The sequence below is a fragment of the Vicia villosa genome, unplaced genomic scaffold (genome assembly GCF_029867415.1).
Source record: "Vicia villosa cultivar HV-30 ecotype Madison, WI unplaced genomic scaffold, Vvil1.0 ctg.000034F_1_1_3, whole genome shotgun sequence".
NCBI lineage: Eukaryota > Viridiplantae > Streptophyta > Magnoliopsida > Fabales > Fabaceae > Vicia > Vicia villosa.
This window is the reverse complement of record NW_026704969.1, coordinates 770,422-842,510: the sequence shown is the minus strand read 5'-3', so window position 1 is coordinate 842,510 and position 72,089 is coordinate 770,422. Positions and strand designations below refer to the sequence as shown.

The window sequence follows — 72,089 nt, the reverse complement described above, 5'->3', positions numbered from 1 at the left end:
TGCAGACTGTCAATTAGGTCTTGTATCTTTGATCGAGCCAACTTCTGTTGATCATGCTCTAGAAGATCCAGACTGGATAATTGCTATGCAAGAAGAACTGAATCAGTTTACAAGGAATGATGTTTGGGATCTTGTTCCTAGACCAGATGGATTCAATATAATCGGTACAAAATGGGTCTTCAGAAACAAGCTCAGTGAGAAAGGTGAAGTGGTAAGAAACAAAGCCAGACTGGTGGCTCAGGGTTACAGTCAGCAAGAAGGGATTGACTATACAGAAACCTTTGCACCAGTGGCCAGGTTAGAATCTATTCGTTTATTAATTTCATTTTCCACTCAACATAACATCACTCTCTATCAGATGGATGTTAAGAGTGCCTTCTTAAATGGTTATATAGATGAAGAAGTTTATGTCCATCAACCTCCTGGTTTTGAAGACTCTATGTCTCCTAATCATGTTTTTAAACTAAAGAAATCATTGTATGGATTGAAACAAGCTCCCAGAGCTTGGTATGAACGCTTAAGTTCTTTCCTTCTGGATAATGGTTTCACTAGAGGAAAAGTGGACACTACTCTCTTTTGTAAAACCTTTAAAAGGGATATTTTAATTTGTCAAATATATGTAGATGATATTATTTTTGGAACATCTAATGCTACACTTGGAAAGGAGTTTGCTGAGTCTATGCAGGCTGAGTTTGAAATGAGCATGATGGGAGAACTCAAGTACTTCCTTGGAATACAAATAAATCAAACATCAGAAGGAACGTATGTTCACCAAACCAAGTATGTGAAGGAACTTCTGAAGAAGTTTAATCTTCTAGACTGCAAAGAAGCCAAAACTCCTATGCATCCAACAGGCATCCTAGGTAAGGATGAGGTAAGTAAGAAGGTAGATCAGAAGTTATACAGAGGTATGATTGGATCTCTTTTATATTTGACTGCTTCTAGACCTGACATTCTTTTCAGTGTTTGTTTGTGTGCTAGATTCCAATCAGACCCTAGAGAATCTCATTTAACTGCTGTTAAGAGAATTCTAAGGTATCTGAAAGGTACTACTAATGTTGGCTTAGTTTACAGAAAATCTAAAGAATACAACTTAGTAGGATTTTGCGATGCTGACTATGCTGGAGACAGAATCGAAAGAAAGAGTACTTCAGGAAGTTGCCAATTTCTTGGAAGTCATTTGATCTCCTGGTATAGCAAGAAACAAGCAACTATTGCTCTATTAACAACAGAAGCAGAATATGTCGCTGCTGCTGGTTGTAGTACACAGATGCTCTGGATGAAGAGTCAGCTAGAAGATTATCAGATATATGAGAGTAACATTCCTATATTCTGTGATAATACTTCTGCTATATGTTTATCTAAGAATCCTATTCTTCATTCAAAAGCTAAACATATTGAGATTAAACATCATTTCATAAGGGACTATGTTCAGAAGGGTGTTCTATCTTTAAACTTTGTGGATACAGACCATCAATGGGCTGATATCTTTACAAAACCCCTGGCTGAAGATATGTTTAAGTTCATTCTGAAGAACATCAGTATGGATTTATGCCCAGAATGAGAAGATGAGAAGTTCTTATGTATGAGTATCTTCTGAAATGAAAGTGGATTATTTGTTAATCAGAAGTTCTGATTGAAATCAATTAGAAATTATGATTCAGTTATTACTAACGTTTCATTGTCTAAGTTGATTCAGAACCTCTTTAAAAGCAAAACAGCTGTAACGTTTTATCTCGGGATGGTAAACCTGTCTTTACTGTTCATGGATAAGCGCGCGTGCAGTTGAAGGGACGCCGACCATAGGTAACTGTGCAAGTCACCTCATTTGTCTTTATTATCTCTCCTCATGTCACGTAACATTAAATGCTATTCATCATTTGTTTCATTTTTTTTACTCTTCAAACGTTTCTCCTTCCCTCTTATATTTTCTCTATTTCACTCTGTCTTTGCTCTTCTTCTCTATCTCTCTGCATTCATATCAAACCCTAGCTGTTCATTATCTGCAAATCCATCATGAACTCTTCATCAAGTCCAGGAAACCATAAAAATGATGAAAACAAAAAGAGAAAAGCTGATGAAACTTCTTCTTCCAAACCCAAAAGGATAAAGATCACCTATGACCCTCTCAAGGTGAATTCATTCGAAGCTCAGTTGTCTGGAAACTATTCTAGACGTGTGTTTCAACCTCCTGGTGAAAGCCCTCCATCATCTCCATCTTCCTCCTCATCTTTTTACCTTCAAGACTTAACTTCCTCTTCATCTAATCTTTCCTCTCCCTCAACCCATTCCAAAGAAATCTCTTCATCTTCACCTGCTGAGAATGTTGTTTCTGATAGAGATTGTGGAAAATCTGCATCAGAATCATGTCTCCCTAACCCCTCGCCTGGAAGCCCAAGAAGCAGTCAATGATGCGTTTTCACGCCTTCATGGCAAGAAAAACTGCAAATTATGACAGGGTTCAAGACATGCTGGCGCAGATTTTGTCTTAGCTAGGGTCTTAGTCTTTGGTCTTAGTAGTTTTCTTTCCTTGTTGCATCTGCTTGTTAAACATAAGAACTTTTGTAATATCTTTTGATTATCAATGAAAAGTTTATTTGTTTTTTACATTCCAGTGATTTTATTTGTCGTTTTATACATCTGAATCTTTTGAATATTCTTTTTGATGTTATGACAAAAAGGGGGAGAAGATAAATGATAAATGATTTGATTAATCTATCAGTTGCTGGGTAAAGCTCCCACACATTCACTAACAAGAACTGCAAGTTCTATTTGGTTTAAGTGTTTTGCAGGTATAAAGAACTGAAGAAAATCTTCAAAGCAAACACAAGAAGCAAAACCATAAGAAGCGTTATTCTGTAAAAAGAATAAGCTTATGGAAACTGAAGCAAGCTGAGTGCTGTCAAGCTTCAGAATCAGAAGCACTGATAATAGAATTTGATCCAAAATTTGTCTATTTACTTTGACAAAATTCTATTTGCTCTGATACATTATTTTAGCCTATATGGCTCTGATACATATCATGTGTTCTAATATACATTTTATGTTCTGACTCGTTCATGCTGACTTTTGTCGTTTAGTTTTTGTTCTGTAACATTTCAGGATGTAGAGATGCTCTGATGATGCTCTGGTACATTCAACAATGTTCTGATACAAATCTAGCATGAAGTGATGTTAGTAGAAATTCAAAGCTCTGAAGCTATCCGAGGGAAGCAGAAATCAGAAGCTGTGAATGTTCTAAAGATCCAGAAAACTCAAGTTCTGAAGCTGTCCTAAATGGAAGCAGAAATCAGAAGCTGTGAATGTTCTGAAGATCAAAGAAATTCAAGTTCTGAAGCTGTCCTAGATGGAAGCAGGAATCAGAAGTTGTGAATGTTCTGAAGATCAAAGAAATTCAAGTTCTGAAGCTGTCCTAAATGGAAGCAGGAATCAGAAGCTGTGAGTGGTCTAAGGATCTAAAGAAATTCAAGTTCTGAAGCTGTCCAATGGAAGCAGAAGTCAGAAGCTATGAATTCTCTGAAGACAGAAGCTTATGTGATCGTCTCTACCGAAATAATCAGGGAAGTCTTTTATTAAAGTTCTTCGAGTATTTATTTCAGGGGGAGATTATTTATCTCAGGGGGAGATTGTTAATCTCAGGGGGAGACATATTCACATGCTTATGCTATAGCTGTGTAATTTGTCTTTTGCCGTCTGCTCTTTCTGATCGCAAATTCATATCATTTATATATGTTTTTGTCATCATCAAAAAGGGGGAGATTGTTAGAACAAGATTTGTTCTGATCAATTATCTTAGTTTTGATGATAACAATAATATGAATTTTGCTTAAGATAATATGGTACTCTAATCCAATGCAATTTCCTTTTCAGGAAATATATAAAGAGTATGCATAAATCAGCGCTCAGAAGCTTTGACTCAGAAGGTTCAGCATGCAACATCAGAACATGGTCTGGCAAGACATCAGAAGATGGTCGAAGCAGAATCAGAACATGGGTCTATGGAAGCATCAGAAGAACATGAGATCAGAAGCACTGAAGTTCTAATGGTATCACGCTCAGAAGCACTTCAAGGTCAGAAGATCAGAAGATGCTTTGCACCAAGCTGTTTGACTCTGATGATAATCAAACGTTGTATTTACAAACATCAGATCAGAAGAAAGTACAAGTGGCAGGCTACGCTGACTGACAAAAGGAACGTTAGAAGCTATTAAAGGCAACGTCAGTAGACACAGCGTGAACAAGGCTCGAGGTAGTTGACAAAAGCGTATAACATTAAATGCGATGCTGTACGGAACACGCAAAGCATTAAATGCATTCAACGGTCATCTTCTCAAGCGCCTATAAATATGAAGTTCTGATGAGAAGCAAGGTTAACAATTCTGAATAACTACTCTGAACAACTCTGAATCAAATTCTGTGAATATTAACTTGCTGAAACGCTGTTCAAATCAAAGCTCAGAATCTTCATCTTCATCAAGCTCACTACATTGCTTTTGTAATATCTTAGTGAGATTAAGCTTAAACGTTAAGAGAAACATCACAGTTTGTGATTATAGCTTTTAAGAAGCATTGTAATACTCTTAGAAAGATTACATTAAGTTGTAAGTAACTAGAGTGATCGTGTTGATTAGAATACTCTAGGAAGTCTTAGCTTGTGTCTAAGCAGTTGTAATTAGAGTGATCACGTGGTGGTCAGGATACTCTAAGAAAGTCTTAGCTTGTGTCTAAGCAGTTGTTCCTAGAGTGATCAGGTTGTGATCAGGATACTCTAGAAGACTTAGTTGCGGACTAAGTGGAAAACCATTGTAATCCGTGGGATTAGTGGATTAAATCCTCAGTTGAGGTAAATCATCTCTGCGGGGGTGGACTGGAGTAGTTTAGTTAACAACGAACCAGGATAAAAATAACTGTGCAATTTATTTTTATCTGTCAAGTTTTTAAAGCTACACTTATTCAAACCCCCCCTTTCTAAGTGTTTTTCTATCCTTCATATGGAAGCATCAGAAGAACTTGAGAACAGAAGCAGAAGCACTGAAGTTCTCATGGTATCACGCTCAGAAGCACTTCAAGGTCAGAAGACAAGAAGATGCTCTGCATCAAGCTGGTTGACTCTGATGATATTCAAACGTTGTTTACACAAACATCAGATCAAAAGCAAGTACTAGACTGGCAGGCTACGCTGACTGACAAAAGGAACGTTAGAAGCTATTAAAGGCAACGTCAGTAGACACAGCGAAAACAAGGCTCGAGGTAGTTGACAAAAGAGTGAAACATTAAATGCAATGCTGTACGGAATACGCAAAGCATTAAATGCTCCTAACGGTCATCTTCTCAAGTGCCTATAAATATGAAGTTCTGATGAGAAGCAAAGGTTAACGAATTACAAGCTCTGAACCAACTTGCAGAAACGCTGTTCAAATCAAAAGCTCTCAAACTTCATCATCAAGCTCACTACATTGCTGTTGTAATATCTTAGTGAGATTTTAAGCTTAAATTTAAGAGAAAATCACAGTTGTGATAATAGCTTTATGAGAAGCATTGTAACTCTTAAAAGAATTTGTTTACATTAAGTTGTAAGTTCTAGAGTGATCAGGTTGTTGATCAGTATACTCTAGCAAGTCTTAGAAGTTGTCTAAGCAGTTTGTTCCTAGAGTGATCAGGTTGTGATCAGGATACTCTAGAAGACTTAGAGTGTTTCTAAGTGGAAAACCATTGTAATCAAGTGTGATTAGTGGATTAAATCCTCAGGTGAGGTAAATCACTCCAAGGAGGTGGACTGGAGTAGTTTAGTTAACAACGAACCAGGATAAAAATCTTTGTGCAAATAGTTTTTATCCTACAAGTTTTTAAAGCTACACTTATTCAAACCCCCCTTTCTAAGTGTTTTTCTATCCTTCAATTTCTTCAATATAAGTCGATGTAAAATTTTGTATGTGTCGACACATTGGAATAGAAGCTACATGCTTTAATGTTGCAGTACATGGGTCGACCTATACCCTGTATGTGTTGACACATACACTTGTGTTTTGAACAAAAACTAGATTTTAACTCTTGCAACTGATTTTTAATGCTATGTATTTGTTAAAAGGGTAAGTATTTCCTTTATCGTTTCCACAGGGATTAGTGCGATATTATCGCCATTATACAGTTAAATGTGATTTGAGTTAAAGTTTTGAAAGGGTTTGATAGCATGAATTTTTACTTGCATGAAAAGTAAGCAAAAGTAGTAAAATAGAGTTGAAAAACGATTTGGTAAAACTGTGTCAAGATTAGTTTTTGTTAACTTGCTTTGTATATATTTAGCTAATCACGCATATGAACATGTTAATGATTAATATAACTACGTATCCTCTCGATATCGTTTATCTCTAAAGCAATAACGTGAATGCTTTCATATCGACCGTTAGATGATCTCTCATGCCATCAATCAACATGATAATCTTTAAAAGTTCAATACAAGTTATTATCAACTCACCAATCTATCTCTAGAGTTTGATTATTGATAGATGAATATCTTTTGATCAAGATTTGAAATATATCTCTCAATAGTGCATCAAAACAACATATAAACATGAATAACAAAGATATTCACCATATATTAATCATCAACAAGGTTCATACACAAAATACTAAGCAAAATACATACTTTACAAGCTAACTACCTCTAATTTTGACACATGAGAAGTTTAGCTCTCCATGGCTTCAACAACAAACATCAAAACAAGATTTTCTAGCATAAGAATCCAAAGATGATGAAGAAATATGATTGATAAATCTTAAATAACTATGAGTTTTCTTCTTCTTCTCTTGCCCTAGAATGTGGTTGGTTGGTAAGATATGAAAAGGATAAGGATAAAACATAAAAATATCTCCAAGCTCCTAAAAGTAGTATCTCTCAAAAAGTAGTCCCTCTTAGCGCACAAAGGGCCGCTAAGCGGACTAGAGGAAATATCTGAAGTCACGAAGGATCCGCTAAGCGGGATAAGGCCGCTAAGAAGAACTGAAAAACTTGGTTCGCCACTGGAAAGCACGCTGGACGGTCGCTTAGCGGAAATTGCTGAATAAAACTTCTCCAAAATGGCTCCAAACTTGCTCCAAAGTGATATCTTTCATTACTTTCATCCCAAGCTTTCCAATATGCAAAATAACCTTCAAAACATGAAGAAAAACTAGTAAATTACATATTTACAATCAAAACTTGATTTTATTTATTTACACGATCATAAACCTAATTGAATCAAAAGTAAGGAAAAGAGTTATCAAAATACCACAAAAGTTATTACCAAACTACCCACATTTTCGATTCTAACAGTATTCCAATTTTGATGCATGATACCTTTTCCAAACATTTTCTAGGTGAATTATAAGATCCCTAATGCAGAGGCACACGTAATGTCTCGGAGATACCGTTCAATATATCGAAATGCTAAGGGTTTTTCTAAGTTTTGACATTATGTAAAATATCTTATGGGAAAGTGCACACACACACTTGTCATCTAAGTTATTTCTAAGATAATCTTGAACATGTCTATATGTAACCGAACCAAACATGTTCTAGTGACTCATATTTGGTTTGAATTCGGACCATGTTTCCTTGGGTGTAATATTTTTTAGCTTCTCCAATGGACACCTATTCAACAAATATGCAGCTGCAGACACTACTTCTCCATATAATTATTCACGAAAATGTTTCCTTTCAACATGCTTCTTATGTTCATTATTAATCAGTTCTGCCTCTCAATGACTCCATTCTTTTAGGCATAAGTGATGGAACTACCTCAAGTAAAATTCCCTCTTGATCACAAAATTTTCCAAAACCATTTAAGACATATTTACCACCACCATATGTTTTTAGAGTTTGGATTTTGTGATGACGTTATCTTTCTACCATGGATATGAACTTCTTGAACACTTCAAGTACCGCATATTTTTATTTTGATAAATTAAGTCCATCACTTTCTACCATAGCTTTCAACACTTTATTTTCCATGTGAATCTTGTAATTCCTTTCAAAAAATTGATAAATGTTCACAAGATTATACTTGATTCAAGGAATATAAACAACACATTTAATGAAAGAATTCACCATTATTTAACTTGATTGATACATCCCAAATCCGCTCTGCTGCGAGTCTGTTGTCATCCACAAATTTCATCTTGTTTTTCATCACTGGATTTATTTTTATAAACCAATCCTTCTTTCCTATCATGTGATCTGAGCACTCAGAGTGAAGGTACCATTGATCGTTGCATTTTGCATCTTCTCGCGTAGTCACCATCATATTTTGAAATGACGGTTAGTAACTACGCTCTATTGTAACCAATTACAACTTCCTTTTCCTATGTTGTTTTCAAGTACAGTAATCACCATCAACATTGTTCTCTCATTACTTAAGCCTTGCAAAATTTGCTTTAGATTCTTGTGAATAATTTTGGTTGTATTTCCTTCTTGCAAGCTTTTGGAAAGTTTAGCATTGGACATTGCTCTTGTCATCTTTCCTTCTTCCTATTCTTCCTTTATTATTGATTGCTTCCTTTATAATTTCTCCATCCATCACCTCTGTTACGACTAATTTCATCCATTTGAAAGGTTGAATTGTTGGAATTTATAGACTCTCTTCCAAAATTGTTGTAATAGTTTTCTCTACCTATATTCATAGTGTCGTCCTCGGTTTTTTCTCGTGAGATACGAACTGACTCTTCTTTTATTTTTGAGTTTTGAAAATCAGAGAGTCGCCACCGACTTTTATTTTCTCCAATCAAGGAAAGGTTTATAAAAGAAACAGAAAAAGACCTTTAAGAGATTTTGGGTTCGGGGGTAGGTTATACAAAGGGAAGGTATTAGCACCCCTTTGTATCCATGGTTATCCATGGGCTCTTAATTACTTAGCTCACTTGTTTGAATCATTTGTCTTGCTTTGAAATGCTTGTATGTGGTTTTAAAATACCTTTGTAAATTAACTTTGTAATGATCCTTGTGCGGATGTATACAAAGTGTTTTATCTTTCGAAAGATGTTTTGAAAAAAAAAGATCTTTAACTTCGTAATGATCCTTGTTTGGATATATACCAAGTATTGTCTTTTTTGAAAGTTTTATTTTGAAAAACAATGAATATGTGAAACATTTGTTGTTTTGATTTGATTTGAGCAAGCAATTAGGAGATCTACCCTAAATTTATAAGGTCCTTTCCTATTTTCCTTGACTGGATACAGAAAGAAGTTATTTGAATTGTATTTGAAACAGTTGAATTGATTTTGAAAAGAGTAACAGAGGGATTACCCTAAGAGGTGCAAGTGTGATCGTGTTCTAATTCATATATTTTTGTCTTTGAAATTAGTGACCTAACGCTTCAGTTTTTTATCTTTTGACATACACGCAGTTTTATATGTACAAAAATTAAAGTGCGAGAATGTAAAATGCGGAAAGTAAATCTACGCTATTACATCGATTGTGCGAGAAATGTAAACTACGCTATTTACATGATTTTGACAACCTATACACTTATCTATGAATTTAAATTGCAATAAGATAAAGGGAAGTATTTTTGGATTTTTAGATGATTGATTTTAATTAGAATTAATGCATAATTAATTTAATTAAATGAGAAAAAGGCAGAAATAAAATTTAAACCTAAAAAATTAAGTCTAAAATATGTTCAAGTTGCTTGTTAATTAATTTTAAAACTAAAACTAAATTTTTTGTGATTTTTTGAAATTGTTTTGGAATTATTAAGTTAATTAACATATAATTACACAAACAATTATACACATAAATAAACTCAAAAGAAAAAAAATACTCTAAATATGTACAAAATTAGTTTATAATATATAAACTTAATTTAAATAAAAAAGAAAATATTATTTTTATTTTTTTGATAGTTTAGAAATATTTAAAATGAAATATATGAATATATATTGATTAATTAAACAAAATATTTTTATTATTAAGAAAAATAAAATATTTTTGTGTCAAAAATTAAAACAATATTTTATCAACCTAAAAATATCTTTTGTGTATTTTTCTGATTTTTTGAAACTATTTTTAAATAATTTTACAAAGAAAATTAAATAAAATAGAAAATATATTAAATTGTGATCCTGTGTGGTTGATGAGAGAGTCTATGGTATGTGCGCGTGTTTTGGTGCGTTGGATGAGTGGATGGAATGATCTGATGGACACAGATGCATGGTACATGGCATGTTGATGGAGCGCGTAGCACAAGATCCTAGAATTAAAAAAAATTCGCGCGCGTGTTCTGGCCAATCAGATGGCGCCACACCTTCATCTTCTACCTTCAGACTCTACTTTTAACTGCGTTTTCTTCCAAAAGGCGCTGTAATAAGTGAGCTTCATCCCTGCAAAATTGCGAATAGGGGTAAACCTATACAAAAATGTTTCGCGACATGTTCATTCTACTAGCCCTGATTCACTGAGTTCAAATATGCATCTTGTTTCTTCTAATTTTGCCTAAATTGAAGAATCCCATTTCGAGCTCCAAGAACCCTAAAATGGTATATGCTTCAAACCTTCATAGAAATTGAATTAAAGCTCTAGAAATGATCAGAGCATCAAACTAAACACAAATATAGGATTACATCTTATTAAATATGCATGAATATTCGTATTTTTGTAAATTTCAGTTTGAACAAACCGTGGGTTATAGAGCTCGATTTAGTGAGTTTCAAAGCTTGAAATTGATCTGGACAGATTCAATGATGTTTAGGGATTGTGTTTGAGTGTTTAGTTTGGATTGAATTGAATTGAACTGAAACTTAAAATTCGAATTTCAAATTTCTTACAATATTTCAAGCATGATACAAGTGTGTTACAAGCAAGGATTTGGTTCTAAAATCGTGTGTCCTTGTTACTGAAGTGTCCTAGTTCATTTATAAGCAATGAATGTGCTGCAAAACTAAGCTACCAAGCATTGATGATTTTTGAATCTTTGAATTTTTTAATATATAAAACTTTGAATTCTTTGGCCATGTCTTGAATTTTCTTCCCACCTCTTGCCATAGGTCCTCTATGCCATCTATGTTGCAGAAATTAAGCTACCTTGGTGACTCAAGCAAGAGACAAAAACTTTGGATAATTGTCTTGCACCATTTCTTTTTTAATTTAATTTTAAATGTAATAAAATTAAACTAAAAAAGAAATAAAAATGTTATAGGCCTTAGGTTGGTCGTGGGAGCCCTTCAACATTATTGGGAACATGTTTGGATCATGAAAACTTGGCCTCTTTTGGAAAAAAACATTTTTGATCAATGTTGGTTTCATGCATTTTCCCAAAAAATAGCCAACTTCAACAAGGCATAAATCCCTCAATTTTGATCATATGAAGGAGTTCTTGTACTTTTTAGAAACCTCAAGATGTCCTCTACAAGCTACTTTGGAAATTTTTTTTCATTTGGAGAAGTTATCTTGATGTTATGGCCTTTGACAAAAAACCACTTTTTGTTGACTTTGAAAATGACCTGTAATGTCTGAGCTCATATTTTTCAAATGGTGAATCCAATGACCATGGGATCAATTTCATTGGAAATATAATTGAATTTCCTTCAAAAAAAGCTTTGGTTGGAATTTTTTCTATGAACGAGGAGAGAGTTATGGCCGGTCAAAGTTCAGTTGACTTTTTAGGAGAAAACCCTAATTTTGAAACTTAGGGTTTTGTTGATTTTTGATCTTTTCTTGATGAATTATGATCAACCATTGATCAAATGATGAATCTTTTGACGGAATATGGATGTTGCCAAAAAAATTCATTTTTGACTGTCTGTTGACTTTTCGGTCAAACTGGTCGTCTGTTGACTGTTTGAGCTGCTGAATGTGCGTCTGAGCGAAATGAAGTTTGAAAATTTGTCTGGTGGTACTTTGAGACATATGGAGGTCCATGAAATCCATTTGAGGTCTCAAAAAACTCGTTCTCCTGAAAAAAAAACAAAAAACCCCAGTTAGGGACTGTTCGTGTAGGAGACAGTTAAGCGTACCTGATTTTTGTGTAGTGCCGAGTCTCTGCTGATCATGTGATTATCAGAAGACTTCTAGAACAAAAATCTTGGAATTTAGAAATGCAAAAGATTGATTTGATTGATGGTACAAAACACGGAGAATCGTGTTGTCAACGAGTTTGACTGTCAACTGGCTGTCCGGGCATTAACGTAACAGTTAAAGTGAAAATTCAACAGTTAAAGTTAATTTTTTCTTTTTGTTTGTTGTGTTAATGGTGAAAATTTATTTACATGAGTTGTTAGAAAAACACAAAACAAAATAAATAAATAAAATATACTGTACGTGAACGAAATTACCGATAATAACCTTGAAAAATATTTAATGCACGGAAAAATAAATATTTAACTAGCAATAAACACACACAATATTATCTTGATAACTAAACGATAGTACGACATATAGTACGATTTTTAATACTGACAGTACAAATATTACATAATATAATGAACAGTACGACAAATAAAATAAACAGTACATTATTTGAAAGCGAAAGATACGACAAACTTTAAAAATGACGATTAAAAACCCATGCTATAAATAACAACATATAAATGAACAGAAATGTAAGCAACCCAGGTCCGCATTTTTCAGGACTATGCAGACAGAAAAAGGACATGATCACCACCAAAATAGTGATGACCATAAGAAAACACGTATCCATCCATTTTGCCATTTTTGCCTGGGAAGAAGAGAAAATAATTATGAGATAGAAATTTGAGAAATGAGTTGAAATTTGATGTGAGAATTTATGGAAAAAATGAGAGGTATTTATAAAGTGAAAAGAATGATAGAGACGTTGGGGAATGAAGTGATTTCGTACAAAAAAGGAAAATTTGAGTGGTAGCAGGATTTGAAAGAAAGTGTATGGAATAAAGTAAGGATTTGATTTGAAAGAAAGAGATTTGAAAAGAAAGGAAAATATTTTGAAAATAATAGAAGAGATTTTGAAAATAATAATATAGTACAAAAATTAGTGGGAAGCAAAAACTGATAATAATTTACTTGTTACCAGTACCGTCTGAATCCCTGGACTTTGCGCCTGCAAAATTTAATTCTGTACCAATTGCGCCAGTACTATTTATCTGCAAATAAATCTCAAATAAACAGCGTGTGTGAAGTAATAAACAGTACTTGGCGTTTGTGTAAGAATAAATTCAACAGCGAATCAAAATACCGTATAAGAAAAATTCTAAAAACCGAGTATTCATAAAATCAGGATATTTATGAAATAAAATCCAAGATTATATGAAACTCCCAATTTTTAGACAGAAATCTGTTGCCTTCTTTCTGAAAAAGATGCGGGCAAATTTTGGGGTATAACAGTTGCCCCTATTCAATCTTCTCAAACCTGAAGAGACTGATTGGAATCTGAAGGTAGAAGATGATTGAATATTTTAGATGCCCTAAAAATTTGCACTTACCTCCTCCAGAAGTGATGTTGGAGATTGCATTTGAATGTTGTCTGAGAAATGTTGTTGGCAGATCGAAACATTACCTGAGATGGGCTTTCAGATGCCATCTGGCAAATGTGTTGATGGTTTGTTCATCAGAATGAATCCATTGATTATATCTTGATGAAGGATTTGAAAACCTCTGCGTTGACCGTTACGGAACCGTTCGAGGTTACCGCTTTAAATGTTGGAGGCTGATCATTACGGAACTGTCCAAAGTTTTTCCGCTTTAGATTTTGAAAGTTGATCTATGTGGAACCGTCTGAGGTATCCGCTTTAGATCTTGAAGATTGACTGTTGTGGAACCGTCTGAGGTATCCTCTTTGGATCTTTGAAGGTTGATCTTTGGATCTTGAAGATTGACTGCTTTAAGGAACCGTCTAAGGTATCGACTTAGATCTGAAGGTAGATCATTAAGGAACCGTCCAAGGTATCGACTTAGATCTGAAGGTAGATCATTAAGGAATCGTCCAAGGTATCGACTTAGATCTGAAGGTAGATCATTAAGGAACCGTCCAAGGTATCGACTTAGATCTGTGTTGCTTGTTTTGAGTTGATAGGTGGTTCGAAAAGAGAGATCTCTTCAGAATGAATCTTTGGCTTGATTATATCTGAGAGGAATGTTCGTCTGAATAGAATCCAGGGGAACACTGTATGTGATTCAGAATAACTTTGCTGTGAATATTCGTCTACCTGAAAAATCAAGTTAGCGACATGCCATGTCATGATGCATGTAATGCATATGTTGAAATTCTCAAACTAAATGAGAAACGTGCATGTTATGTATGCGTTTTTCATGAAACATTATATGCTATGTATGAATATGTGTATGATGTATGACTTATGCAGTTTAGAGCGTATCAAACTTCTGGTTGGGAAAATAAATCCCTGCTTGCTATTTTGGAAACGAAGGCATTGTGATTGTTGATGATCTTTGCTATCTTGTTCGAGTACACTCAAATGGGGAACTTCCTTACGGACCAGGGTGTTCTATTGAGGGATATTTGACTACCGTTTTTGAGGATGAAGGATAATTTGAAAGTTCTGATTTTGATGCACCTCGAGTGAGAATAAGAAAGATGCGGAATCCTCCGATGCATTATTTGACCAAGCCTCGGTGTGGAGGATCACACCTTTTGGGGATAGCAACCTTGAACAGCCCTGCTGGGGAATAAGGTTTCTCGAATCACTTTGTTAGAGAGAAAAATCTCATTGATGATTTTGCCGAGAAACGTATCTCTGTTGGGGAACTTTTCTCCCGATGCTGGTTTCAGGATGATGTCCAGATAATTGGGACATTACCTAAATGCTATTCCTATTTTTCTTATAAACATCAGTCATATTCAAATGCATATGTTCATTCAAAAATTATCATTGGGACGTTTACCTATTCAAAACAGAAAAAGTGAAAACATTGATTTTGAGCATGAGCTGTATTGATTTTGAAAAAGAGCCATAATAGGCGGATTAGTACAAGGAGACAAAAATCCTAGTAGTAGGAAATTGTCATAAAACTTTGAAAAGTACTTATAAAGAGAAATAGCTATGTGAAAACAATCCAGTCAAGTTTCAACTCTGCTATTGCCAATCTGTCTTCGAGCATCTCATCCCTTACTTGTTGGAAGAAAGTGATTGGAATGATTGGTGCCTTTGATGTGTTGAACCTTGAAGGTGAGTAGGTAGCCAAACGGGACATAGTCGTACGCTTTATTCCCTAACTTTTGCCTAGGCTGCCTTTTCAGGTTTTCAGCCTACCGGGATAATTATTATTTTTTTAGTCTCTAAATTTTTCCTAGATCGCCCTTTCAGGTTTTTAATCCACTGAGACGCTCATTTTTGCCTAAGTCGCCCTTTCAGGTTTTCAACTTAGCGAGCTTTTCTTTAAGCGAAGTACTTTTGACTATGTCCGCGTTTACAGGGTGTGGGAAATCCTCGCCGTCCATAGTGGTAAGCAACATGGCTCCGCCGGAGAATACCTTCTTGATTACAAATGGTCCCTCATAAGTGGGAGTCCACTTGCCTCTGGGGTCGCCTTGTGGTAAGATGATTCGTTTGACAACCAAATCATCGGTTCGATATGCCTGACTTTTGACTTTCTTGTTGAAGGCTCTGATCATATGCTTCTGGTACAACTGACCATGACAAATGGCTGCGAGCCTCTTCTCATCAATCAAGTTTATCTGGTCCAACCGAGTCTGAATCCAATCGTCTTCGTCTAGATCAGCTTCTTTCATAATCCTTAGGGAAGGAATCTGAATTTCAATTGGAAGAACTGCCTCCATACCATAGACTAAGGAAAATGGAGTTGCCCCTGTTGAAGTACGCACTGATGTGCGATAACCATGAAGAGCAAAAGGTAACATCTCATGCCAGTCTTTGTAGGTTACTGTCATTTTTTGTATGATCTTTTTGATGTTCTTGTTGGCAGCTTCTACCGCGCCATTCATCTTTGGTTGATATGGGGATGAATTATGATGTTTGATCTTGAACTGCGTGCAGAGTTCGGTAATCATCCTGTTGTTTAAATTTGTGCCATTGTCTGTGATGATCCTTTCAGGGATGCCATACCGACAAATGAGATTGTGCTTGATAAACCAGGCCACAACATTCTTGGTGACTGAAGCAAACGAGGCTGCTTCTACCCACTTTGTGAAGTAGTCAATAGCGACCAGGATAAAGCTATGTCCGTTGGAGGCAGTAGGCTTGATCTCTCCAATTATATCAATACCCCACATTGCAAAAGGCCAAGGAGCCGTCAGAACGTTTAATGGGACTAGAGGTACATGTACTTTGTCAGCATATATCTGGCATTTGTGACAAGTTCTGGAGTGACGATGGCAGTCTGTCTCCATGGTAGACCAGTAATAACCTGCTCTTAAGATCTTTTTAGCCATTGTATGTCCATTTGAATGAGTACCAAAAGCACCATCGTGTGTGTCTTCCATAATCTGTTCTGCTTCCTTCTTGTTCACACAACGAAGCAAAGTCGAGTCATGGTTTCATTTGTACAGGATTCCATTACTTAGAAAGAATTTGGTAGCAAATCTCCTTAGAAACTTTCTATCGTTAATGGATGCCCCTTCAGGGTATTCTTGGACTTCGAGATATCTTTTTACTTCATGGAACCATGGTTTTTCTTCCGTTCCTTCGGTATCAATCTCATTGCAATAGGCTAGTTCATCCTGTCTGTAAATGGTGATCATTGGCGCCTCATTGTCCCACCTGACTTTGAACATAGATGACATGGTAGCTAAAGCATCAGCTAGTTGATTTTCTTCGCGCGGGATATGTTCAAAAGTGATTTTTTCAAAATAAGGAATCAAACTCAACACATATTCTTTGTATGGAATTAGATTCGGGTGCTTCGTGTCCCATTCCTCTTTGACTTGATAAATTACAAGGGTCGAGTCTCCGTAGACCTCCAGGAACTTGATTCTCATATCGATTGCAGCTTTGAGACCCAGAATACATGCTTCATACTCGGCTATATTGTTAGTGCAGTTGAAACATAATCTGGCAGTGAATGGTGTATGTCCTCCTGTAGGAGAAATGATCACAGCTCCGATGCCATTGCCAAGCGCATTAGAGGCTCCATAAAAAACCATAGTCCATCGGGATCCTGGCTCGGGTCCTTCCTCTGGTCCTGGTTGTTTGTAGTTAGTAACTAGCATAATATCTTCATCTAGGAAGTCAAAGTTCAACGCTTGATAATCATCCACTGCTTGATGAGCCAGATGATTAGCTACCACACTTCCTTTGATTGCTTTTTGTGAAGTATACTGGATGTCATACTCTGTTAAGATCATTTGCCATCTTGCTATTCTTCCAGAGAGAGCAGGTTTTTCGAACACATATTTGATAGGATCCATTTTGGAGATCAGGAAAGTGGTATGGTTTAGCATATACTGTCTTAGTCGGCGAGCCGCCCATGCTAAGGCACAACAAGTTTTCTCGAGCAGTGAGTATCTCATTTCACAATCGGTAAAAATTTTGCTAAGATAGTAGATCGCATGCTCTTCTCGGCCAGACTCATCATGTTGCCCCAGTACACACCCTATTGAATCTTCTAACACTGTTAGGAACATTATCAGAGGTCTTCCTTCCACTGGTGGTAACAAGATTGGTGGTTTTTGAAGATATTCTTTGATTTTATCAAAGGCTAATTGGCATTTGTCGTTCCATCTTTCCACTTGATCTTTCTTCAACAATTTGAAGATCAACACACAAGTAGTAGTCATATGGGCAATAAATCTGGCTTTGTAGTTCAGACGTCCCAAGAATCCTCTGACTTATTTCTCGGTACGGGGTATGGGCATTTCTTGAATGGCTTTGACCTTGGCAGGATCAACTTCAATACCTTTGCTGCTGACGATAAAACCTAAGAGTTTACCGGATCTTACTCCAAAGGTACATTTGTTTGGATTCAGTCGCAACCTGTACTTCTTGAGTCTGTCAAACAGCTTGTGCAGATGACCCAGATGTTCTTCTTCGGTGTTGGACTTTGCAATCATATCATCGACATAAACCTCTATTTCTTGATGAATCATATCATGGAACAGAGCTACCATTGCATGCTGATATGTTGCTCCTGCGTTCTTTAAACCAAAGGGCATTACTTTGTAACAAAAGGTTCCCCAGGGTGTTGTAAAGGTTGTTTTTTCCATGTCTTCGGGCGCCATCTTGATTTGATTGTATCCTGAGAATCTATCCATAAAGGAGAATACCTTGCATTGTGCAGTATTGTCAACCAGTAAATCGATGCGAGGTAAAGGGAAATCATCTTTGGGGCTTGCCCGATTCAGATCTCTGTAGTCTACACACATTCTGACTTTCCCGTCTTTTTTAGGCACAGGCACTATGTTAGCTATCCATGGAGGATAACTTACAACTTTCAGAAAGCCAGCATTGAATTGCTTCTCAACCTCGTCTTTAATCTTCTTGGACATATCGGGCCTACTCCTCTGCAGTTTCTGCTTAACTGGAGTGCTACCTTCTTTGATCGGCAGGCGATGAACTGCAATATCAGTGCCAAGGCCAGGCATATCTTCATAGGACCAAGCGAATATCTCAATGTAGTCTTGTAACATTTGAATCAGTCTTTACTTGACAATGTCTTCTAGATCAGCCCCTATCTTGACTTATTTCTTTTCTTCGTCACTGCCCAGGTTGATAACTTCAATTGGCTCTTCATGTGGCTGTATAGTCTTTTCTTCTTGTTCTAATAACCTTGCAAGTTCCCTTGGTACTTCACAATCTTCCTCACTTTCATCCTCAGTTTGGTAGATCGGATTTTCAAATTCATGATTGGCAATAGCAGAATCGTTATCAACAGGATCCAGAGTGAATGTGAATCTGCATTTATTATGTGGGTGTATGTAAGAACACATAGCTATTTGAAAATGCATAAAGCAAAGAAAGAAACAAAAAGGATCACCAAATTTGAATATGCAAACGTCCCATGATTTTATTGAATGAACATATGATCATGATATGACAAACCCTTATAAAAAGGACCAGTGTGCTTCGGGCAAGGCACCTGGCTTTTAAGTTCATGGTTCGATAGTACAAGAACCATTTTTATCTTTGAACATGAAAACAGGAAATTGCATTTACTCCTAATCAAAGGAGATAACATCTTCGGCTTCCTAGTTGTTCAATCCATTGTTGTGAGTAGGGAATATCCAGCTGCTCCAGTTGCAGCTGTCTTCTTCATCTTCCACAACATTGACTTCTTTGGTGGTGAAATGAGTTGTTGATCCTTCAGGATGAGCAAGATACTCTGCTGGATACGAGAGCCCAAGCTGAGATACCTCTGTTGGCTGAGAGAGATATCCGATAAGATCGTCCCATCCAGTTGGGATGATGTCTTTGAGGGAGACTTGTGCATTCTGGGGAGCGGAATACTTCACCATAAAGTCATATTTACCACTTGGTTCTCCCAGCGTATCCCAGACTTCTTTTGGACTAGGTGGACTTTGGTATTGCTCAGTAATGGAACTTGTGAAACTTTTGCAATCTTCAAACTGATCATCCCATCCAGTTGGGACAAAGTCTTCAATGACAATAAAAGAACTCTGAGGAGCAGTGTACTTTACTAGAAAATCGTACCTGCAGCTTGGTTCTCCCAAAGTATCCCAGACTTCCCCTGAAACAGGTGGAACTTCATTTGGATATTGTTGAATAATATGGTTCAAGATCATTCCATCGTCTTCAATAGCATTCACTCCTTGGCTGGTGAAATGTGACATTAATCCTCCAGAATGAGGACTTTGATCGTTCTTCTGAATTCCATTAGCATAGCCCAGACCTAGCTTATCGAACTTGTAAGGCACATCAAGGAGTTGTCCCCATACTGTGCAACCACCCTCTTCGATCACAGCTTTAGCATCTTTGAGAGAAGCCATTTTCGGAGTTATTTTTGTAGCAGGAGTAGCAGAAATATGTTTGGCAGTAGAGACATCTAGAGGGACCACCTCAAAAGATTGGCAGGGGGATTCGATGAATTCGCCATCCATCTCAACATACTTGGAGTTACTCAGGTGGCTAACCACATATTCTTCTTCGCCATAAACTGTGACGACCTTGCCTTTTACCGGATACTTTAACTTCTGATGCAGGGTAGAAGTTACAGCGCTTGCCCCATGTATCCAAGGGCGTCCTAGTAAACAGGAGTATGCTGGATGAATTTCCATCACGTAAAAGGTTGAATCAAAGATCTGAGAGCCCACTCTGATTGGGAGCTTAACTTCTCCGTACACTGTTCTTGTTGACCCGTCGAAGGCTCTCACCACAACATTGCTTGGTTGTAACACAACTCCTTCGAAGTCAAGTTTTTCCAGTACTGCTTTTGGTAACACGTTCAAAGAGGAACCGTTGTCTACCAGCACATGAGACAGAGTGGTGCCGTTACATTCAATAGAGATGTGCAGGGCTTTATTGTGATTTTTCCCAGCAGGGGTTAAATCAGCATCAGAGAAACCGAGACCGTTATTCACTGTTAAACTGGCAACACAATTTTCAAATTGATCGACTGAAATCTCCTGTGGTACATGTTCAGCTTTCATAAACTTCATCAGGGCTTTGGCATGAGCTTCTGAATACTTTAGCAGAGACAGCATTGAAATCTTTGAAGCACTGTGCCCCAGTTGTTCGACAATATTGTAATCACTTTTGCAGATGATTTTCAATATTTCCTCCATTTCTTGGCTCGATGGATCTTCAACAGTGACTTCCACCGGTATTTGAACTGGTTCAACTAGTGGCTCTTTGCCTCGAGCGTTGATATCTTGATTAGGAACTGGGACTTGGACTGGATTAATAGCAACATTTGAAGAAATTTCTGGTGAAAAGATCCTTCCACTACTCGTAATCTTACTAGTACCCACATTATTATCAACACCTGGAGTAGTAAAATTCATGGTCTCTTCAGTCAAGGTGTCTTGCTTAACTCCATGGACATAAACATTAGTATCATAACTCCACGGGGCAGCTTTATCTGAGGAGTATGGAAATGGAGTCGGACTGGTGATGATTACCGATGCCACTCTGGGTGCAACAGAAATTTTGAAAGGAGCTTTGGTAGGGATTTTCAATGGTATGTTAGAAACCACTGAGACGTCCTCTATCCTCATCCCATTTGAAAAAACTTCGCATAAATCGTCCATAGAAGAGAGCCTCTCAAACATAATGATACGACGATCCATCCACTTTTGAATTCCTATTTTCAAATTCTCACAACCATTGGGTAGGTGTGCACAATAAAAGCAATCAGGGTCACAACCTGGAAAGAAACCAGCTTGTATTAGCTTTCTTTTGACTTCAAGGAGCGGAGTTGACAATTCTCTCACATCATAGATATAGACAGTGTCTATGATAGCATTAACGGTCTTGTCGTGTTTCGGCATAGGTGCGGTGATGACATTTGGAGTCTCTGGAGGATCGAATTCAATTTCCCCAGCATCTATCATGTCTTGTATTTTATTTTTCAGGGCCAAACAGTGATCTGTGTCATGTACTGGACAGTTAGAATGGTATGCACATGTTGCATCGGGGCGATAACTCGGAGAGGAAGTGTTGACATTCTTTGGAGGGTCTTTCAATGTGATCAGATTTGCTTTTAACAAGTGCTGCAATGCTTGAGAGATTGGCATGTTGATTCTGGTGAAGTTTCTTCTTGGTGCATCTGGTCGACGCGTATACTTTGGCGGTTGATATTTTTGAGGTGCAGAGATCAGAACAGCCCCTACAGATTGGTGATGCTCACTTTTGGGACTTTTCTGACTGTGCATTGTATTGACTTCATTTCTCTCACTGATGGGTCTCTTTGTAGTACCAGAGGAGGAGCCTATTTGAATTTTTCCACTTTGAATACCGCTTTCAACACGCTCTCCAGTTAATATCAGGTCAGTGAAACCTGACGACGAGCTTCCCAACAAATGACTGTAGAAAGGTCCAGTTAAAGTACCCATGAAAATGTCGACCAGCTCGCGATCAGATAAGGGTGGTTGAACCCTTCCAGCTAGATCTCTCCACTTTTGTGCATACTCTTTGAAACTTTCTTTTGGTGCCATAGTCATGCCTCGTAGTTGAGTACGAGTTGGGGCAAGGTCAGCGTTGTATTGATATTGTTTGTAGAAAGCAGCAGCCAGATCTTCCTAGGTGTGAACTTTTGCACTTTCCAGTTGGTAGTACCACTCGAGTTGTGTACCCGACAGACTTTCCTGGAAGAAATGAATCCACAATTTGTTATCTGCCGTATGAGGTAGTATCTTCCTCACATAGGACCTTAGATGCAGCTTTGGGCAAGAGACTCCGTCATACTTTGCAAAGACAGGAACTTTGAACTTTGGAGGGATGACAATATTTGAGACTAGTCCAAGATCATTGAAGTCTAAACCAGGTATTTTTTGTATCTCCATAGCTTTCATGCGTTCTTCCAACAGCTGGTATTTGTTATCACCCTGTTCGTCTTCGGAATGATAGTCTTCTTCATCAGGAGAGAGAGAGTGTTTGGCAGAACCCTGGTTGCTGTGGTTGTCTTCTCGATCACCTTCACCGACTATTTCAGGGATCGGCGCCTTTTTGGACCTCTTGACTGGGATTTTGACCTTCCTTGCCAGGTGACTTAAGCCTACAGATCCTTTGGGCTTCTTTTTCTTCTTGATCATCAGGGCTTTCAGTTCTTGTTGCCCCTTTGCTAGCTCCAGAATTGCTATCTGAACTTGGGCGTTTTGTGCTTCGAGATTCTTGATGCTTGTTTCGGAATCCATCCCTTCTGACTGAAATAAACAGCGAGGAGATGAGAAACCTGTCATGTGAACCTGTTATGCAATGTTTATGAATGAAATGTATATGCAATGTTTTCAAGGATCTTAGAATTTAGATTTGTTTAAAAAAGAGAAACAAACATTTATTAGTCAAACAATTTATTTCTTTTTTTCTTTTCTTTTGTCTCTTTTCTCTTTTTCTTTTCTTTGCCTCTTTCGGGCTTACAAGATAAAATAAAGACAATAAAGGATTTCTCAAGCCTCCCATGGACGCTTTCTCTTTGCACCCAGGAACGTGTTGATCTGTTGTTCTTCCTGGAGTTGTCTGGTGAGCTCCAATACTTTCCTCTCATAGTCTTGACAGTGTGCTTTGAAGGTGTCTCTTTCTTCCCTTAGTTGAACCCAAGATTTCTGTAGCTCTTCCAGGTTAGTTGGCATGTCCGGATGTAGAACAACTCGAGGTTCGTCCCGTTCGACTTCGGATCAATAGTCACAGATAGGATAGCGGGATATGGCATGATGAACTTCTGAGCACGAGCACGCACCCATTTGAGGTAAGGCTCCATGGGAATAGAGTTCCATTGTCCTAAAGTCTTGCTTTCTACTTTGTAGACACTGCCCCACGCATGTATAAACCTTCATCGATATCTTTGGGAATCGTCTTCGTAGTCGAACACAATGCCACGGATAATCATGTCATGAGGACCGTTTCTTCGTGCATATCCGAATTGGCGCAAAACTAAAGAGGGGTTATAAGTGATGCCTCCCCTGATGCCAAGGAGTGGCACATTAGGGTACTCCCCACAATGGTCAACGAGAGTGACGTCTCTTTGAAAGAAGTTGTTCCACCGGATATCTGAATGAGACAAAGACATAATCCTGCGAGACCATTGCATCCTTTGTTCGTTTCTCAACACTGATCGGAGAAGGTGTAATGTAAACCATCTAGCCAGCAGTGGTACACAACACATAAGAGTTCCTTGTTTCTTCATAGTACGAGTGTGTAATGAATGTAGTATGTCTCCCAGCAAGGTAGGTACCGGATTGCGGGTTAAGAAAATGTTGATGACGTGCACACTTATGAACTGGTCGGGATTAGGGAATAAAACCAACCCATAAATCAAAAGAGCCACAACTTCTTCAAAAGCTTGGTAACTTCTATTTTTTAATAGTGTTCGAGCCTTTTCCATTAAGAACTTAGCAAGCAAACCCTTGACTCCACTCTTTGTTTCCCAATTGGACTTGATTTCTGACTTTCGTAAATGTAAGGCAGCAACAATGATTTCAGGTTTTGGAATCTTTTCTAAACCAGTGAAAGGTAATTGATCTCGAACAGGTATCCCAATTAGTTCAGAGAACTCTTCCAAGGTGGGTACTAGCTGATAATCAGGGAATGTAAAACAATGATGTTCGGGATCAAAGAACTGGAACAGGACCCGTATCATGTCTTCTTCAAATTTTGAGGTAACCAAATGGAGTAGGTGACCGTGCTTTTCAGTGAATTGAGCATTTCTGGGAAATTCTGATATTAAGTCCTTAAGTTCAGATGGTATCGTTGAGATGTTGATCCGGATATAATCTCTGGCAGCGGGAGCCATTACCTGTAACAACAGAACAAAGGTAAACCCTTCAATCCTTGAAATGATTAGTGAGAAAATGGTATGTTTATGATGCTTATGATGTCATGATGTCAAACATGTGGCACACACAAACAAATCAAACAATAGCCTTAGGTTTAAAGGCTTGCATGAGGTTGATAGGTGATACCCTCCCCACTGAGGTTGAGTTGGTTTAAACCTGTCTTAAAATAGTATTCGGGTTCTATGATCCTTGGAGACAACATCTCAATACGGCGCTCGGACGGCCGATCAAAACATTCCTCGAGGATAACTAACTTCGATCAATTTCAAAGCTAGTCACTTAATAGGCCACAAGTCAAGTTCAACTTAAGGTTCTAAGACAAATTAGTGTTTAATGACATTTCGGAAGCCTAACATACTCCTTGATCGTTTTCAAGGGATATCAGTACAGACCAAAGTGCCGCACTAACAGTGACTACCAGATCAACCATATCGGTACATGCCGTACATTTTCCTTGGTCTATTGTCACATACTTAAGGTATCTCGAGATTCGGGTTAGAATCTTTCACACAAGTAAATTCAATACCCAAACAAACCTTTTGAAAAATAGAACAATCAAGACAAGCAATTGAAAACATCGAAGTGATCTAAACTCTAAGGTAACCCCTTTTGAAAACATTTTGTTTTTGAAATCCCCAGCAGAGTCACCAGTTCTGTCGTCCTCGGTTTTTTATCGTGAGATACGAACTGACTCTTCTTTTATTTTTGAGTTTTGAAAATCAGAGAGTCGCCACCGACTTTTATTTTATCCAATTAAGGAAAGGTTTATAAAAGAAACAGAAAAAGACCTTTAAGAGATTTTGGGTTCGGGGGTAGGTTATACAAAGGGAAGGTATTAGCACCCCTTTGTATCCATGGTTATCCATGGGCTCTTAATTGCTTAGCTCACTTGTTTGAATCATTTGTCTTGCTTTGAAATGCTTGTATGTGGTTTTAAAATACCTTTGTAAATTAACTTTGTAATGATCCTTGTGTGGATGTATACAAAGTGTTTTATCTTTCGAAAGATGTTTTGAAAAAAAAAGATCTTTAACTTCGTAATGATCCTTGTTTGGATATATACCAAGTATTGTCTTTTTTGAAAGTTTTATTTTGAAAAACAAAGAATATGTGAAACATTTGTTGTTTTGATTTGATTTGAGCAAGCAATTAGGAGATCTACCCTAAATTTATAAGGTCCTTTCCTATTTTCTTTTAGAAAATTTTCTTTGACTGGATACAGAAAGAAGTTATTTGAATTGTATTTGAAACAGTAGAATTGATTTTGAAAAGAGTAACAGAGGGATTACCCTAAGAGGTGCAAGTGTGATCGTGTTCTGATTTAGATATTTTTGTCTTTGAAATTAGTGACCTAACGCTTCAGTTTTTTATCTTTTGACATACACGCAGTTTTATATGTACAGAAATTAAAGTGCGGGAATGTAAAATGCGGAAAGTAAATCTACGCTATTACATCGATTGTGCGGGAAATGTAAACTACGCTATTTACATGATTTTGACAACCTATACACTTATCTATGAATTTAAATTGCAATAAGATAAAGGGAAGTATTTTTGGATTTTTAGATGATTGATTTTAATTAGAATCAATGCATAATTAATTTAATTAAATGAGAAAAAGGTAGAAATAAAATTTAAACCTAAAAAATTAAGTCTAAAATATGTTCAAGTTGCTTGTTAATTAATTTTAAAACTAAAACTAAATTTTTTGTGATTTTTTGAAATTGTTTTGGAATTATTAAGTTAATTAACATATAATTACACAAACAATTATACACATAATTAAACTTAAAAGAAAAAAAATACTCTAAATATGTACAAAATTAGTTTATAATATATAAACTTAATTTAAATAAAAAAGAAAATATTATTTTGATTTTTTTGATAGTTTAGAAATATTTAAAATGAAATATATGAATATATATTGATTAATTAAACAAAATATTTTTATTATTAAGAAAAATAAAATATTTTCGTGTCAAAAATTAAAACAATATTTTATCAACCTAAAAATATTTTTTGCGTATTTTTCTGAAAACTATTTTTAAATAATTTTACAAAGAAAATTAAATAAAATAGAAAATATATTAAATTGTGATCCTGTGTGGTTGATGAGAGAGTATATGGTATGTGCGCGTGTTTTGATGCGTTGGATGAGTGGATGGAATGATCTGATGGACATAAACATTAGTATCATAACTCCACGGGGCAGCTTTATCTGAGGAGTATGGAAATGGAGTCGGACTGGTGATGATTACCGATGCCACTCTGGGTGCAACAGAAATTTTGAAAGGAGCTTTGGTAGGGATTTTCAATGGTATGTTAGAAACCACTGAGACGTCCTCTATCCTCATCCCATTTGAAAAAACTTCGCATAAATCGTCCATAGAAGAGAGCCTCTCAAACATAATGATACGACGATCCATCCACTTTTGAATTCCTATTTTCAAATTCTCACAACCATTGGGTAGGTGTGCACAATAAAAGCAATCAGGGTCACAACCTGGAAAGAAACCAGCTTGTATTAGCTTTCTTTTGACTTCAAGGAGCGGAGTTGACAATTCTCTCACATCATAGATATAGACAGTGTCTATGATAGCATTAACGGTCTTGTCGTGTTTCGGCATAGGTGCGGTGATGACATTTGGAGTCTCTGGAGGATCGAATTCAATTTCCCCAGCATCTATCATGTCTTGTATTTTATTTTTCAGGGCCAAACAGTGATCTGTGTCATGTACTGGACAGTTAGAATGGTATGCACATGTTGCATCGGGGCGATAACTCGGAGAGGAAGTGTTGACATTCTTTGGAGGGTCTTTCAATGTGATCATATTTGCTTTTAACAAGTGCTGCAATGCTTGAGAGATTGGCATGTTGATTCTGGTGAAGTTTCTTCTTGGTGCATCTGGTCGACGCGTATACTTTGGCGGTTGATATTTTTGAGGTGCAGAGATCAGAACAGCCCCTACAGATTGGTGATGCTCACTTTTGGGACTTTTCTGACTGTGCATTGTATTGACTTCATTTCTCTCACTGATGGGTCTCTTTGTAGTACCAGAGGAGGAGCCTATTTGAATTTTTCCACTTTGAATACCGCTTTCAACACGCTCTCCAGTTAATATCAGGTCAGTGAAACCTGACGACGAGCTTCCCAACAAATGACTGTAGAAAGGTCCAGTTAAAGTACCCATGAAAATGTCGACCAGCTCGCGATCAGATAAGGGTGGTTGAACCCTTCCAGCTAGATCTCTCCACTTTTGTGCATACTCTTTGAAACTTTCTTTTGGTGCCATAGTCATGCCTCGTAGTTGAGTACGAGTTGGGGCAAGGTCAGTGTTGTATTGATATTGTTTGTAGAAAGCAGCAGCCAGATCTTCCTAGGTGTGAACTTTTGCACTTTCCAGTTGGTAGTACCACTCGAGTTGTGTACCCGACAGACTTTCCTGGAAGAAATGAATCCACAATTTGTTATCTGCCGTATGAGGTAGTATCTTCCTCACATAGGACCTTAGATGCAGCTTTGGGCAAGAGACTCCGTCATACTTTGCAAAGACAGGAACTTTGAACTTTGGAGGGATGACAATATTTGAGACTAGTCCAAGATCATTGAAGTCTAAACCAGGTATTTTTTGTATCTCCATAGCTTTCATGCGTTCTTCCAACAGCTGGTATTTGTTATCACCCTGTTCGTCTTCGGAATGATAGTCTTCTTCATCAGGAGAGAGAGAGTGTTTGGCAGAACCCTGGTTGCTGTGGTTGTCTTCTCGATCACCTTCACCGACTATTTCAGGGATCGGCGCCTTTTTGGACCTCTTGACTGGGATTTTGACCTTCCTTGCCAGGTGACTTAAGCCTACAGATCCTTTGGGCTTCTTTTTCTTCTTGATCATCAGGGCTTTCAGTTCTTGTTGCCCCTTTGCTAGCTCCAGAATTGCTATCTGAACTTGGGCGTTTTGTGCTTCGAGATTCTTGATGCTTGTTTCGGAATCCATCCCTTCTGACTGAAATAAACAGCGAGGAGATGAGAAACCTGTCATGTGAACCTGTTATGCAATGTTTATGAATGAAATGTATATGCAATGTTTTCAAGGATCTTAGAATTTAGATTTGTTTAAAAAAGAGAAACAAACATTTATTAGTCAAACAATTTATTTCTTTTTTTCTTTTCTTTTGTCTCTTTTCTCTTTTTCTTTTCTTTGCCTCTTTCGGGCTTACAAGATAAAATAAAGACAATAAAGGATTTCTCAAGCCTCCCATGGACGCTTTCTCTTTGCACCCAGGAACGTGTTGATCTGTTGTTCTTCCTGGAGTTGTCTGGTGAGCTCCAATACTTTCCTCTCATAGTCTTGACAGTGTGCTTTGAAGGTGTCTCTTTCTTCCCTTAGTTGAACCCAAGATTTCTGTAGCTCTTCCAGGTTAGTTGGCATGTCCGGATGTAGAACAACTCGAGGTTCGTCCCTTTCGACTTCGGATCAATAGTCACAGATAGGATAGCGGGATATGGCATGATGAACTTCTGAGCACGAGCACGCACCCATTTGAGGTAAGGCTCCATGGGAATAGAGTTCCATTGTCCTAAAGTCTTGCTTTCTACTTTGTAGACACTGCCCCACGCATGTATAAACCTTCGTCGATATCTTTGGGAATCGTCTTCGTAGTCGAACACAATGCCACGGATAATCATGTCATGAGGACCGTTTCTTCGTGCATATCCGAATTGGCGCAAAACTAAAGAGGGGTTATAAGTGATGCCTCCCCTGATGCCAAGGAGTGGCACATTAGGGTACTCCCCACAATGGTCAACGAGAGTGACGTCTCTTTGAAAGAAGTTGTTCCACCGGATATCTGAATGAGACAAAGACATAATCCTGCGAGACCATTGCATCCTTTGTTCGTTTCTCAACACTGATCGGAGAAGGTGTAATGTAAACCATCTAGCCAGCAGTGGTACACAACACATAAGAGTTCCTTGTTTCTTCATAGTACGAGTGTGTAATGAATGTAGTATGTCTCCCAGCAAGGTAGGTACCGGATTGCGGGTTAAGAAAATGTTGATGACGTGCACACTTATGAACTGGTCGGGATTAGGGAATAAAACCAACCCATAAATCAAAAGAGCCACAACTTCTTCAAAAGCTTGGTAACTTCTATTTTTTAATAGTGTTCGAGCCTTTTCCATTAAGAACTTAGCAAGCAAACCATTGACTCCACTCTTTGTTTCCCAATTGGACTTGATTTCTGACTTTCGTAAATGTAAGGCAGCAACAATGATTTCAGGTTTTGGAATCTTTTCTAAACCAGTGAAAGGTAATTGATCTCGAACAGGTATCCCAATTAGTTCAGAGAACTCTTCCAAGGTGGGTACTAGCTGATAATCAGGGAATGTAAAACAATGATGTTCGGGATCAAAGAACTGGAACAGGACCCGTATCATGTCTTCTTCAAATTTTGAGGTAACCAAATGGAGTAGGTGACCGTGCTTTTCAGTGAATTGAGCATTTCTGGGAAATTCTGATATTAAGTCCTTAAGTTCAGATGGTATCGTTGAGATGTTGATCCGGATATAATCTCTGGCAGCGGGAGCCATTACCTGTAACAACAGAACAAAGGTAAACCCTTCAATCCTTGAAATGATTAGTGAGAAAATGGTATGTTTATGATGCTTATGATGTCATGATGTCAAACATGTGGCACACACAAACAAATCAAACAATAGCCTTAGGTTTAAAGGCTTGCATGAGGTTGATAGGTGATACCCTCCCCACTGAGGTTGAGTTGGTTTAAACCTGTCTTAAAATAGTATTCGGGTTCTATGATCCTTGGAGACAACATCTCAATACGGCGCTCGGACGGCCGATCAAAACATTCCTCGAGGATAACTAACTTCGATCAATTTCAAAGCTAGTCACTTAATAGGCCACAAGTCAAGTTCAACTTAAGGTTCTAAGACAAATTAGTGTTTAATGACATTTCGGAAGCCTAACATACTCCTTTATCGTTTTCAAGGGATATCAGTACAGACCAAAGTGTCGCACTAACAGTGACTACCAGATCAACCATATCGGTACATGCCGTACATTTTCCTTGGTCTATTGTCACATACTTAAGGTATCTCGAGATTCGGGTTAGAATCTTTCACACAAGTAAATTCAATACCCAAACAAACCTTTTGAAAAATAGAACAATCAAGACAAGCAATTGAAAACATCGAAGTGATCTAAACTCTAAGGTAACCCCTTTTGAAAACATTTTGTTTTTGAAATCCCCAGCAGAGTCACCAGTTCTGTCGTCCTCGGTTTTTTATCGTGAGATACGAACTGACTCTTCTTTTATTTTTGAGTTTTGAAAATCAGAGAGTCGCCACCGACTTTTATTTTATCCAATTAAGGAAAGGTTTATAAAAGAAACAGAAAAAGACCTTTAAAAGATTTTGGGTTCGGGGGTAGGTTATACAAAGGGAAGGTATTAGCACCCCTTTGTATCCATGGTTATCCATGGGCTCTTAATTGCTTAACTCACTTGTTTGAATCATTTGTCTTGCTTTGAAATGCTTGTATGTGGTTTTAAAATACCTTTTTAAATTAACTTTGTAATGATCCTTGTGTGGATGTATACAAAGTGTTTTATCTTTCGAAAGATGTTTTGAAAAAAAAGATCTTTAACTTCGTAATGATCCTTGTTTGGATATATACCAAGTATTGTCTTTTTTGAAAGTTTTATTTTGAAAAACAAAGAATATGTGAAACATTTGTTGTTTTGATTTGATTTGAGCAAGCAATTAGGAGATCTACCCTAAATTTATAAGGTCCTTTCCTATTTTCTTTTAGAAAATTTTCTTTGACTGGATACAGAAAGAAGTTATTTGAATTGTATTTGAAACAGTAGAATTGATTTTGAAAAGAGTAACAGAGGGATTACCCTAAGAGGTGCAAGTGTGATCGTGTTCTGATTTAGATATTTTTGTCTTTGAAATTAGTGACCTAACGCTTCAGTTTTTTATCTTTTGACATACACGCAGTTTTATATGTACAGAAATTAAAGTGCGGGAATGTAAAATGCGGAAAGTAAATCTACGCTATTACATCGATTGTGCGGGAAATGTAAACTACGCTATTTACATGATTTTGACAACCTATACAATTATCTATGAATTTAAATTGCAATAAGATAAAGGGAAGTATTTTTGGATTTTTAGATGATTGATTTTAATTAGAATCAATGCATAATTAATTTAATTAAATGAGAAAAAGGTAGAAATAAAATTTAAACCTAAAAAATTAAGTCTAAAATATGTTCAAGTGCTTGTTAATTAATTTTAAAACTAAAACTAAATTTTTTGTGATTTTTTGAAATTGTTTTGGAATTATTAAGTTAATTAACATATAATTACACAAACAATTATACACATAATTAAACTTAAAAGAAAAAAAATACTCTAAATATGTACAAAATTAGTTTATAATATATAAACTTAATTTAAATAAAAAAGAAAATATTATTTTGATTTTTTTGATAGTTTAGAAATATTTAAAATGAAATATATGAATATATATTGATTAATTAAACAAAATATTTTTATTATTAAGAAAAATAAAATATTTTTGTGTCAAAAATTAAAACAATATTTTATCAACCTAAAAATATTTTTTGTGTATTTTTCTGAAAACTATTTTTAAATAATTTTACAAAGAAAATTAAATAAAATAGAAAATATATTAAATTGTGATCCTGTGTGGTTGATGAGAGAGTATATGGTATGTGCGCGTGTTTTGATGCGTTGGATGAGTGGATGGAATGATCTGATGGACAAAGATGCATGGTACATGGCATGATGATGGAGCGCGTAACACAAGATCCCAGAATTAAAAAAAAAATCGCGCGCGTGTTCTGGCTAATCAGATGGCGCCACACCTTCATCTTCTACCTTCAGACTCTACTTTTAACAGCGTTTTCTTCCAAAAGGCGCTGTAATAAGTGAGCTTCATCCCTGCGAAATAGCGAATAGGGGTAAACCTATACAAAAATGTTTCGCGACATGTTCATTCTACTAGCCCTGATTCACTGAGTTCAAATATGCATCTTGTTTCTTCTAATTTTGCCTAAATCGAAGAATCCCATTTCGAGCTCCAAGAACCCTAAAATGGTATATGCTTCAAACCTTCATAGAAATTGAATTAAAGCTCCAGAAATGATCAGAGCATCAAACTAAACACAAATATGGGATTACATCTTATAAATATGCATGAATATTCGTATTTTTGTAAATTTCAGTTTGAACAAACCGTGGGTTATAGAGCTCGATTTAGTGAGTTTCAAAGCTTGAAATTGATCTGGACAGATTCAGTGATGTTCAAGGATTGTGTTTGAGTGTTTAGTTTGGATTGAATTGAACTGAAACTTAAAATTCGAATTTCAAATTTCTTACAATATTTCAAGCATGATACAAGTGTGTTACAAGCATGGATTTGGTTATGAATTCGTGTGTCCTTGTTACTGAAGTGTCCTAGTTCATTTATAAGCAATGAATGTGCTGTAAAACTAAGCTACCAAGCATTGCTGATTTTTGAATCTTTGAATTTTTTAATATATAAAACTTTGAATTCATTGGCCATGTCTTGAATTTTCTTCCCACCTCTTGCCATAGGTCCTCTATGCCATCTATATTGCAGAAATTAAGCTACCTTGGTGACTCAAGCAAGAGACAAAAGCTTTGGATAATTGTCTTGCACCATTTCTTTTTTAATTTAATTTTAAATGTAATAAAATTAAACTAAAAAAGAAATAAAAATGTTATAGGCCTTAGGTTGGTCGTGGGAGCCCTTCAACATTATTGGGAACATGTTTGGATCATGAAAACTTGGCCTCTTTAGGAAAAAAACATTTTTGATCAATGTTGGTTTCATGCATTTTCCCAAAAAATAGCCAACTTCAACAAGGCATAAATGCCTCAATTTTGATCATATGAAGGAGTTCTTGTACTTTTTAGAAACCTCAAGATGTCCTCTACAAGCTACTTTGGAAACTTTTTTTCATTTGGAGAAGTTATCTTGATGTTATGGCCTTTGACAAAAAACCACTTTTTGTTGACTTTGAAAATGACCTGTAGTGTCTGAGCTCATATTTTTCAAATGGTGAATCCAATGACCATGGGATCAATTGCATTTGAAAGATAATTGAATTTCCTTAAAAAAAAGCTTTGGTTGGAATTTTTTGAATGAACGAGGAGAGAGTTATGGCAGGTCAAAGTTCAGTTGACTTTTTAGGAGAAAACCCTAATTTTGAAACTTAGGGTTTTGTTGGTTTTTGATCTTTTCTTGATGAATTATGATCAACCATTGATCAAATGATGAATCTTTTGACGAAATATGGATGTTGACAAAAATTTCATTTTTGACTGTCTGTTGACTTTTCGGTCAAACTGGTCGTCTGTTGACTGTTTGAGCTACTGACTGTGCGTCTGAGCGAATTGAAGTTTGAAAATTTGTCTGGTGGTACTTTGAGACATATGGAGGTCCATGAAATCCATTTGAGGTCTCAAAAAACTCGTTCTCCTGAAAAAAACAAAAAACCCTAGTTAGGGACTGTTCGTGTAGGAGACAGTTAAGCGTACCTGATTTTTGTGCAGTGCCGAGTCTCTGCTGATCATGTGAATATCAGAAGACTTCTAGAACAAAAATCTTGGAATATTGAAATGCAAAAGATTGATTTGGTACAAAACACGGAGAATCGTGCTGTCAGCGAGTTTGACTGTCAACTGGTTGTCCGGGCATTAAGGTAACAGTTAAAGTGAAAATTCAACAATTAAAGTTAATTTTTTCTTTTTGTTTTTTTTGTTGTGTTAATGGTGAAAATTTATTTACATGAGTTGTTAGAAAAACACAAAACATAATAAATAAATAAAATATACCGTACTTGAACGAAATTACCGATAATAACCATGAAAAATATTTAATGCACAGAAAAATAAATATTTAACTAGCAATAAACACACACAATATTATCTTGATAACTAAACGACAGTACGATAGATAGTACGATTTTTAATACTGACAATACAAATATTACATAATATAATGAACAGTACGACAAATAAAATAAACACTACATTATTTGAAAGCGAAAGATACGACAAATTTTAAAAATGACGATTAAAAACCCATGCTATAAATAACAACGTATAAATGAACGGAAGTGTAAGCAACCCAGGTCCGCATTTTTCAGGACTATGCAGACAGAAAAAGGACATGATCACCACCAAAATAGTGATGGCCATAAGAAAACATGTATCCATCCATTTTGCCATTTTTTCCAGGGAAGAAGAGAAAATAATTATGAGATAGAAATTTGAGAAATGAGTTGAAATTTGATGTGAGAATTTATGGAAAAAATGAGAGGTATTTATAAAGTGAAAAGAAGGATAGAGACGTTGGGGAATGAAGTGATTCCGTACAAAAAAGGAAAATTTGAGTGGTAGCAGGATTTGAAAGAAAGTGTATGGAATAAAGTTAGGATTTGATTTGAAAGAAAGAGATTTGAAAAGAAAGGAAAAGATTTTGAAAATAATAGAAGAGATTTTGAAAATAATAATATAGTACAAAAATTAGTGGGAAGCAAAAACTAATAATAATTTACTTGTTACCAGTACCGTCCGAATCCCTGGACTTTGCGCCTGCAAAATTTAATTCTGTACCAATTGCGCCAGTACTATTTATCTGCAAATAAATCTCAAATAAACAGCGTGTGTGAAGTAATAAACAGTACTTGGCGTTTGTGTAAGAATAAATTCAACAGCGAATCAAAATACCGTATAAGAAAAATTCTAAAAACCGAGTATTCATAAAATCAGGATATTTATGAAATAAAATCCAAGATTATATGAAACTCCCAATTTTTAGACAGAAATTTGTTGTCTTCTTTCTGAAAAAGATGCGGGCAAATTTTGGGGTATAACACATAGACTACTTAAATTTCCCTTTCTAGTCTTTTCCAACAAACCGAGTCTGTAAAGCAATTTCAGCTTTTGCTTTGTAAATATTCCTCTCCTCCATTCCCTGCTCATGAGCCTCAAGAAAACTTTGCAACTCTTTTTTGGTCATGGTTGAAAGATCCTTGGACTCTTCAGTACATTATTACAAAATATACCTTTGGTAACATCATATTACTACAACCATTTTGCCAACCGTAGTAATACATTATTTGTATGTGCTTGATTTTTTACTTTATTTTATTAAAATACTTTTCACCATGCTTCATAATAACTATTATGATGATAAATTAAGGGTTACAAGCTTCGAATTCCAACATAAACATTTTCCATTTTTTCTATTAAAACGCGTGAGTCCTTTAACTTATATTGTTAAACAAAAATTGAAAAACAATTAACTACGGTTGTTTTTATCAACTGTTATCATATGTGCCATATTTTACTACGACTGGTGTTGGAAACCATGTTGAAATTCTTTCCTAAAAAATTAAAACAGAATAGGTTCTTTATTTCCTTCATACATATGCCCTAGCGAACTAGACGACAGCGATAGCGAAATCTTAATCTTCACCATCTTCAATCATTTGTTGGAACGTTCAATCTTCACCATCTTCATTCATTTGGAATGCCAATATTCACTCTCATCATTCATTTATTGGAATGAAAACCATTCACTTGGTCTCTTCCTCCTCTTTAAAGTACAGTATGTTACCTTTCTGTGTTCATTGTTCGTTTCTCTCTCTCTCTCCCCCTCTCTCTCTCTCTCTCTCTCTCTCTCTCTCTCACGCGCGCTATGGTGAGCTGGAAATTATCGATGACTTTGTGTTTTGGTTTTATTTAGATTTTGTGACTTTGTTATGTGTAGTGTTCATGTTTTCTTGTTCATGTTTTACTCACACTTTGTGACTATGACTTTGTGTAGTTGTAAATGAAATTATTGGGTTGTTATTTGATGTCATGAATTGTATTCGTGGTAATGAATATGCTTTAGGTTTTGGTGTTGTAAAATATTATATAGTTGTAATGTATATGCATATTCATGTAATCATATTAGTGAGTTATATAGGTAGCATTAGTGTGTCATTCACATTAGTCTTTTGATATAAATTTTAGAAATTATTATGGATCGTAGTTGGATGAAAGCTGATGTATGAGAAATGAAATCTTGAATTCCTTGAATTTGCAGAACAAAATTTCCAGGAAATAAATCCTTATTGTTGTCTTTTGAATTAATAAAAAATCATGTTGAGAGAAATAATTGGAAAAATAGATAGGTGTTCTTTGATCTTCCATATTAGTCTAGCCTCGATGTAAGTCATTGTCTTGATGTGATACATGTGGATAATTTTTTGTTCTTAATGCAATTTTGTCTTTGATGTAATGCAATTTTTGGCCTGACAAAATTTACAAATGGGTATGTTGTTGTTTCTGGTCTGATACGATTCAAAAAAATTATTGTTAAGAAATTGGGAATTTCGTAAAATCAGAAAATCTATATTAAAAATAAATAAATAATTCCGCAACACTTGTTTAGTATAACCGTTATTATAGGTAGAGCGCTATCTAGAACAATAAACGTCGAAAATAGTGTTGTTGGGTATTGAACCCAAGACCTATAAATATATCACTACAGTTGTTCAATTCAATCGTTGTTATATGTAGCGCGCTTTCCAGTTTACTACAAAAGGCAATAGACCGTGGCAGTAAATAACACACTTACAGACACATGCAACCTAACAGCAGACATACAACTGTCATTATATGTCTTTCACAACCGTTGTCATTTGTGTTTTTCGTAATAGTGATAGAAACCACTACATTATCAAATCTTGATGTTAACGATATCAAGAATTTTTACCAACCACATACTGCTCAATGATTATCTCTCGATACACTTTCACTTGATTCATCAATGTTATGAATCTGGTAGTAAATGCAATAATGGTCTCCTTCTCTTCCATCTGAATATACAAGCTGTCTCTTGTGAGTTTGTAACCTCACCACCTTTTCTTTATTATCTGCTACATAAATTTTCTCTAAATTTTCCAATCTTGCTTTGAAGATGTGTAGTCATCAACCTTCTCAAATTTATCAGCATCAACACATTGATGAATGTGATACGAAGCTTTGAAATTTTTTGTATTCTCTTCCTTTTATGTGCAGTTATTGGACCTTCTACAAGTGAATTAACATCATTATTGATATCTTCAAGAACATCTTGATAACCAAACATTACCTTCATCTGGTTGAACCACTTGTCGTAATTCTTCGAATTGAGAATTGAGATATTTTGAGGGATACATTCATTGAAGATGGAAATCATTTTCGCAGAATAATTGCTTGATCAAAGAATCAGGCTCTTGATGCCAAATATTGGGGAAAAACTCAATCAATATAAATGATGAACAAGTGTGTGTGATATATATACCACTGTCTTAATTCTGAAAAGATGTTAACCTGTTACATCAAACCTTTAACAAGTTACAAGTGCCATTGCTTTGTTTCTTTTGCTACAAACCAAGGTGGTAACCGGTTACACCAAACTTGTAACCGGTTACACTACTTGAATTATATTTTTGTTCATCAATTTTCATTATCATCATTAATAAGAAGTAACTTTCAATTGTTCAATTATTTTGAATACCAAAGACCTTACTAAAACCGTGAGAAACCTTATTAAAACCATGGGTTTTATCCCTTAACTATTCTTCTTATAAGAAAATCAATTCCCTACAGTCTACACAATATAACATATGAGGCATATAAGAGTTACATGACCAAGAACCAAATACTTTGATAGTATATTGTATCATGATGGATTAATGTCTTTCCTTATGTAAAAACAATGAAAATTTCTCATAAAACTTACTTATATTTGTATATATCCATGTATTTATATACAACATAGAACAAGGATCCTAACCACTCTTACTAAGTTGATGGCCTTGGTTATTAACATTGAAAGGATCTCCATTTGTGAATGATGACATGGCAGCAAACAATGTTGCCTTGAGAGTAGGATCTTTTGCTATAGCTTCACTCACAACATCAACCAAAGCAAGTTTTCTCTCATTGTTTATCATATTTGGAAACACCTCAAATGATTGAGGGTAACTATAACCTTGAAATGGAAAAGAAAACAATGATGATTGTTTATGGTTTTTGAACTCCAAATAGTTACTTGGAGGGAGTGTAAAATCAAGTGTTATTGTAGGACATGTTGGAGATGGAGAGAAAGTAGCTATAGCATTTGAGTTTGGTGGAGATAATGGTGAAGAGAAGAGGAATGTGTTGGATATATTGGTTCCATATTGTAGATTTGTGGTTGAGTTTGAAAGGAATGTGTTGAGTGCTGATGAGGTTAGGTTTGCAATTGGTTTTGCTGCTGGTGGAAGTTGATGGTTGTGGTTTCCTTCGTAGGTTGTGATGAAAACACTTTCATCTTTGAAACATCTTTGCACCTGTTAATTATTACAATGAAAATGTGATAAAATTTCATCCAAAATCAACATATATACATAACACTTTAAAATGATATAGGTATAACTAAAATCAACCCTTTTTCATGCAATGAATCTATTATGATGTCTCATTATAATTCTCACCATCACATAAGAAGATTGCAAAAATTATATTATTTTAATGGAACATAATTTTTTATTTTCAATTTTTTCCTCCAAAAAATAGTGCATGCATTTTTTTAGTATGCATTATTCAGGTTACATATTTCATTGCTCATTTATAACAACATTTAATAATTAAATAGTTTGTTTAAGTGGTTGTTTAAATAGTTTGTTAAAGAAGGTGACACCAACACATGTTATTTCTATGCTCATGTTATGAAAATATACGAGAATTTAATTTTTTTTCTCTAATGACTTCTGAAACCTTTGAACGACAGATCGTTGTTAGATTTTATTGAGTTCAATGGTATTTATTTTGTTGACAACATAGCCATATCGACACATTCTTTTTACATAAGTTAGACTTAGTGGTGACCCTAGTAATGGTAATAAATGTATGGGCCAAATTTCTTTAGTTTCTCTTTATATTAAGACATTATGGTTTCTTCTTATGGGCGAAATCAAAATTATCTTTAATCAGTTTATCTCCTAAGTTAGTTTTTCGCAATGGCTATTGAAATATTTTTCCTAATCAAATAGATAAGTTTTCTGGTGTTTTCTAGAAAGGGGTGCCAAATATTTAGGCAGGGGTGCAGAAAATAAGAAAGCCAAAGCAAAAATCAACACAAGCCAAAAAAGCACCAGCAAGGCAGAAATGCAAAAGTCCAATCGATTTGGTCCTTAAGCCAATCAATTGGATCACATTGGCGCACATGTTTTCAAATCTAATTGAAACTTCTTCTTTAAGTCAAATCAAATTCGCCCATTGATGAAATTTGAACAAAATCCTTGTAGACTTGATGACCCAATCGGCTGGAGCCTTAACCAAATCGATTGGGAAAGCTCTCTTAGAAAGATATGGTTATGAATTTATTGACTAGAGGCTTGACCAAATCGATTGGAAAAGTATTCTTAGAAAGATATGGTTTTGAAAGTGGTGCAAAACATTTAGGTAGGGGTGAAGAAAATAAGAAACCCAAAGCAAAAATCAACACAAGGCCTAGTCATTCTTTTACCACCTTCCTAGGAGATGTGTTGTCATCATCAAAAAGGGGGATAATGTGGAACTAAGGACTTACATGTTTAATAAAAAAGTGATCAAACAAGTCTTGATTATCATGGTTTGGTTTTGATGATGGCAACATATGAAGATGTAACATGTGATGAAAACTTATGGAGCTCAAATCTAACCTTAAAGCATAAAAGACAAGTATGTCAAGTGGCCAAAGACGCACAAGACATTTTTTTCCAAAGCCCTTCCTCTGAATAAAGCCTAAGAGTTAGGGTTTAATGACCATCAGTGATGGCATTCAATTTGAAGATGTCTCAAGTCTCATATCCAAGAATATTCAAGCAAGTGATTATACGATTGGTGTATTCGGCAAAGTCTTGAAGCTTCAGAGTGTGAAAGAGAAGAAATGTGAAAGCTCGTTTTATCGTGACTAAGTGATCGGTGTTTTGTAAAAACACAAGGCCGTTCAAATAAACTAACATGGCTAAGTCACACACTCAATAAAACCTTTGTTAAATCCTCTATTAATAAAAAACAATCTAAAAATTTTTTGGATCCTAGCATTTGAATCAGGAACTATTAGAACCATTTGGACAAGTTCTTTTTGAAAAATGTTTTGGATCTAAGTCACATATTACCAATCGATTGGGCTATTGAAAATAATGTCTAAAATTGTTTGTGGAATTTTCTTTATGAAAGGAAACAATCATCTTTCACGACCTTCCAAAATGAGCATTTATAATCGACTGTTTTAGGCCATCTAATCGATTGGGATAAGGACCGAATCGATTTGGACATTAAATATGACCATGAATTATTTGCTTTTTTGTGTCAACCTCTAGCCTATAAATAGAGGCCCATCCCTTCACTTTTTCACATCTAAAAACGTGACCTATCTAACTCTTCACACTTTCTCTCACTTTTATTTAGCCATAGTGCGTTGAGATATATCTCTTGTTCATGTGAAGAATTTTGTTATACAAAGGGTGATATTGTAAATTCACTAAGATCTATTTTTCTTAGTTGAATAATGCTTCTTAAGGGAGTGTTTGTTTGCGTTCAAAGTTAAACCCGTTAAAAACTTTGTATGGGGATTTAGTATTTAGTTGTGGTTTGGTTCGTGAGTTTAGTCCGTGTAAAAATTCATTTTGGTTCAAGAAAAGCATAGTGTAAAATCTTAATTCGGTTCGAGATAAGTCTAGTGCAAAATCTCAATTTGGTAAGTGTCCACCCTTTGTAAAACCACAGTTTGGTTCGAGTTCAGCCTGGTGTAAAATCTCGGTTTGGTTTGTAGTAAGCTAGTGTAAAACCATGGTTCAATTTTTCGGATAGCTAGTTCAAAACTCCACCTTGATTTGAGATTGAAGAATAACTGCTCGAATCTTTGTCCGTGTTCGGAAGTAAGACTAGCCGCTTCAATCCATTATTCGTTGTTTGGTTTGAAGTTAACCTAAAATTTCATTTTCCTTGTACAAGGGGTTCGTAAGTTTAACCTACTGAAAGCTTATAAGCATTACTAAATACTCTCCATATCAAGTCTTGGAGAAATGATTAAGTCACTTCATTTAGACCAAACCTCTATAAATTCCTATGTCATCTGTTTTCTATCATCTTTTTATTTTCCGTAAATTTTATTTCCACTATTATTATTCAAACATTTTCTTAAAAATATTTTTAAATTCTCTAATTGAAAACAAATATGTTTCAAACTATTATTTTTCAAACCCCCACAATTCAACCATCTCCCCCATTTATATATGGAGTCACATATTCAAGAAATGGGATCAATAACATGACCAATTAATCTAGAAAAAATGACTTCATTATTTTCAAGTGGGCTTTGAAAAATCTTATTACGTGGTCGGTGAGGGTTTTCTAGATTTTATGATGAAAAATCTTGGTTTTGGTACTAGGGGATGGCTTAGAAGCACGTATGTATGTTGTTTGGAATTATCTCTATTATGGTAAGTTAATGTTTAACTCATGAAAGTTAGTATCCAAATAGGGTTCAAGTAGGGGGCATCTCCTTTCTGCGTTCCTTTTTCTCTTGGTGGTTGAGGGGCTAAACTGACAAAGCATAAGGCTGACGTGGCAGAATGATGTGGAATAGTTAGTTACATGATATTTTCAGTTAGGTTTCTGTTAGGTTCATAACTACCTATATAAACCATAATGTAACTAACTTGATTCATTGAGAAATCTATAATCTTTTTCTTCATCTTCAAGCTTTTCTCTTTCACTGCTTCTCACTCCAACAATGGAGTTTTGCACCATTCTTACAGTAGTTTCAACTGCTTAGATGGTATCAGAGCAGGTTGATCCTGCTCTGCGTTCGCTGCGATTCATAGCTATCTCTTGTTCATAGTGATCATCGCTTTCTTGAAGCAATCACTGTGTTTTTGTTCTTCTTTTATTCTCTCAGTTTCTCTGCATCTTGCAATTCTTGATCGATGACGAGGAACAACAATAACAATCAAAATCAGGATCATCTCGATCCATATTATGTGCATCCTTCAAAAAATCCTTCAACTGTGTGCGTAACTCCGGCGCTATCCGGTGACAATTACCATGCTTGGTCGATGAAGATGAGACGTGCTCTTGCCATGAAGAACAAGTTCAGATTTGTTGATGGTTCTATAGAGGTTCCTGCAGAAGATGATCTGAACTATGTAGCTTGGCCAAGATGCAACAATTTGGTTCATACGTGGATTATCAACTCGATAACACCATCCATTGCTCAGAGTGTGGTGTTCATCGACAATGCTGTAGATATAAGGAATGATCTCAAAGATCGCTTCATGAGAGGAGATCGAATTCGTGTAGCACAATTACATCAAGAAATAACAAATCTGAAACAAGGTAACAAAAAGATTTCAGATTATTTCACTGAGTTGAGAAGTTTATGGGAGGAATTGGATCAGTATCGACCTATGCCAAGTTGTACATGTCGTGTTGCATGTGCATGTCAAGCAATGCGAAATAGCAGAAGTTTTAGGGCTAAGGATCGGATTATTCAATTCTTGATAGGATTGAATGAAGAGTTCCATGGTGTGGTATCCCAAGTCTTGTTGATGGATCCATTACCACAAATCAATAGAGTGTTTTCAATGGTAATGCAACAAGAACGAAAGATATGTGGCTTGACTTTCTCTAACAATAGTGTTGCAGAGGAAGCACCAGGGATGGTGAATGCTGTTGAAAGCTCAAAACAATTTGGAAGAGGTCGAGGTAATGGTAATCCCTCTGCAGGGAGAGGAAGAGGAAATGTGAAGGTGTGTACACATTATGGTAAGACAGGACATGTTGTTGATAACTGCTACAGAAAACATGGTTATCCACCAAACTTTGGAAGAGGAAGTGCATCTTCATCATATGCGAATCAAGTTGATGTTGAAGACTCAGATTCAAAATCTGCTACAGCTTCAACAAGTGATAATGGAGGGAGTATGACACTCACAAAGGAGCAGTATCAGAATTTGATGACCTTGCTTGAGAAGAGCACAGGATCTGTGAACTTAACCAAGGGAGGTAATTCTGAATCTTTCATTGCTAGTTTTAAAACAAAGAGTAGTGTTAGTTGGATATTGGACACTGGAGCTACTCACCACATAAGCCATTCTTTAGATTCCTTTATTGAATATGAAAGGATAAGCCCTATGATGGTTAATCTACCAAATGGAAATTCTATAACTTCATCCATATGTGGTAGTGTGCAGTTGTCTAGTGAATTGGTCATTAAAAATGTGTTATACTTGCCTCAGTTTGAAGTCAACTTAGTTTCAGTTTCAAAACTATGTAAGGAGCAAAGTTGCATTTTGAGTTTTGAATCTGATCAGTGTGTGATACAGGCAAAGAAGGATTTGAGGAGGATTGGTTCAGCTAAAGTCCTTGATGGTTTATACTACTTGGAAGCTGCTCACAAAGTCCATGGAAAGAATGATGCAGGATTTGTGTCAAGTGTGTTCACTAAGAGTAATTCTACTGTTGTAGCTCCTGCCCTTTTATGGCATTTAAGGCTATGGCATCTGTCTTTTGATAGAATGGAGTGTATGAATAAAGTGTATAGTTTCATACCTAGGAGTGTTCATATAGCTTGTGATGTATGCCAACAATCCAGACAAAAGTGTATGCCTTTTCCAATCAGTAATAATAATGCACAGAATGTTTTTGACTTAATTCATCTAGATGTGTGGGGACCTTTTGGTACTATTTCTGTTCATGGCTTTAGATATTTTTTAACCATACTTGATGATCATAGTAGGCATGTATGGGTAGTTATGCTGAAATCAAAGTCTGAAGTATGTCAAAGAATACAAGAGTTCATAGCCATGGTTGAAACTCAGTTTGATAAAAAGGTGAGAGTGGTTAGAAGTGATAATGGGACAGAACTGCTTATGCCTACTTACTATGCATCAAAAGGCATTATTCACCAGAAAAGTTGTGTTTACACACCACAACAGAATGGAAGAGTAGAAAGAAGACATCAGCATATTTTGAACATTAGTAGAGCCTTAATGTTTCAGTCTAAACTGCCTAAGAAATATTGGTCATATGCAGTTCTACATGCTGTGTTTTTGATGAACAGGATCCCTACAAAGATTTTAAAGAACAGGTCATCCTATGAGGTTTTATATGGGTCAGTACCTGATTTGAGTTCTCTTAGGGTCTTTGGTTGTCTGAGTTATGGATCTGCCTTGCCTAACAATAGACACAAGTTTGATCCAAGAGCACGAAAATGTGCTTTCTTGGGATATAAGCAAGGTATGAAGGGTTTTGTCCTCTTGGATATCACATCCCATGAGATTGTCATTTCAAGAAATGTCAAGTTTTTTGACATGGAATTTCCTTTTCAGAATGAGTCAAAAGAACATATTCATACTTCTATATATCTTGATCATTCTCATTCAGATACTCCTTTAAATTTTTCTTCTTCTTCTACTCATAATTCTCAATCTGCTATTCCTGTATCTTTTGATAATGATGACCATACTTCTTCAATTGAGCATGAGGATCGAGTATCTAATGCTGATTCTGATAATATGGTTGTTGAACATCCTTCCACTTCTAAGGATGGTTCTATTTCTCATGATCTCAATCCTTCTAACTCACCAGTGGTTGATGTTACTAGAAAATCTAGTAGAGTGTCTGGTCCACCTGCACATTTGAAGGACTATATATGTACCTCTGTCTCTTCTAACAGTCAGTATCCTATTGATAAATATCTTGCATATGATAACTTGTCTCATCCTCATCATGCATATATCATGTCACTTTCTTCTGAAACTGAACCTAATAGCTATCAAGCAGCTACTAAAGATCCTAGATGGGTTCAGGCCATGCAATTAGAATTAAATGCCTTGGAGCAAAATCAGACATGGGATTTTGTTGACTTGCCACCTAATGCTTCTCCTATTGGGAGCAAATGGGTGTACAAGATAAAGAGACATGCTGATGGCTCCATAGAGAGGTTCAAAGCAAGGCTCGTGGCACAAGGTTTCAATCAAACTGAAGGGCTAGATTTTTTCGAGACATTCTCCCCAGTCGCAAAGATTTCCACCATTCGAGTTCTTCTGGCTCTTGCAGCTATACATGGTTGGTACCTTCATCAATTAGACGTGAACAATGCGTTCTAACATGGTGACTTACACGAAGCTGTCTACATGAAGCTGCCACAAGGTGTTCATTCCTCTCAGCCTGGACAAGTTTGTAAGTTAAATAAATCTCTTTACGGCTTGAAGCAAGCAAGTCGTCAATGGTTTGAGAAGTTAACAACTTTTCTTCAGGCGCAAGGTTTCACTCATGCACATGCAGACCATACCTTGTTCACTAAGTCTGATTCTTCTTCATTCACTGCCATTTTGGTATACGTGGATGATATTATCCTGGCAGGCACTTCTCTCACCATCTTCAAAGATCTTAAACGGGCTTTGGACTGCACATTCCATATCAAAGATCTTGGGGAATTAAAATATTTCTTGGGTCTCGAGGTGGCTAGATCTTCCAAGGGAATTACACTATGCCAACGTAAATACTGCTTGGAACTTCTAAAGGATGCTGGCTTCACTGGTTGTAAGCTTGTTACTACCCCTTTAGATGCTTCCACTCGCTTGCATCAAGACGATGGATCTATATTCTCTGATGTCACTGCTTATAGGCGACTTGTGGGTAGACTTTTGTACCTTACTACCACAAGACATGATATTGCCTTTGCCACTCAACAACTGAGTCAATACATGAGTGCACCCACTGAGTCTCACTACAAAGCTGCTTTGCGTGTGCTCCGGTACCTCAAGCAATCACCTGCTCATGGTATTCTTCTCTCTCAGAATTCAGACTTACAACTCTCCGGGTTTAGTGATGCTGACTGGGGTGGTTGTCTTGACACTCGACGATCTGTTTCTGGTTATTGTTTCTTCATTGGTCACTCCTTGGTATCTTGGAAAGCCAAGAAATAACTCACAGTTAGTTGTTCTTCAGCTGAGGCTGAGTACCGTGCCCTAGCTTCTGCTACTAGGGAACTTCAATGGCTGTGTTTTTTGTTGCATGACCTCAAACAACATCCATCACGATTGTCGGTTCTCTACTGCGACAGTCAAAGCGCTATTCACATTTCAGCTAACCCCGTGTTCCATGAACGCACCAAGCATCTTGATATAGATTGCCATCTAGTTCGTGAGAAACTTCAAGCTGGAGTTATGCGTTTGTTACCTGTTGCTTCAAAGGATCAAGCTGCTGATGTATTCACCAAGGCATTAGGACCACGTCCTTTCCATGACTGTATTTCCAAGCTTGGTTTGATCAACATATATCAACCTCAAGCTTGTGGGGGGGTGACAAAGCATAAGGCTGACGTGGCAGAATGATGTGGAATAGTTAGTTACATGATATTTTCAGTTAGGTTTCTGTTAGGTTCATAACTACCTATATAAACCATAATGACATTGAGAAATCTATAATCTTTTTCTTCATCTTCAAGCTTTTCTCTTTCACTGCTTCTCACTCCAACAATGGAGTTTTGCACCATTCTTACAGTAGTTTCAACTGCTTAGATAAACACATTAATCAGGAGAGTGTGAGTGCTTAGGTTGTCTTTAAGGTTCATGGTTGGAAACTATGATTTCATGGTTTTTCGTCTTCAATATGCACATGATACCTTTTTTTGTTTACATAAATCACCAGTGGAGATCTTTGAAGACTATTTATGGTATTTAGGAATCTCATAGATAGAACATTTGTTTTAACATTTGTTTGTATGTTTCATCTTGACTTTAATGAATTCATTATCTATGGTAAGACACTAATTGTGAAGGAATTAGAGACCAAATAAGAATAATTTTTACCTGCTTACGAACTGGACATGAAGTTCCCATACTACAACGATAGTAGGCTCGAGGACAAGGGTTTCCCTTGGCCGTCTTTTGTCCATATTTTCTCCATTGACATCCATCCACCATCTAAATATTACAAAAATTAATACTTAAAAAATATTCATCAATAATAAATAATAATTTATTACTATATTTTTTGTACTTATTAACCAAAAAATGAGAGAATATTTTCCTTACCAAAGAAAAATCTGATCGTGCCCTTATAGACACTCTAGCTCTCCTGCATTCAACCTCAGATAATTGGTCCTCTAATTTTTTCCTAATTATTTCACCTTCATGAGTATTATTAATGCACTCATATGCAAAGTTTCTTCCAATGTTAACATTCTCATTGTTTTCCAATGAAGCAAATCCTTCTCTTTTGCCACAATCTGAAGAGGAAGGCTCATCAATATTCAAGAACTGCCTAGTAGGGAACACCGGTTTCTCCTCATCTTGTATATTTCCAATCTGATTAATAATAAAGAAATTAATGTTAAAGGTTCAAACTATGTTTAATAATAATTAAGCACATGCATATCAAGATTAAAGTTTAATTATTTAATTGGGATATTCATTCAACCTATAGATGATCGACAACAAGAGAGCATATACGTCATGATAGTCGTATAAACAACAAAAAAAAATATTCATTACAATTTTTTAATAACTATAAATTATTGTTTAACTCTTAGTAGGTAGACATGATATAATTAATTGATTCTAACTATGAGTATTAAAAATATCTAGAGGAGTTGACTACTTTCATTACACGAGATCATTGTCACATTAAATAATAAAAATTTGGATTTATCAAAAAAGTTTAAAGGCGAATTCTTATATATGAATTCTTATATAACAAATTTAATAAATATATTCTTTTAAATAATTAATTTATAAATATTAATAATTTACTTACATTAATACATAATTTATATATTAGACCAGCAATTTTAGGGATGTCAATTTGTCTCCGTTAGCGGAGATTTTCATGGAGATTTCTCATTTGAGATCCCAGAGGTGGAAAATTTTTCCCCGCGGGGACGGGGAACAAATTCTCTCCGAAGACACTTCGGAGACGGAGTGGAGTAAATATCCTCCGCCCCGTGGAGTCTCCGCCCCGCCTAAAATAACATAACGTCTTTAATTAGTATATAATTTTAAATTATTATGTAAGTTTATTTGTCATTTCAAATAATTAATCTTATACACAAATTTAAAATATATATGTATTGTTAGTAAAAGAGTGAGATCTAAATAATTATTTCAATTTTTTTAGTTTAAAATTTTGGTGGTCATGATACTCAATATTATAGATTAAATATTGTTAAAACAATATATTTATTATAAAGGAATAATTTTTAAATTTCTTAAGGTTAGTTTTGAAGCTTTTTAATATTAATTTAATTTAAAATAAAAAATCATGTTTATAAACTTCGGGCATCCGTGGAGATCCGCGAGAATGAAAATGGGGGACAAAATGCCTCCGTAGCGGAGATCTGAAGCGGGAATGAGAAATAGATTCGAGGACGGGGATTGTGATGGGAATGTATTCCCCTCCCTGCCCCATTGACATCCCTAAGCAATTTGCACCCGTTTAACTCCACTAACAGATATAATTGAGTACAATTTTAATAAAATTTTGAAAATTTAAATAAAAATAATTAAAAACTCATTTGATGAATAGCCAACGAAATTATTATAATAATTAAAAAATATTTTATTAAATTAAATATTTTTAAAAATATTATTTGCTTTAAAATAAATATTTTTGTTTTTATTTTATATTTTATTTGTACCTCTATTTAATACTATATACACTACTTTTATAAAATTTATAATTTTATAATTTTTATTTGTATTTATAATAATTAAAATATAGGCTAAATTACAGTTTTGGTCCCCCTGTTTTAGGTTTTTCCCGATTTTGGTCCCCCTATTTTCTTTTTAAACAGTTTTGGTCCCCTATCCCAATTTTGATGCAACTGTTCATGTACTATTCATGTACGGACATGTACGGACATGTACTGTTCATGTACGGACATGTACTGTTCATGCACTATTCATGGACAAAATTGGGATGGGGGACCAAAACTGTTTAAAAAGAAAATAGGGGGACCAAAATCGTGAAAAACCTAAAACAGGGGGACCGAAACTGTAATTTAGCCTAAAATATATTAATAGTTAAAATAGAAAGTTTAGAAATTATAATTTTCTCTTTTATTTTAATACAATTTTTTTATAGGTGGATATAAAATTTGCTCAAAACTTTGAAGCATATTTTTTAGTACCATTTTTTCAAGTATGTAATTAGCAAATTAGCAATGTGAAACAAATTTGAAGTCAAACTTACCGGCAAGTTGTGATTATTTTGAGGTGATGAAGATAATTGATGCAGAAGTAATCGATTATGAAGAACAATGCATCGTTCGTTGACCAGATTTAGCATAACTTTTAAATTTTCATTCTCCTTCTTTTCTTCCTCAAGCTTTACTCTAAGCTCCCCAATCTAACCCATTCAATTATCATACCTCAAAAATTATATAATCATATAAATAAAAATAAAATAATTATGTTCTAATTAATTAAAAATAACATATTCTCAATTAGTTCATTCTTAATTAAAAATATGATTAATCACTTACTTGGATTTGGGACTTTCCTTGAATTTCATGAGGATGTTGTGTTGTGTTATTAAGACTCAAACTTAATAAAAGTGGAGATCCTGGCTGCATGATATTATTTTTTCAAAGCAAATAATCAAGTTATAGAAAAGTGAAAAAATCATTATTCAAGAGTAAAAAAAATTGATGTTATATAAAATTTTTTCCACAACCATGATTATTTTCATAAGCTAAAAATTTCATCAACCATTAATTATTCACCTACAAAAAAATAGAAGAAAAACTTACTGTATTGTTATGAAGGGATGAGTTGTTATCTGAATCTCTATTTTTGCCATGTTCATATGATGATGATGATGGTCTTTCATCAACTTCCATAAATATCTTTGTTGAAGTTTTATCTTCCATAATATGTTGTTGTGTATGTGAGGATCTAACTTTTGATGTATAAACCTATCTATCTATATATATATAAGGGGTTGTAAGTTAGTAGATTCTGTGGATGGGTACTTCTACACACCACTAGTCTTTGCTAAGACTGTTTTTCTTGTATTTATTTTCTATGGAAAATTATATTATTGGTTTTAAGTCATTTTTTAAAATTTATTTAAGTTATTAAAGAATGACCTCACGTATAGGGTGGAGTAAAAAAAAGTCTAAGGAAGATATGTGAGGTGAGGGAGACGATACTAGCTAAGTCTAATGTATATAAAATCATTAATTAATATAAATATTAATTTTTTAGTTGTAATTCTAATTATTAATATTGGCATAATCAGCAAAACTTTTTTGTTTAATAAACTTTTGATATTATAAAAAAAAAAAAAACCTTTAATAGGCGATCCAAAGATTTAAGCTCAACCAAAGACTAAACAACCAAAAAGAATATCAAGGACCTCTACCTAAGTTACTCATTGATAAGCGAGCAACATACTCCGGAATCTTAAGCTTTGTCTGTAATCTATATACTACAATATCCAAAAAAAATTGTCCTATGTTTGTAGAGTGTATACTATGATCATATATCTTCTCATTTCTATATCTCCAACACTCGTAAATTGTTTTCGTGAAAGCTACCTTGAAAACTTTTGTCCAGCTCCTCTTGCCTTTACTAGCATGAAGCATCCAACTAAGTTCCTCTTCCCAAGCCTTTGGTGTGTGATCAATCTTCAACTAATGTAGAACATAAATTCATTCTTGCCTCAAAACATCACACTCAAACAGTAAATGGTTAAGAGTCTCAACATTATTGCAAAACAAGCACCTATGATTATCCAACATGTCAAATTTATGTAATCTTTCGTTTGTTGCAAGCCTAACTTGGCATGCAAGCCATAGAACAAATAGTGACTTTGGCCTAGCTTCGTTATCATAAACAATTTTCTCCAGTTCACTTATTCTTACTGATTTATCTATGAAAAGTAAGTAACACCTGTTTGGAATTTTTTTGCAAACATTTATTAAAAACAGGTGAAATAGTTCTAAAACCACGAGTTAACATGAAGAAAACAGGAAGAATCAGAACTTTGAAGAAGCAAGGCTCACTAGGTCCAAGATACAAGCGTGTTTGTTGCATAATAGAGCTAGGTGGTAGCACTAGGTGGAAGTACTTCATGGTGAAGCATAAGTAAGCATGCTAGTTGAAAGGGTGATGCACTAGGCGAGCAAAATTATCCCGATGACACGTAGAAAACATGCAATATTTGCTTGCTGAAGAATAAAATCTAGCTGCTCAGAGTTGTCAGAGCATGGTAGGCACACTAGGCACAAAAACGGTGCGCCCAATGAGAGCCTCATAATTTTTCCTATAAATAAAAGTTTTCATTTAAGTGCAAAGAGAGTTTCAGTGGATTGGAGGAGTATAAAATTGGAGTAATTTCACTTTGGTTTACAATAGAAGGATAAGAAAGGAGGTCTGAAGATGGAAGCGGTGCTTAGGTGATAGATCAAATCTCATTTTTGAAGTCAACTTATTCTGAAATTCCAACTATTATTCTAACCATGCGTAAGTGCAGCTAAAATTTCTATTGTTTATGTTAGATGTTGTGATTATATTCATGTACTAAGTAAGTCATGGCGTTTTATGTCAATTAACTCATGCTGTAATATTATTGACTTTTTAGTCTTAACACTTATTTTAGTTTTGCAACCTAAAAAGTGTTGTCATGGTGTGCCTAACACTAAAAGTGTTGTCATATTGAGTACTAAGCCTAGACATAGTTATAGGCTCCATATCCACATGTAATGTAGCAGGATTGGTGTGGAGCCTCGCTACTTTACGACTATTGGAAAATAATGTTATGTGTTGGTTAATAGTAACTTATATCGTTCTATTGGGTAAAACAATGTCTCACATCATAGAGATTTAAAGGAGATACGAATGAGGGTAACAAGTGCTAGTATTATACACTAAGTAGAAGAACATATTGTTGGCTTATGGATGTGCATGATAGATACACAATGATGAAATCTAACCCCAACAAACATTCTTAATGTTAAAACCGAAATCTCCAACTTTATTTTTTGTCATTTACTTTTCTGCATCACAACAAACACAAAAAAAAATCTTACTTAAAATAATAAATCACTACTACGTTGTCTTTAAAACCATCGGTTTTTATGGATACGATAATGTAAAATTTACTTTTATTTCTAACGCAAGAATATTCTCAACTAAAATGTCTCCCAATATTAATGTGTTAGTAAGATACTCTAAATGGGAAACCTCCAAGCTAGAGGTTCATATCTTAAAACTATAGAAAAGTCGTAACCCTACTTACATTTTATGACATTGATTTCATCTAATGTAACAAAAAACTGAGGTATAATACCTATACTTGCCATATCTTTTTCTTTATAAAAAAAATCTATTTCGTCGATTTTAGTAGAAAATTGAGGGGTAGACTAATTCATGGTACATGTTTCAAATCCCAGCAACTTCAATTTATATTTTTATTTATCAAAAGTGACACCTTCCTGCATAATTTATTTTAATTCAAAAGTAAATCACTTTTCACCTCGGTTATATTATATATATATATATATATATATATATATATATATATATATATATATATATATATATATATATATATATAGAGAGAGAGAGAGAGAGAGAGAGCGCACTTAGCTTATAGCTTTCAATTTCACTTTTATAGAACAACACATTAAAATAACACACACAATACCCTAGCAAAGAGCCATAAACAACGAGAAGGCTAAACACATATCATCTTTCAACTTTTAAAAAACAAGGAAATACAAAAATGATTTGTGTTTAAGGCTCTCATTGGATACTTGCTGTAACACCCTGGATTTCCGCTTACCCCGCAAGACTTCCGGCCTACCAAGCATGTCACCAGCTTAATCAATACTCCCCCTAGTTCCGCTTACCTGCTGCCCAGGAAATATTGTTTTTGCCTCCCGCAGGAATCGAACCACGTACCTAGGGGTTAAGTACGTATTCATAGCAATTCCTGCTACCACTTGAGCTACAAGGCGCCTTTTAATGTAACACCCTGGATTTCCGCTTACCCCGCAAGGCTTCCGGCCTACCAAGCATGTCACCAGCTTAATCAATAATCCCCCTAGGTCCGCTTACCGACTGTCTAGGAAATATTGTTTTTGCCTCCCGCAGGAATCGAACCACGTACCTAGGGGTTAAGTACGTATTCATAGCAATTCCTGCTACCACTTGAGCTAGGGGGAAATTGCTATGAATACGTACTTATTGCTATGAATACGTACTTAACCCCTAGGTACGTAGTTCGATTCCTGCGGGAGGCAAAAACAATATTTCCTGGGCAGCCGGTAAGCGGACCTAGGGGGATTATTGATTAAGTTGGTGACATGCTTGGTAGGCCGGAAGCCTTGCGGGGTAAGCGGAAATCCAGGGTGTTACACTTGCTAGAATGAAATACCAAAATCATTTCTATCACTTTTTCTTCACAGATCTGATATATCAAACATCTCTCATTACTCAATTTACATTAATGTTATTGTTGTTGTCTTTGTTGTCGCTGTTTGTTATTGTAGTTGTTATTTGCTGTTATTAGTTTTTGTCGTTGTTGTTAGTTGTTGTGGTTGTTATTGTCGTTGTTGTTGTGGTTGTTATTCCTCTGGTAAGCATCAATAAGGTATATTCTCTAAAAGAATAACTTAATTGTTTTCCTATCAACGTTCAAACTTGAGAAACAATTAAGCAATTATACACAAGGCACAATTGTACATGCTTTATTTGAAAAATGGTACAACTTCGTGTGCAACAAAACTACTATGAGATCAAAGGACGTGAACTAGCTTGCTACAAATGGTACAAGCATTTCGACGACTCATTTATTAAAAGATCAATATCATCCAACTATCAACAAAAAGGAAGCTATATAAAAAAACTCAACTTCTTACTATTTTATTCTTCACATTGAATTATACTACCAAACTTTGAAACAATTTTTTAATACATTTTTTAGAATTAACATGAGTAGAAGAAAAAAGGATGTCTAGAGAATAAGCTCTACTGAAAGAAATAATGAAGTAGGCGAGTAATTCCATTTTATACGCTTTATATGAAAAGATTCAAACACTTATATTTGTGTTTAGAATTACTTACATCCGCCATTGAGAAATATTTATAAACACCTCATCATTTACTCATTTATATAATTATGTTTTAAAAAAAAAGGCTAAATGTTAGCTATATGCTTTGGGATGAAAAAAAATTCCATATGACATGAGATCTCTTTTGTTTGAAATCTAATATATAAGTTAGTTGGACTAAAAAATATCTTAGTGATATTATAATCTACTTGATTCTAGTGAAAATATTTGAGTGTGAGGAGACTTTGGTAGGTTTGAGTTAAAGCGTGGTGCAGTAGGATAAACTATGTCTGTTAATCTCTCTTCTTTTATAATATCTTTATCATTCAACATTTGTCATCGAGTTAAGTTTCATTTTAAGCAAATAAAAAACAGTTTAATCGGTCAACATAATTCAACTCTCATTTCTTATACTTTGACACTTCATTTAAAGAAGAATTCTGCTAACGAGTGTTTCCGTGGCACTCTTTAAACATTCTAAATAAATAAAATATTCTATAAAAAAAACTAATAATTTTAATTTTTAAAACATTAAATACATATTTTTCAAAAAAAAAAATTTACTATTTTAGAACTTAAAGAATGCTCGTGAGCACTCGTTAGCATTTCTCAATAAACAATTATTAATTGCACTATGTCAAAAAAAATTCCATTAAATATAAGCGTTGCATATTCACTTTTCTTGAATAATACTCACATATAATTTCTCCCTGACTCCCCCACCCCCAACAAATTAAGTCTTCGGGTCTTTAATGTTCTCCTTTAAAACTTGTTCCACTTGTAGTAGAAGGTGTCTTCAAAATTGATCAAATATGAGCCTCTAGAAAGAGCTTAACAATAGACTTTCCAACTTTTAATAAAAATGGGAGTTCTTTTTAAAAAATGATATAATACTTTTAAAAAATATTTAGTTACTTAAAGGGTTAACCATTGATCCTTTTTAGTAGGTTGTTATTATTTGAGTGTGTTTTTGAGTTCTTCTCCTCCTTCTATATATTAAGATTGATATTTCTCTTATTGGTTCAGTATGGTTTGTTTGCTTGTGGTCTATCATTTTGGTCTGGTTGGCTTAGATTGCCTTAGGTTGAAGTTTGTTATGCCCACAGATTTGTACTTATATATAGGGGTTGATCATGGTATGATTTATTGTGAAAATTAAACCGAATTATAATAAAAGTAGATTCAAATTGAACCAAACCGTTTTAATTTACTCATAATCAAACCGAACAATAATAATTGGTTTGGTATATTGTTTTGAAATTCTGAATCCTACCGAACTGTTAAAAATTAATTTTTCTCAAACCAAACCGTTTATTGAAGGACCGAACCATTAAACTATTTTTAACTTTTTTAATAAAAAATTTAAAATATATTTCATTTTCAATTTCGGTTCGGTTCAATTATAGTTTCGATTCAGTTCAGTTATAATTTTGGTTCGATTCTAGACACTGTTTGTACAATATAATTTGGTTCATTAATCAAACATAACAATTCGACTATTTTAACTTCAGCGCAGTTCGGTTCGGCAATATTGTTGGCTTCATAGTTTTTTTTTTAACAGCCTTACTTAATGTCTTTAAAATAAAAAGACAAATCTGTAAAATCAATCATGTAGTTTAAGTCAACCGTTGAAATGTTCACGTTGACTAAGGTTTGTGACCTTAAAGACTTGCTTGCTTGCTTAGCATTTCCATGCATTAATGATAAAGATTGGAACAAAGGAATTACAGAAGCTTCTTATACACTTCAATACATTTCAAAATGCATTAATTTCCTTTGGAATTTTGTTCACTACTTGCTATTTCAATACTTTTTTGTGGAAATTAAAATACATGGCCTTCTAGTGGATGCAATATTGTTGAGAAGTCGTTATACATTAAATATGAATGTTTCTATGTAGAAACAAGTAACTGAAATTAGAAATATGAAATATGATATATGTTATTACATATTTAATGACATATACAATGATAGATACTCCAAGTCGTCAACTCAAATCAAAAGAGGACAAAATAAAATTAAATAGTCCCCGTCCAAAAGAGAAAAATATGTTCCCTCAAACTACATTCCAATAATAATAATAATAAAATTATATATATATATATATATATATATATATATATATATATATATATATATATATATATATATATATATATAAAAGACATAGTGTAGAACAATCATAATAGCAAGAAGATAAGTAAATAACATCATAGCAGATGAGTAACTCCATTGATGGAGAGCAAAGAAAGAAAAGTATGTTCAGTGAGAAAGAAGAAGAGAATGTATCATTCATTGATTAACTTTGCATACAAGATACAATGTGCTATATATAGCATCCAAATCTAACTGTTATGAATACAGTTACAATAACTGTCATAACTAACTATCTAACTAACAAGTAGTGATATTATTCTAATACAAGTTGGCCTATGGTATACTCAGTGGTCATGCAATACATGCAAACCTACTTCACGTGTCATCTGTTAATACCCCCTCACAAGCTTGAGGTTGGTAAATGTCTACTAAGCCAAGTTTGCCCAAACAGTCATGAAAAGGTCGAGGACCAAGAGCTTTGGTGAAAACATCTGCAGTTTGTTCATGAGACCGCACAGGAAGTAAACGCATAACTCCAGCTTGAAGCTTCTCACGCACTAAATGGCTATCGATATCTAGATGCTTAGTTCTCTCATGAAACACCGGATTCGACGAAATTTGTATTGCACTTTGGTTGCCACAGTATAAAATTGGAAGTCTGGAAGGTTGTTGTTGAAGATCATGTAAAAGAAAGCACATCCATTGAAGTTCACGAGTGGCAGACGCCAACGCTCGATACTCCGCTTCAGTGGAAGAACAGCTGATAGTTTGTTGTTTCTTGGATTTCCAAGATTCCAATGAGTTACCAATAAAGAAACAATAACCGGAAACGGAGCATCGTGTGTCAATGCAACCACCCCAATCTGCATCACTGAAACCGAGAATCTGTAAATCAAATGCAGATGAAAGAAAAACACCATGAGCAGGAGAACACTTCAAATATCTAAGCACACAGGTTGCAACTCTATAATGCACCTCAGTAGGAGCACTCATATACTGGCTTAATTGTTGTGTAGCAAAAGCAATGTCAGGACGAGTTGTGGTGAGCTATATTAGTCTCCCAACAAGCCTTCGATAAGCAGTCACATCGGGGAGCAGATCACCGTTGTTTCGATGGAGGCGAATTGAAGCGGCCAAAGGAGTAGAGGCAGGTTTACATCCAGTTAGACCAGCATCATGAAGTAATTCTAAGCAATATTTCTGTTGGCAAAGAGTGATACCTTTGGAGGATCGTGCAACTTCAAGGCCAAAGAAAAACTTTAAATTTCCCAGATCCTTGATTCTGAAAGTTTGATGTAAAACCTGTTTTAAAGCTGCAAACTCGTCTAATGATGTCCCAGCAAGGATTATATCATCAACGTATACAAGTAAGGTTGTGAAAGAAGTGGAACTAGACCTTATAAAGAGTGTGTGATCCGTAGTAGCATGCTTGAAGCCTTGATTTTTAAGAAATGTTGTTAACTTCTCAAACCATTGCCTGCTAGCCTGTTTTAACCCATAAAGAGATTTAGTGAGTTTGCACACTTGGCCAGGTTTTGGAGCCACAACACCTTTAGGAATCCTCATGTAAACTGCTTCATTTAGATCACCATGTAAAAAGGCATTGTTTACATCAAGTTGATGTAAATGCCAACCATGGATTGCTGCCAATGCAAGTAGCACACGTATAATAGTTAATTTGGCAACAGGAGAAAACGTTTCGAGATAATCCAAACCTTCTGTTTGGTTGAAGCCCTGAGAAACAAGGCGTGCTTTGAATCACTCTATAGAACCATCAGCTTGAGGAAGATCAACGAATTCCCACGTACGATTGTTGTTAAGTGTAGCAATTTCAGTCTCCATAGCTTCAACCCATCGGGAATCTTTAGAAGCACTTATATATTTACTAGGTTCAACCTCAGATGAAAGAGTAAGGATATAGGCTTGATGATTAGGTGAGATGTTTGAAAAACACAAGCATTCTTCAATAGGATATTGATAAGCAACAGTGTTAGATTTCATCATCACAACCCACACATGTCTACTATGATCATCTAAGATAGTTAGGAAGTATCTAAAAATGTGCACAGATATTGTATTAAATGGTCCCCATATGTCAACATGTATTATATCAAAGGAATTACATGCATTGCTGCTACTAACAAGAAAGGATAAACGCTTTGGTCTAGCTTGTTGACACACATCACAATCCTTATGAATACTACTAGGTATATAGCTATATACATTGCTCATACATTGCTCATGCATTGCATCCTGTCATGTGACAAATGTCCTAGCCGTAGATGCCACAAGATAGCCGGTGAAGTTTCCTTTTTCCTCCTGGTGAAGATGCTCGAAACAAATCCTGTATCCTGAGCTTTATTTCCGGTGTATGGTTGTGCCTCCAGGTAGTATAATCCATTCAGCTCACTAGCTGAACCCATCCTCTTCAAATCTTTCCTTTCTTGTATGATACATTTGTTAGACTCAAAAACCAAACTGCAATCTTGCTCTTTGCAGAGTTTTGAGACAGAAATCAAATTGACCTCAAACTGTGGTAGATATAATACATCTTGAATAATAAGATCTTTGGAAATCCTGACTTTTCCACATATAGAGTGGGATATGGAATTTCCATTTGGAAGATTTACAATAATAGGATCGATCTTATCATGTTTTAAGAACCAGTCAAGTTTATTACATATGTGATGTGTGGCACCCGTATCCAAAATCCATCTAACAACATTATCAACACTGAAACTAGCAATGTAAGATTTACCTCTCTTTTCTATGTTGACAGAAGCTGTATTCTTCTCAAGCAACATCATCAAGCTATTGTATTGCTCTTTTGTCAAGGTCATATTCCCACTGTCATTGGATTTGACGGCTGCTTCATCTCCATTTGCTTCTACTTGGTTGATGTGTGATGCAGCCCATCGACTAGGATTAGGAGGGTAGCCATGCTTCTTGTAGCACGTATCAATAATATGGCCATTCTTGCCACAATGCGTGCATACCTTGAAGTTACCTTTGCCTCTCCCTGCACCACTATTACCATTGCTCTTAGCAGTTGCACCATTACCTCTTCCCTTGCCAAACTGCTTCGTGCTATCTACAGTATTCACCATCCTACTACCATCTTCTCTAGTGCTTCCTCCGGACAAGATTCCTCCAGTACCACAGATCTTTCTTTCTTGCTGCAAGACCATGGAAAACACTTTGTTTACTTGAGGCAAAGGTTCCATCAGCAGTACTTGAGACACAACTCCATGATACTCTTCATTCAATCCTATCAAGAATTGAATTATACGATCTTCCGCCCTAAAGCTTCTACTGTTTCTCATTGCAAGGCAAGCACAAGGCACAAGACACGTGCAACTTGGCATTGGCCTGTACTGATCTAGCTCTTCCGACAAACTTCTCAATTCCGTGAAATAATCCAAAATCTTCTTGCTTCCTTGCTTCAAGTTTGAGATTTCTTGATACAATTGTGCAACACGTATTTTGTCTCCTCTCATGAAACGATCTCGAAGATCATTCCATACATCTATGACATTCTCAATAAACACCACACTCTGTGCTATTGAAGGCGTTATCGAATTGATAATCCAAGTGTGCACTAGATTGTTACACCTCTCCCATGCAACATAATTCAGATCATCACTATCTGGAACTTCTATCATTCCATCTACAAACTGGAATTTGTTTTTCATGGCCAAGGCTCTCCTCATTTTCATAGACCATGCATGGTAATTATCTCCAGATAAAGCTGGTGTAACGCATACCGTAGAGGAGTTCTCTGATGGATGGACATAGTATGGATCAAGTTGATCCTGAAGCTAATTGGTATTGTTCTTCTTTGCAGCCATTTGAGTGATACAAAGAAAAAGTGAATCAATGAATTAAAGAATCAAGAAATTTGAGAACGCAGAGGCTCGCTGAACAAGGCTGGGTTAATGATGAAAAGAAAGAAATATGAAGCACAAGCTTCAAGCTAAATCACAGCGGAAACAAAACGGGATCAACCCGCTCTAATACCATCATAGCAGATGAGTGACTCCATTGATGGAGAGTAAAGAAAGAAAAGTATGTTCAGTGAGAAAGAAGAAGAAGAGAATGTATCATTCATTGATTAACTTTGCATACAAGATACAATGTGCTATATATAGCATCCAAATCTAACTGTTATGAATATAGTTACAATAACTGTCATAACTAACTATCTAACTAACAAGTAGTGATATTATTCTAATACAAGCTGGACTATGGTATACTCAGTGGTCATGCAATACATGCAAACCTACTTCACGTGTTATCTGCTAATATAACAAGAACCGTTAGATATTGTGTACCTAATTATCTTCAGGTTTTTACACGAGAGATTATAAATTTAGTTATAAAAGATGATTTTTCAGTTTATGAGAATATGTATCTCGTATTTTTTATCCAAATCAAAAGTTGCTTTGTTCACCGACAAGATGTCACACATAATATTGAGACAGAGTGTGAGATAATATGATTTGAAAGGAGCAAGGAACAAATAAACAAATTAAATAACACAAATAATTGGTATCATAGATGGTGCAATATTACCTAAGTGTGGAGAGCTGGATCTCATTAAAAGGAAATTCACAATTTCAAGTAAGTCAACACAACAGTTTTATTTGAACTCTTTTAGTTCGGTATTTTTTTCTAATATTACTTGTGGACTTCAACTTAGGTTTCTCTTGAATTTGAGATCTCCCCACTTTCATTCAAACACTCATCCAAATATATACAAGAAAACAATTATATATGACATAATTCAAATCACAATTACAAAAAGAATAATCTATCCTTCTAATATAAGAAAGTCTCTCAAAAATATAGTATTATAACGAAAATACAAAAAATTACTAAAATAAAACATGGCATGCACAAAACATCAAAATTGTTAGTCTTCAAACAAGGAGAACCATCTCCTTATATAAAAAAAGCAATCCAACCGAAAAGGCCAATAGGATTAGATCAAGAATACAGTGAATTCCAAATACAACAAATAAAAGCTTCTTTATTAAAGGAAAATCTAATTATTTTTATTTAAACCATATCCAAATAATTTTTTTCCCAACCGATTTATGATTTAATAAAAACTTTATTAAATAGAATTGTAATAAAAAATTCTCCCGAAATACAAACTTTGCAAACATATAATAAAACTAATAAGGAAACAAACTTTGGAATACAATCTGAAGTGAATTCAAACAGACAAAGAGTGCACACTAGAGTTAATCAAAGACAACATGTCTCACAATAAGTCAAGACATATTGCTTAACAACTTGCCTGCAAAAATAGTCAATCTATTATAATAACACATTGTTTGTTAGTCTCTTATTCTTTTAATACATGAATCACAAAATCTATAATTATTTAGAAGTGTTTTTCAATCCTCTTATATACTTTTAAAATATTCAATTCTGAAAACAATGAGTTATAATAATCCCTCTCTTTGTCTTCCAAAGTCTTTCTCTCTAGAAAATTCTCTTGTAACTAAAAAAGTGACAAACAAAAAAGATTTACATTGGCCTGAAAACCAACTTTCTCCCTAAACACGCCCAGCCATGCACCTGATTCACATTACAAAATAAGTGTTGCTTTCATTTGGGATCTTTGCCATTGACAAAAACTTTGTTACAAAAAAGTTATATTACTAAGGGTAAGCCGCTGGAGGATAACAAATAAATAAAATAGAAGAAACGAATACATTGAGAAAATTTGAATTACAAAATGTGTCACAATAATTATGCCACCAAAAATCACAATATGGTGTCATTGTACTTAATTGGAATGCAGCCAAGTTTTAAACCACAGTCTTGTAGTTGTTGCTTTATCCAAAAGACTTGTGCACAACAATTATCATCGACTACATATTCTCCCTCGACAGTACAAACGAAACACTGTGTTATTTTTTACTGTTTCATCAAACCAAATAGTTTTCTTATATCTGACAAGTACCACTTGTACTTTTCCTATCTAATTCGTATCCCTCGAAATCAACATCATAGAAGCCTACTAAGCTACATTCGCTACCTTTGGGAAACCAAAGACCGTGATGAGATTTTTTCTGTTAAGATACCTCAAAATCCTTTTAATGATCTTAAAGTGAGATTCCCAAAGTGACGCTTGAAATCTAACGCACATGCACATACTTAACATTATATATGGTCTACTTGTTGTTAAGTAAACCAAGTATCATATTATACCTCTATATTTGGTTATCCATATCTCCAATACCTTCCCATCTTTATCAATTAGAAGATTTGAAACCATTGACGCAAATATTGACTTTGAATTTTTATATAATACTTTTTTAGCAGTTCCAAGCAATACTTTATTTGGCTAATAAATATGCCTTTCTCCATTTTCTTGATTTGTAATACCAAAAAGTAGTTGAGCTTTCCCATAAGGGACATCTTAAATTCGCCCTACATGACACGAAAAAAAACTATCTACACAAAGACTTAGTAGTAAAACTAAATATGATATCATCCACATATATCAAAACTAAATAATATGTGATCCTTTGCATTTTATTAAAAGATTAGTGTCCATAGTGCCACGATTAAATACTTTCTTAAGTAATAAGCCACTAAGGCACTCATAAAGTTCTAGGAGTGTTTTTAAGACCATAGAGAGCCCTTTTGAGTTTAAAAACATAGTTAGGATTTTCATGGTCCTCAAAACCAAGTGGTTGAGAGGAGTAGACCTCTTCGTTTATAAAACCGCTAAGAAATACGAATATAACATATGTATGATACAACTTAAAATACAAGAAGCATGTGAATGCCAAAAGTCAAATCGCTTAGAGACTAGCTACGAGAGGATATGTCTCCTTATAGTCAATCTCTTTAGCTTAAATTTATCTTTTTACCACCATCTATGATTTTTTTTCTCATAAACTTTGTTTCAAAAAACCCATCTGGTGCCTATGGTTATTTTATTTTGGGGACATAGGACAAAATTCCATACATCATTTCTTTTAAATTGATTAAGTTCTTCCTGCATATCAAATAGCCAATGTTCATCATTCAAAGCAACAAAAATGTCTTTTGGTTTAAACTGTGAAATGATTGAGGAATAATTACAAAAATTATTAGCTTGGGAACATGTACTTACACCTTTTTTTAATGTAACTCAAAATATCTGCTAATAGATGGTCTTTCGTAACAATCCAATCTTAAGGAAGCTTTGTTGAGGTCTCTTATTTATCCCCCTCTTGTTCACTTTCCTCTTTATAATCTTTAATGTACGTAATTTTAAGAGGTTCTTATTTTAGATCACCATCTTTGACTAAATCTTTTGTCATCATACCTGAAACATAAAAACTAGAAGAACTACATGTCCCTGTCTCTTGGGCTCTGGTTTCATAAAATGTTGCATGCACAAAATCTTTGACAAAAACTTATATTATTTAAAACCCTATAGGATTTGCAGCAGAAAACGTAATTCTAAGAAACATTTGGTTTTCTATCTTTAAGTAACTCATATGGGCTCTTCTCTAGGACATTTCTTAGGACTATCCTATTTAAGATGTAGCATGCAATGTTAACCACCTCCGCCCAAAATTACTTAAGTAGACCCATCTCACTTATCATAGTATGTGCTAATTCTTCTAAAACGTGGTTTTCACATTCAATAACACCATTTTGTTGTGGAGTACACAAACATGGCAAGTTGTGGCTTATACCATTTTCTTCATAGAAAATTGGTTTTGGACAAGCTTGGCAAATCTAACAAAATGTGTATAAGATTCTTCCTTGTAGGCTAAGAATATGATCCATGTAAATCTAGTGTAGCCGTCCACTATAACAAATCCATAATAACTGCCTCCTAGACTTTTAGTCCTTTAGGGGACAAAAAGATATAGATGGAGAAAATCAAGAGGTTTGTTTGTTTAAAGAAAAAATTTCTGGTTTAAAAGACACTTTTGTTTGCTTTATCATTTGGTATGCATTACATAGCTTCAATTTCGAAAATTTTATTTTAGGTAAACCAATTAATATCCTTGGATACCATCTCATTAACCAAATCAATGTGGATATGGCCCAAACGCCTATTCCATAACCAAGATTCTTCATTTTGGGTGACTAAATATTTGGTACCACTATTAGATAAATAATTTAAGCTACGCATATAGAAGTTTTCAACTCGAGAAAGGAGTTCATTTGAATCTTCACCCTCTACGTTCATTTGAATCATCAGCTTAGAAATATGGTACTCTTCAACATCTTCATTCCTTACGTGCATTAGATTCTTCAGCTTTGACGTACAGTACTCTTTAATATCTTCATTCGTCTTTTCTTTGTATATATGCTCAAGTCAGTATGAGAGTACATTTTTCATATGCTTTAGGTTTAAATTTGCTTTAGGGTTAGATTTTGGTGTGTCATTCACATTATTATACGTTTATAAATTTCAGAAGTTATGATGGATCGTAGTTGGATGAAATTTGATAGACTATGTCCGATTTATGAAAAAGGAGTTCTTGAATTCCTTGAATATGCTGATAAACATCTTCTCGGCAATAACGATATCTTTTATTGTCCATGTGTTATTTGCGCGAATATCAATAAGGGTACAAAGAAAGAAATATTCCAGCACCTTTGTTGTGATGGTATATGTCAAAATTATATAATATGGATGTGGCATGGTGAGATGGATAAAGAGGAAAGTCGGGCGCCACAAAGTCAAAAAGTGGATGAAGATGAATATAGGGAGGATCAACTAGAGGATATTTTCTGTGATATTGGGGAACCTTCTTTTAAGAATGCTCATATTTATGATACCTTATGTAGTGATAAAGACACCCCTTTATATAAGGGATGCATACATTTTACACGATTATCGGCGGTGTTAAAGTTGTTTAATCTGAAGGCAAAAAATGGATGGTCAGATAAAAGTTTCATGGAATTACTTAATTGCTAAAGAAAATTTTACCGGAAGATAACAAATTGTCAGATCGTTGCTATGAGGCCAAGAAGATATTTGTCCAATGGGTCTGGAGTATATCAAAATACATGCTTGCCCTAATGATTTCATATTATACATGAAAGAGTATGAAGACTTGTATCAATGTCCAAAATATGGTGTGACGCATTACAAGCTGAAGGCCAACAATGGTGTTGACAATGACTATGACAATGTTAGTAGGAAGCATCCTCCTGCTAAAGTGTTATGGTACTTTCTAATAATTTCACGATTTAAGATACTTTTTTCTAATTCGAATGACGCAAAGAATCTTAGATGAAATGCAGATGAAAGGACTCGTGATGGAAACATTCACCATGTAGCTGATTCGTTGCAATGGAAGAAAATTGATTCTTTATTTTTGGATTTTGGAGTTGAGCCAAGACACCTTAGGCTTGGGCTTCCCACCGATGGAATGAACCTCGTTGCTAATCTGAGCACTAATCATCCTTCATGGTCTATTCTTATCACTTTTTACAACGTATCTCCTTGGTTGTGATTGAAGCGCAAGTATATACTATTAAGTATTATGATTTCTGGACCAAGCAACCTGATAACAACATAGATGTTTATCTAAGTCCATTAATTGGTGATTTACGACTCTTATGGGATGAAGGCGTTGAAATTTATGATGCATATTATGAGTAAAAGTTTAAGATGCGTGCAATGTTATTTTGCATAATCAATGACTTTTCTGCTTACGGTGACTTGGCTGGATATAGTGTCAAAGGATACAAAGCGTGTCCTATTTGTGAAGATAATACTTGTTATCACTAACTTGAGTTTGGAAAAAAGAGTTTTTACCTTGGGCTTCAAAAATTTCTAAATCCTGGTCATCGTTATCATAGATTGCAGAAGGCTTTTAATGGAGAGCAAGGGTTTGATGAGGCTCCTAAACCTTTAATCGAGTATGAAGTTTATCAACGGCAGGAACACATTAATGTTATCTTCGGGAAGAGACAAAAAGAAAAAGAGGCAGTTGCAAAAAATATATGGAAAAAGAGGTCCATCTTCTTTGATCTTCCATATTGGTCAAGTCTTGATGTTAGACATTGTCTTGATGTGATGCACGTGGAGAAAAATGTGTGTGATAGTTTGATTGGCACACTTCTAAATATTCTAGGAAAGACTAAAGATAGTAATAATTCTCGTCTTGATATGGAGGCGATAGGTATATGAAAACAGTTGGCTCCAATAGAGAAAAGAAAAATAACTTATTTGCCTCCTGCATGTCACACTCTATCTAAAACGGAAAATAAAATTTTCTGTGAGTGCTTGCAAGGTATTAAAGTTCCACAAGGTTACTCATCAAACATCAAGAAACTTGTATCAATGAAAGATCTCAAGTTAATTGGTTTAAAATCTCATGATTGTCATGTATTGGTGCAACAACTTCTACCAGTGGCTATCCGTAGGATCCTACCAAAGAATGTGAGAGTAACTATAACGCGATTGTGCTTATTTTTCAATGCCATATGTAATAAAGTTCTTAATTTTAAAAATTTAAATGAATTAGTAAAAGTGCTTAGAATCTAGAAGCCAATAAAGTTTATGATTGATAATAGGCTATCCCTAAATTTAACCAAGAATCCAACTTCTCATGGAAGAATCAAGAATACAGATACTAGGTTTATATTCATAAGGGAGCAAGTCATAAAGATAATGTTTGATGTTTCTTATTATCTGTAGCGGGGAAAATCTGAGATCTAAGCCATAGGATTGACTCAACTCGATATTTCGTTTGAAATCGCCACCGCGCTTAATTGTTTCCAAAGGAAAAGGGAAAAGAACGTAAAACCCAAAGTTTGTTTTTTAAAACAAAAAGAGAACTCAGGTTTGGGTGTTGATTATACAAGGGGAAGGTTTTAAGCACCCCTCATATCTGTGGTATTCCACTGGAACCTTTTTGAAAATCTGTGTCGTGTGTGCTAAAAAAGGGTTTGTTTTATTTTTTAAAATAAGCTCGGCAAGACATTACATCTTGTGCCTACATACCTCCTTGGTGCAATGGAGAAGTCAGAGCTAATGTAGTTCCGCTTAAAAGGGAAAACATTTTAAAAACGAATAAACATTTTATCATTGTCGAAGAGAAATACTCAGTCATTGATCTTGAGCATGAGAACAAACGAGTTCTTTGCATCGCAAAGGAAAGAAGGGCTCCAACTCGGATAGAAATCACGAGTATGCCACTAACTCTCTCACGCGGAAAAGATCTCATTATATCAATCAATTTCAAAATCGTGGGGTATCGCCACTCGTTTCTACAATTAGTCGTGTCTAAACTTTTGAAGAAAAGCCACTAAGGGCAAAAGATATTTTAAAAGAAAAGGTTTTGAAAAGATTGCAAACATAAGAAGGTTTTTGAAAAAGAGAGAAGATTTTGAAAATTAAAGAAGGGGAGGAGATGAAGAGACTATCCTATTGCGTAAAATAAAAGCTAAGGAAAAGAACGGTCTAACCGAAGAAGAAGCCAACACTTGACATTATGGGTCAAGGTAGATTTCCCATCCTTTGTACTATTAATACCAACACATTATCACTCGGGGATCCAGATGAACTTATTATCTTAGCACCACTTTGCATTAAGCACATTAAAATTCTGACGAAAATCGGGCAGAGTAACGGCTTTTTTCGGGTAAAATCCTTATCTCAATGCCTTGGAATTAAGCATCAAGGAATTTCAAGGAAATACCTGCATACACAAACAGACAACAATCCAATGCCAAACAGACAGAATAACCACAGAGTAATAACAGAATAAGGGTCCAGAGGCACTAAGTCCATAAGTCCGAATCTCCAAAATGCTCGGGATAGTAACCAATAGTCCGAAAGAGAGCCTTATGTGTTTTTTAGATTTTTGTTGATTATTAGTGTTTTAGCATAAAAATAAACTATGGTCCAATTGGACAAAAAGAAAATAGCGGAAACATAAACATAGTGTCCAAATGGACAAAGAGAAAATAGCGGAATGTAAATATGATGAAATGATAAAATAAAGCAATAAAGCAAAATATAAAGAGCAATATAATAAATTGCGGAAATTAAAGTTAGTTGTTAGATGTTAAAGATAACCATCTTGAAACTTGTCAAGTATGTTATCAAAGTTAGTAATAAAGATCGATGGTGAGTGAAGGATGTTCTCGGATTTAAATTCAATGGACATTTATCAGAAGCTTGATAAAATCATAGCGACTACACGATAAATTTCCATAAGTCTTAAATCAACCGCATACAATTCTCTTCCATATTTGATCTTTTTGAATCGGGACACGAAATATTGCGCTATGTTAAGCAGATCGCCAAGTGATTTATGTAGAAATCACCCTACAACGAGGCCGGTCAAAACTTTATGTGCTAATGCATGCGAGAGAAGCGATATGTAGATCACTCTCCGAAAGCAATACCACACGAAAAGAAAATAGGGAGCGATCTCGTCTTTACCAAGAATCCATAAGAATCCTCAAGGTATTAAGACTTTCATCGGTCAAAAGAAAAAGAAATAAAAGATGGAACCTCATTAAAAGCTCCTTTCATCCATAATTTCAATCACTTAATTTTGCGGATTTGGATTCTCATCCTATCGACGCCCTAAGTCCATTGAAATTAGAGAGAAATTAGGCCTCTAATTTGTGATTCAAAGAAAATATCAAAAGAAAGGAGTAGAAGAAGACTTAGAACCAAAAACAAGTCAAAAACCACAAAAACAAGCATTCTGCCTCGCTGGAAATCGATTTAACTCTGTAGGAAATCGATTTCCTGCCTGCAGATTTCAAATATGGCGCAAAAAACAGAGTGGAAATCAATTTCCCTCTGTAGGAAATCGATTTCCTGCGCACAGTTTTCAAAAAAACAGCATTATGAACTATAAAACTTGATTTAGGCAAACATACAAACACCTTATGATCACATATCAATTGGAGCACGAATTTTCCATCAATTCACCATCAAATAGGACCAATATAGCATCAAAGATGCATCACACACAAACACAAAAGAATCACGTTATGATAGATGAAAAAGGATGAAGAAAATTACCAAATCTTGAACAAAACTTAGATCCACTTCAAGAATCACCAACACAAATCTTAATCCCTCAACAATTGAAGAAAAAAAAGAGTGAAATGAATGGTGGTTTAGCTCAAAGTTTGTGAGGTTCAAGATGTGACTCACAAAATTTATGAAAGAAAAAGAGCTTTGGTGAATTTGGTAGGGATGAGGAGAGAAATTGCAAGGGGTTTGTTGGCTTTCCAAGCTTGAGAAATGAGAGAGTAGAGACCTCTATTTATAGGATGGGAGCAAGAGTAGTGGCAATTTGGTCTTTTTTGAATTTGGTAATTAATTTGTGTTTAATTGGTGTTTAAATGGTAAAATGAGACTAAAATGGGTTTAATGAAGGGAATTAATTTTGGTGAGGTGGAAAATTGGTAAAATGGCAAAAATGATCAAAGAAAAATAAGTGCCAAAATGATGTCATGTTTACCTCTTTATTTTTTTTGAATTTGCGCACAGGAAATTGATTTCCCATATGGGTAAATCGATTTCCACCTTTAAATTTTCAAAAATTGTTTTCTTGCACTGTTTTGATTTTTGCCCGATCTTTTACCTGTAAAATATAAACAAAAGAGACAAAATACATATTTTTGGAATTTTGGTTAGTATTAAACAAATAAAAAGCTAGAAATGCTCGATAATTCCCCTCAGAGATAATCACAGTATCAAGAGATAGAGCTTCACAATGGTGCTTTTGATTAATGATTTGATGCAATTGATGTATGATCTTAGGGCCAAAAATTGGGGTATGACAGATGCCCCTATTTAAGTTTCTTCGATCCGGAGATACGATGATTGCAAATCTTCGTTTTGACGAGATTGAAGAGACTTAAATATATAAAACACAAAATTTTTGAACCTAAGATGCAATGCAATGTTTAATGAATACATATGATGATGAAATAAAACACCACTGGGGAAAACAAATGTCTTGCGGGAAGAACTCCACTGGGGACGACAAGACTTCGTTGGAGAAGCGAGACTTTGCTGGGAAACGAAACTTCACTGGGGAAAACATTTCGCACCAGAGAGGTTAAAGCATCACCTTTCACTGGGGATGAGAAAAAAGGGGGGCATCCTCTTTCACTGGGGATGAGAAAATATGCATCCTCTTTCACTGGGGAATCAGAATACCAATCTTTCATTAACAGAGAACACACCATCGTTCCACTGATGATATGAATAGAAATACATCGACGTATCACTGACGATGAAGATATAACAAGATACACCAATGTTCCACTGAAGGTGAGGAGAGACGTACCGTCGTACCACTGACGATAACATATACCAACGTTCCACTGATGGTACTGAAGAGAAATACATCGACGTACCACTGAAGATGAAGATAAAACAAGATACACCAATGTTCCACTGAAGGTGAACTACCAACGTTCCACTGGAGGTAGAAAAGAGATGTACCGCCGTACCATTGACGATAACATATACCAACGTTCCATTGAAGGTATTAAAGAGAAATACATCGACGTACCACTGACGATGAAGATATAACAAGATACACCAACGTTCCACTGAAGGTGAACTACCAACATTCCACTGGAGGTAGAAAAGAGATGTACCGCAGTTCCATTAACGATAACATATACCAACGTTCCATTAAAGGTATTGAAGAGAAATACATCGACGTACCACTGACGATGAAGATATAACAAGATACACCAACGTTCCACTGAAGGTGAGGAGAGATGCACCGACGTACCACTAACGGTGGAAAGCAATCAATAATACTTTGCTTTTCTTATCAAAGGTTGAGGGTGCAAACATAAATGCACAATCTCAACATTCACCATCCAACGATCAAAATTTAATCCATGGCCAAATGGAAAGAAACGGCCAAATAAGACCAGATCAAGTGAGGGAATAACTCACTAGATTTCTGTTCGTAAGCATTTGAACAGAATAACTGAAACATATTATCCACATAGAAACAAATTAAGTGGTGATTTCAAGGAAAGTGAGTATTTTCTGCCTAAAGAGACTCTAAATGAAAGAGAAATCTGATTGACAGTAAACTTCATGATAGCAAATATGAATGCATGACTGTTTTTGATGCATGTTAATGATGCATATGCTGCCAAAACTTAGCACAAGGATTAACTCAAGAGATAGAGTACAAAAAATAACATAATCAAGCATGTCTCGAGCTGAGCACTCGAGGTATCATCCACAAACATGATCGAAAATTGCTACAACAAACTCTTGACAGCTTCAGAATAAATGCTACCCAACACTGTGGAAACATTGGAGCTGAGAGAACATAATAGCTGAGTTCTACATCATATTTGAACCAGGCCAAAGGTACACCAACTGGAATACATTCTCACTCTTTTGCACCTGAATACATCAACATATCCATTCCTT

The 72,089-nt window shown here is 35.2% G+C and overlaps 1 protein-coding gene across 1 annotated transcript; it reads right to left on the bottom strand.

Annotated features, from left to right (window-relative positions):
- Positions 1-37,599: 37,599 nt before the first annotated feature.
- On the bottom strand, positions 37,600-50,536 carry LOC131622652 (probable WRKY transcription factor 47). Its single transcript, XM_058893687.1, has 6 exons — positions 50,267-50,536; positions 50,000-50,083; positions 49,708-49,863; positions 47,553-47,825; positions 47,328-47,441; positions 37,600-38,813 (listed from the first exon to the last, which is right to left on the bottom strand). Exons 1-6 carry the CDS (start codon positions 50,384-50,386, stop codon positions 38,271-38,273), a joined length of 1,290 nt encoding a protein of 429 aa, XP_058749670.1. The 5' UTR covers positions 50,387-50,536; the 3' UTR covers positions 37,600-38,270.
- Between the last annotated feature and the right edge of the window lie 21,553 nt (positions 50,537-72,089).

Coding starts and splice junctions, on each gene's coding strand:
- LOC131622652 (XM_058893687.1), bottom strand. CDS start 50,386: ATGGAAGATAAAACTTCAACAAAGATATTTATGGAAGTTGATGAAAGA. Junction 47,442..47,552: donor CACGATCAGATTTTTCTTTG/GTAAGGAAAATA, acceptor TGTAATATTTAG/ATGGTGGATGGATGTCAATG. Junction 38,814..47,327: donor CATGTCCAGTTCGTAAGCAG/GTAAAAATTATT, acceptor AATAATTAACAG/GTGCAAAGATGTTTCAAAGA.